This window comes from Chiloscyllium plagiosum, unplaced genomic scaffold, assembly GCF_037043375.1.
Source record: "Chiloscyllium plagiosum isolate Xiang-an unplaced genomic scaffold, Cpla_swu_hap1 HiC_scaffold_4, whole genome shotgun sequence".
NCBI classification, from domain to species: domain Eukaryota; kingdom Metazoa; phylum Chordata; class Chondrichthyes; order Orectolobiformes; family Hemiscylliidae; genus Chiloscyllium; species Chiloscyllium plagiosum.
Window position 1 is genome coordinate 118,408,648 of NW_028270142.1, and position 72,089 is coordinate 118,480,736.

General features: G+C 39.2%; 1 long non-coding RNA gene across 1 annotated transcript; it reads right to left on the bottom strand.

Annotated features, from left to right (window-relative positions):
• Window positions 1-2,975: 2,975 nt before the first annotated feature.
• On the bottom strand, window positions 2,976-51,604 carry LOC122548907 (uncharacterized). Its single transcript, XR_006311363.2, has 3 exons — window positions 51,455-51,604; window positions 21,429-21,484; window positions 2,976-4,507 (listed from the first exon to the last, which is right to left on the bottom strand). It is a non-coding gene; the product is annotated as an uncharacterized LOC122548907 (long non-coding RNA).
• Between the last annotated feature and the right edge of the window lie 20,485 nt (window positions 51,605-72,089).

Below are 72,089 nucleotides of genomic sequence, written 5' to 3' on the forward strand. Positions count from 1 at the left end.
ATGCGATGGGCAGAATGTCTTTGTAGTTGACAGCAGAATCACTTGTGTTGCTATTGCTAAAGCCTAAGTGACCTATTGAGGACACAGAGTTAAGGACAAGCACCGGCAAAGGTTGTAAAGATACAAATGGTAGTACAGCTCCTCATTCCAATAACAAAGCAAAAAATCATGAGGTTCTTGGGATGTGCGCATTCCAACAAAGATTCATCCCAAACTTCAGTACAGTAACTATCCTGCAAATAGACCTAGTTAAGAAAGGGAAAAAAAAAGCATGGACTGAGAAATGCCAGACAGCTTTCAAAAGCTGAAGGCCATTTTAATAAGTAAGCTTACACTTGCAGCTCTGAATTTTAATCAAGCATTTAAAGTAACCAACGACGCAAGAAACATTCCTGTCTCCTTTCAGGCAGATAAATCTGGAAAAATGACACCAATCAATTACTTCTCCAAAAAGACTACACAATGGTGTAGTCGACAGTAAAGGTAGAAACTCTCAGTTTATTACTGGCTCTCAAATACTTAGTGATACTTGTTCAAAATGGATATCGGGAGACCAACGTACACTTTCAACAGTTCAGTAACTTTTGTGGAAATGTTTAAAACTCAAGAGTGCCAGATTATTTTGTTGAAGATTGTTCTTTTAGCCCTACCATCTCAAAACTACCCACATTACTATAACCCAAATTGAACGTGTTTGCAGACTCCCTGTCCAGACGCTAAAAAGACCAGATTGAACTGAAGAGATTATATCGACCCAAAAAAAAGAGGAATGAATATGTGTACATATCTCAGATTTCAAGGTTTTCTTTTGTTGCTTTTCTTCCATTTCTCTATCAAAATTAATCTTAAGTCATGTCAATGGATCATAATGCCAGATCACCAATAAGCAAATTGAGTTTTTAATTACAAGTGTTTTTCAAATAGAGGACAAATAAAAATCTGAAATCTACATTCTGCACACCATAATTTAGTGAGTGGAAGGCTTGTGTGGATTGTCAGTGTGAAGAGAGACTCTGTAATTTCCCACCAAACAGGTGTCAAGATGACTTGAATAAGAACATGAAAAGAATAAATGCATTACAAATTGAACTGTAATATCCTATGAGTTAACTCAGACTGTGAAAATGATGGGGAAAAAAAAAGAGTATTCTGGCAGAAAACATGTTTCCCTTTTAAGAATACAGAAGAACAGGGATTAAAAGAAAGCTCTGATCTATGTGTGCTGGTGGGTGTGATGTGTACTGAGAATGTCACAACTAAACAAAACCCCTAGTCATCCCTGCACCACAGACAATATGAGAGAAAGTGGAGGTGAGGTGAGAGTGATAACCCTTGATATTAAGGCTGTATTTGACAATGTGGCATCAAAGAGCTCTAGTAAAACTGGAATCAAAGAGTATTGGGGGTTAACTCTCTGCACGGAGGAAAATGGCTATGGTTGTTGGAGATCAGTCATCTCAGCTCTGCAGGAGTTCCTCAGGGTTATGTCCTAGGCCCAACCACCCTCAGCTGCTTCATCAATGACCCATCCACATCATAAGATGAGAAGTGGGCATGTTTGCCAATGATTGCACAATGTTCAGCATCATTCACGACACCTCAGATACTAAAGCAGTCCATGTCCAAATGCAAGAAGATCTGCACAATATCCAGACTTGGGCTGACAAGTGACAAGTAACATTTGTGCCACAGAAATGCCAGGCAACAACCATCACCAATAAGAGACAATCTATCCACTGCCCCTTGACATTTAATGATGTTACCATCACTGAATCCCCTGCTATCAACATCCTGGGGGTTACTGTTGATCAGAAATTCAACTGGACTCACCACATTAATACAGTGGCTATAAGAGCAGGTCAGAAGCTAGGAATACTGTAGCGAGTAACTCACCTCTTGACTCCCTACTTGCAGGGACAGCTCCAAAAATACAAGCAGCCTGCTTGATTTTCACCACGTCCATCATCTTCCGCTACAGGCATTCAGTAGCAGTTGCATGTACTATTGGCAAAGATCCTTAGACAGCATCTTTAAAACCCATAACCACTTCCACCCAGAACAACAATGACACCACTTGCAAGATCGCCTCCAAGCCACTCACCATTCTGATTTGGAAATATGTCACTGTTCCTTCACTGGAATCACCTCTCTAGTGGCATTGTGAGTCAACCTACAGCAAAAGGACTGCAACAGTTTAAGAAGGTTGCTCACCTTCTCGAGGGCAAATTGGAACAAGCAATAAATGCTGCTCAGCCAGCAAGCCTACTTCCCACGAGTGAAGTTTTTTAAAAAAAGTCTTTTTGTCTTTTCCTGGAAGCCAAAAATCAGTTAAAATGAAACAGAACAAGGGCTTTTCAGCTGCCTTACAAAGCTGAGCATCTTGTAATCTTCTGCTCACTTACCAACACCAGTGCTGCTGGTATTACTCAATAGAGTAGCTGCAACGTCCCATCATCTACTCATCACAGAATTCAAAGACTGATCTATATATCTTCTTTCACTTTTAATCTTTCTTTGGTCTTAACACTTATTTCCAATCAACATGTATACATTTTCCAATATTTACTTTTGCATTAGAAACTAATAAACTTACTGTCTTGTTATTTAAGAAAGCCTGGTGAAACTGACTCCTTTTAAACATAAATTAATTTGGTCTGGTAGAAGGGGTGCCATTTTAAAAATTAACCTTGTTGTGACCACCAAGGGGATGAGTAAAGAAGAGGAACCAGTGTATGCTTTCTCACTGGGAGCTTGAAAATTTGAAGTCTTCTATCCTGAAATGTAGTATATTGTGGCACCTTACTCAGGGACTGGCTGTTACAGTATAATAAACTTCAGGAAATCTATCCTACTGGCTCCTTTATGATCACAGGGTACAACAATTAAGTACTCACTGAATTGGCAAGTACATATTTCAAACAAATAAAAAATCTTGCTGTCAAATGAGGAAAGGACAGAGAGTCAATTGAGCCCCCTTAGTTGTCATACCACTTTTATAATACACAGATTACAATAGCATCACATGCACTTTCATGATTTTCTACAATGTTAGAACAATATATAAATAAAAGCCAAAACTCATTAAATTCACTGTCTCCTGTTCCCTACAACTGAAGTCAGTTTCAGGGAGGTGGAGACTCAGTGCTCAGAGAAAGGCACCAAAACTGCCTGACTTCCAGAAAATGCATTACCAATAGTGCACACCAAGCATGGTTTTGGAGTTCTTTTGTTATCTCTCAGATTCCCCTGAAAAGCAGGATGATACCTTTTCAAATTTGTTTCAGGTAGACTTAGTTATTAAAAGAAAGGACCTGCAACTAATTATCATCACCTTTAGACATAACGATCACAGCCAATGGGGTATTTTCTGAATAACAATCAATGTACTGAGCAGGCAGAGGACAAGGTTTATAGATAGTACGGTGATAGCAAAATAAATTGTCACAAACAGGGAAGTAATCAGCAGATAGTCTGATATTGATAATTTAGGTGGAAACCGAATGCTCTTAGGACATAATCAAACTTTCTTTTCCTTTAAATAATTTAATGGGGTCCTCACTTATCCACTTGAGCACACAGTTTAATATCTCAATTGGATGATTACACTTCAGAATATGTGTAAAGAATGTAGGACTGCTTCAATATTGTACTTGTTTATTTGCTCAAATTCATGATGGAATACACATTTCTAAATTTGAAGCATGCAGATATGTTATCAATGTAGTATTCATTTATTTATTTATCGATTACTTTTCTAAGGGTCAAGCAATTGTGCTTGCTAGAAATAATGACCTCAAATTTGCATGTGGACCATCCTACCCATATTTTGTTGACATTATTAGAACCCTCAGAAAAAAACTGCATGACCTACCATTTTTACATTTTTCAGGGAGTTCTATCAAATTTGTTGGAAAATGCATGTGGCAATTCTGAGGATTAATTTTCTCAATGGAAATTTTGTTTGTTTTTCTACTGTAAATATCTTACTTCATTCAATCCTATTATTATCCATGTAAATTACAGCTAGCCTTTCCACTCTTTGATTTGGCTCCAACAATCAAATGTATTTTTGAGCTATATTAATAAATCGTATCTATTGCAATCAGAGATGCAGAAATGTATTCTTTATTCACTTTTGTGAGTGAACATCATTGGCAATGCCAACAATGATTGTTTTGTTTATTCATTCAAGGGATCTGGGCATCACTGATTAGACCAGAATTTATTGTCCATCCTTAACTGCTCTTGTGAAGATGATGGTAAGCTGTTTCTTGCTCTGCTGTAGTCCATGGTGTGAATGAATACATCCACATTGCAACTGGAAAGGACGTTTTCATTGACAGTGAAGAATGGTGGTATGGCTCCAAGTCAGGATGATGTGTGGCTTGCAGATGGTATTGTTTCCATGAATCTGCCATCTTTATCCTTTGGAAGTTACTGTGAAGGAATCTGGGTGAATTGCTGCAGTGCATCGTGTAGACGGTATACATTCTGTCACTGTGAATCACTGTTGGAAGAAGTGAATATTAAAGCTTTTTGCCTGGGACTAGAAGGCAGGGTATTGGAGATGGGGTGGTTTTAAAGGTGAGACTGTCAAAAGGGATTCTACTGTTCATCCTCTAAAAGCTTATGATTTCTATAGCTCTTCTACCAAAGTAAATACAGATGAGCAGAAGGACCCTGGCAAAATTTCCATTAACCAAAATCTAATTATATAACAGCACAATATATTAGCACAGAAAAAAAAAATTCTCTCAACAATGATTTTTTCCTCATTGGGGGAAATGAACATTTTATGTCAAATGATTGAACTTATTGAATACTCCTGCTTATCTCAAAAATGCAAAGCCTCTCTTCTGCAATTTAGTTCCAACTCCATTCTAAATAGCTATCTGATGTTTGATTGGACAAGATGGAAGCAGACAGTTCCCACTCTGTCATCGTTATCATTGCCTGAAATGTGGCTTTCTGCTGACTAAACATTTCCAATCAAACATCAGATAGCTATTTAGTGGGTGGCCTGAGGGAAGGAGGCCAAAGGGGCAGAATTAGAGGAGCAGAAGTCGCTCTGAAATCAATCGTTAGTAGAAGCCAATTGCAACAGAAAGGCAATGTCACGAACAAGAAATCAGTCACAGTTAGAAATATAAAAGTCCCTTGCCCTCAGATTCAGTATCAATTTTTCAGTGAAGACCCAGAAAAAATAATATTGACAAAAATATACTCAGGGGCTCCCACCTGTGCAGAAGTTTCTACTGGTACATTTAACCATGGTCCCAGTGATAGATATTTTCTTCCACCCTGGTATCACCTCACCAGTTGGTAAAACATTCAAAGTATTTTCTCACACGACATCAGAAAATACAGCCAGCAGTCCCAAATTGCAGATGATTGGGTTGTTAACAAATCTCATGGCTTGTCAAAATGGTGGCAGGCTTTTTCAATTTCCACATCCAATCACTTTTATAATTTGGAAGATTGGTGTGATGAACACCACTTTGCTGCCACAATATCATCTCATTTGACATTTTTTTAATGATGGAAGAGACTGTGTCGGTAGGTACAATGCAGCGTGTCTGCACAATCTAACTCATACACTTTATGAACACAATACTTAGAATTCTAAATCCTGCAAGGACGTGGTGGAGAGGGGAGGTATGTACTGTGTGCAGACTTGTACACTCAGTAAAGTTAACTCTATGGTGATACTACACAAAACACAATTCAAACTTCAACCACTTCCAAAACATGTACTAGAGCAACTGTGGGAAAGCTATTTAAGATTCAAGCATATAGTACTGAAACAGACAAAGGAAGACCCAAGATCTTAAATTCATTAGAAGCATTTCCATGATACTGTTTGGCTATTTCGTCATATTGGTCCAAAATTCGACTTGATCAAATCTATGTTTTGTGACATTCGTGTTGATTTTAGAGAACTTTAATACTAAGTCTTTTTATTGCTGTGACAACAGCAAAGATAACTTACTAGATTTACAAAGGCAGTTAGTGCGAATCTAATTTTCTTAAAATAGAGTTGGTCTTGATGACAACCAACACAGACTCTGCCTTTTAGAGATCCAGGCAACAGGAGCTATCGAATTAAATCCGATAGGAGTGGTTTTAATTTATGAGATTAAGTTGTCATCAGCAGTAACCCACGAAATTAATCAGTTCGAAATGTTATTAATCACAATTTGAATTTAAAAGCAAATCGTTTTTACCCCAAAAAACACGTGTATCCAAATGAAAAGGTGTCTTTTCTACAGTTCATGTCTGGACAGAAACTGGGAGATGTCTCTAAAATTTAATATTTCTCTTTAATAAAATACCAGGCAAATAAATGAATCAGCAATCCGTATCATTTTCTTCATTCAAGAATTTCATCAGCTTATGGGGTATGGGCAAAGCTGACAAGGTTAGCATTTAATGTTTATCCCTTGACTGACCTCGAGATAATGACAGTGGAGAGAGGAAGTGCAGGGGAAGAGAAAGAGAGTGAGACACTTAAATGGCATTCTGGCCAGTATCAAAGTTTTAAAGGGAGAAAAGCACTAGAAGGAACTGCAATCCCCTGAGTGTATCAGACAGTGAAGTTTAGAGAAAAATGCCTATACAAGTGTTGTGCTTTGTCTCTTCCCTTTCCAAAGATATATAAGAAAAGCAACAGTAGGCATGGTCTGAGTGTGCTAGTGATAGTAAGAAAAGATACTCACTAGACTGAGTTTGAAGACTAGTGTGGTGGAAAGTCAACTACAATTACTCACTTGCTCCCCTGCATAGCGGGTAAAGTGTTCTTCTGACTGAAAGCTAGAAGCCAGAATGTTAGGGAAAAGGAATAGCACAAAAGAATTTCAAACTGCTGAGCCAATTTCAATATGACTTCAATTAAAACATTTCAAAATTGACTGCTCAGTTATCAATGTTTTCTACTGTGATGCAAAGTGTGCGATTTATCTTAATATTGTTTAGAGCTTGGATTTGAGCTAGTGGCATGTGTTTTAATCTGAAGGAGTTTAAATGAATAACTACATTTTTGTAGGGAGGAATTTTTTAAAAATCAGAAATCGTTCTTGGAAACTAAGTTTTTTTACATTGGGATGGTTTTTATGAACAAAGTAAACAATTACACATTAGGTTTTCAATTCAGAAGCTCCAATCTTTTCTCTTGATGAGGGAAAACACACATAGCTTGAAGATGCCATTGGAGTTCAGTTTGGTAGCTTAGTGAAAATTTTGACTAAAGCTGGATGATGTGCGGAATAGTTGTTCCAGAGAAAATGGGGTAATCTAGAATGGATAGGTTTGGTTTAAATGCTTCAGATCAGCAGTATTTGTGAACATAGAACATTACAGCGCAGTACAGGCCCTTCAGCCCTCGATGTTGCGCCGCCCTGTCACCTGAAGCCCATCCCACCTACACTATTCCATGTACGTCCATATGCCTGTCCAAAGCCTTACAAAATAGGGTTAAAGCATTCAACAGCAAAGATATTATATGCTAAATTTGTATCAGGGAAAACGGTGGCATAGGAGTAATATCACTGGATTAGTAAGGTGGAACCTCAGGTCCCAATGTTCTGGTGCACAGAATCAAATTGTACCATGGCAATGGTGACATTTGTATTCAATAAACTTTGAAATTAAAAAAGCTAGTCTAATGACAACCATGTGACCATCAACAATCATTGTGAACATGTTTTGATCATTTATGTTCTTTACTGAAGAAAATCTGTTATCCTCACCTGGTCTTGCCTCATTTGTGACCTCAGAATTACAATGTGCTTGACTTTTAACTATCCTCTAAAATAGTCCAACCAGCCTCTCAATTCAAAGGCAACTGGGGATGGGTAAAATACCAGCCTTGCACCCTATCCTGGGAGAGATGTGATGATATTGCAAAGCACATGGAAATGGTTCATGAGAATGGTTCCACAAATGAGGAACTTTAGTTACAAAGTTAGACTGGAGAAGCAGGAATTGTTTTCCTTAATGAGAAGGCTGAGAGGAGATTTGATAGTGGCATTCAAAATCATGAAGGGCCTGGATACAGTAGATGTGCAAAAAACTGATTCCCCTATGAAAGGATTGGGAATAATAGTGCACAGATTTAAGGTAATTGGCAAAACCAAATATGACAAGAAGAAAAATATTTTCTCAAAGTAAATGGTTAAGGTCTGAAAGGCATTGCCCAAAAGTGAGAGAGAGGCATGTTCAACCAAAACATTCAAAAGTGAAATTATATATTACCTGAAAAAGGAAGAATACGCAGAATTACAGGGTGGGGTGGGGGGAGTGGCTGTAGATAAATTGCTCAGAGAACGAGTGCAGGGACGACATGGTCTTCCTCTATGCTGCAACACTTCTGAGATTCTAAGTATTAAGCACTTCAAAAAATGAGGTATTTAACCACTTGCAAAAATATTTGGAAGGAATTGTAGTTACAATTTAGATATGTTTTACGATTCATCAAGTGGTACTGAATTGAAGATTCTATAAGGCTATTGTCACCTATGTGGTTGCCACACACATTCAACAATGGCAGAGTTTATTGATTCGCAAATATTTTCTTTTGTATCTAAAAATACAGAGGGTTATTTACTATATCAGCTGAGCAATGACCAGTGGATTAAAAACTGTAGTTTGGTATTATTTACATAAAAGTTTTGGAATTGTGCCATTTTGGGGCCCTCCTGCATAAATTGACTTTCTCCTGGGATCTCCTTCTGATCTTAACTTCTGAAAGGCAATGTCAACAACTGAATGAAAAACAGTGCAACAGTTTCACATACTGTTTATTACTGTATGACAACAGAATACAGACAGAACATTTGAACCGCTGCTTGCAATACATACCACATCCAACTCCAAAATTACAAATTTGTTCTGGCTTTTAAAATGTATAGAAAATTTATTGAGCGTATGTAAAATACTCAAATTACACATCTGTCAAATTATAAACAAATATTGGTTCAAAGATATTTTGACAGCCTAAAACTGTATTTTTGTTCAAAATTTTATAATGAACAAGACTGAATTCATTAAAAGCAAAATCTGAAAATACTCATCAGTTATCTGTGGAAAATCACAGAAGTTGATACTTAGGGCAAGGACCTTAATCACGGAGGAAATTTTAAAAAAACGTTTTGTCTCCAGTAGACTTTGGCACCTCAAATGGACAGTAACATTTTAGCAAGTGGACAAATTGACTGAACCAAAAATTAAAATTTTGTCTGGTTGCACACATAATTTTATAAATTGAAGTTAATCTAGACCAAGTCACATTTTTAAAACATCAATGATAGTTGTAACCATATCTCCATCATTATGCTGCCTAGCAGAACACTTGTTAGTTTGATTAAGAAAAGGTCTGTTGACCCAAATTAAATCATCATTACAATCCTTCTGGGAAGTATAACTTTCTGTAACAGTGCAAAACCCATTAGCTGATAAATAGGTCATGGGTGCATCTTGAGTACTGACAGTGTGCATTTTAATAATACACTTTGTGCTTATTTGCAGAAAATAATCATGCTAACTTTAACTGGGTAAACTGTCAGTAATCTGATAGAACTTGTGTTGTTTGTGGATAGATGGATTAAAATTTGTTTGGGATCCTATGCCAAAAGGAATTCGAAAAATTATTCCATTTACTGTGGGACAAGATCCCTTCACTGGAAATACTATAAACGCTTGAAAGAGAAAAACTAACTTTTAATTGCCAATGATAATAAGGAATTTAAGAAGAGTTCCTGTTGTTTGTTATTCATTTGCTCAGAATTTTAAAACGTATGAAGGTCTATATTCTTAGAATAAAAAAAATTCATGTACAGAGACTGCTATTCAACCCATCAAGTCTGCACCAGGAACTTAATTAGCTTATGTACTGAAATTCAACACTGCCAATTTTCTGCTTGCTATTTTTACTTATCATCATACTTGTGCTATTACAGTAAAATTAGACATTTATTTAAAAAGTATCAATACAGCTAAGTGCAAAATTTATAATTAAAATATCATAGTTGTTCATTGTAACTTGTGAAAATTGGATGTGTAAGGCAGTTTGTCAGGTTGGTTTCCTATGTGGAGATGCAGAAATTTTGGTTCAAACCTTTGGTCCTCAAGAGACTATAAACAAATATTACAGAACACATCCCGGAGATAATTAAATTTAAACCAGAAATAGTGGAAGTTGAGCTCTAGTTGTCACGGCTTAGTGGTTAGCACTGCTGCCTTGCAGCAGCAGAGACCCAGGTTTATTCCACCGTTGGGTGACTGCACGAAGTTTGCACGTTCTCAGTGTCTGCATTGGTTTCCTCCAGGTGCTCTGATTTCCTTCCACAATCCGAAGATGTGCTGGTTAGATGGATTAGACATGCTAAATTGTCCATAGTGTCCAGGGATGTGCAGGCTAGGTGGGTTTGTCATGTGAAATGCAGGGTTACAGGAAAGGGTTGGGGCATGGGTTTGAGTGGGATGTTCTTCGGAGGGATTATGTGGACTCGATGGACCAAATGGCCTGCTTCCCTAACGTAAGGATTCTATTACTTGGTCTTTTGCTTTTCTTACTTCCACTTTGTCTGCTCTCAAAAATAGTGCTACTTGCTGGCACATAGAATACAGAAGCCCTTCAATAGCTAACTCTAGTTTTTAAAACAGGTAAAAAAAATCATGTCGTAGAAGATTATTGACTATGATGGGATTAAGAGAAAAAAGATTCTCAATGTCAAGCAGAAGGACAACATAAAAAGTCATTCAGCCCATGCCAGTTCTCTGAATAAATCTGTGCTGCTCAATTCCTATTGTCCAAGGAGTTTATTTTCCTGTCAGTAGATAATTGGGATTTAGGATCTGACCAATTTCTCCTATCCTCTCTCCAACCCCACTAGTCACCAGATCTAAAGCCTCCATGGCCAATTCTATCATGCTAGCTCACGCAGAGACCAATTAAATTAGTATAAATCATTGTTAAATCTGGGGGCCATTCTGGTCTGTACGGCTCAGTAACACGTAAAAATTTAATGTCATCAAAATGGTATTTTCACTAGGATATAAAGGTACCATTTTCTTAAAAAGCATATAACTGATATTAAAATTAACCTCCAGCTTTCAGGAAATAACCTTTTTGAAGTGATGTTTTGAAGACGTGAAAAATATTTCAGCTTATTTTTACTTCCAGATATCACACTGGTTCCAAAGTAATGTCAGTTCTGCACATTAGAAGACCTCGTCAGGACATGCTGGTGAACTCGAGAGAATGGAGTTACTCTCTCACTATCAAATTCAACTGTGTTATTCTGTTTTGCATAAAGCAATGCAATTCTTGTTGAAATGATCAGATAATATAAGCAGTGCACTTCAATTAAAAGCCAAGCAAGTTAGCACTTGTTCCAATCAAATCATTCTTGGGAACATGTGAGACTGAGCCTTGCTATTTTGCAAAAGCTTCTCTGTCCAAGTAGCAAAACACCTTTTGTTTTTCCTGTTAATTCATTGTAGCTGGCTGGTTTTAAATTTTTATGAATAAAGCTTTTTTTTAAACATATAATAGCTCCATATAAAGGCTAACAATAAAAGAATTGAGGATTAATAACCACATTTGAAATTGACTATACTTCAGATAGAGTCCTAGAGTCAGTCATACAGCACAGAAACAGATCCATCGGTCTAACTTGCCCATGCTGACCAAGTTTCCCATAGTGAGGCATGACAGAAAAAAATTCCTTAATAGTAAAATATTTTCAGTCCAATGATACCCAAATAGCCCAAATATTATGAATTCAGGAACTCTTGTCCATACAGCTCAATATTTTCTAAATACTTCCCTTAACTTCTCCAGATCCATGTAAATTAGAAAAAATCAACCAAACATCCTTCACAAATCTTCTCCAAAGGCATTCTTCATTTTGGAGAGTTGCTGTTCTACGCCAGTTAGAGTAAACAACCTTCTCTCAGCCTCTTTCTCATTACAGCTGAGTGTAGGATGTTTACAGTGCCTGGAGCTCAGTTATACATGGTCAAGCTCTCACTGGTACTGAAATGGACAGGAACTAGAACATTAACTTTTTGTGAGCAGAAGTGATTAGTTTCTTTAATAAACATACAAAGCCACTCATGATTGTAAAGCTCGCCTGATTTACATGTGCCATCTATATAGTCTAAAGAAAAGACACATACCATAGATGCTGGGAACCTTAAATTAGAAAATACTTGAAATATTCAGGTCTGCTACACTGGTGCAGGCAGAAACAGTTTCTTTTTAGTAAAATTCAAACTTAAGTGTTAATTTTGTGGTGTTGCATGGAGGGCTTCTTGCCGCAAGCTCTACTGATTGTTTCACACAATTTTCTACACCTTGCCTCATTTTGTATGCACCGTGTTTCTATGATGCCTCACTCGTACTATTGTGCACTCTGCAATGGTGAAAGTACTTACCACTGATAAGGAGTCTCTGGGATTACTGGCACCGATGACATATTTAAAGCTCAGCTGTCTACCCAGCCAAGCACTGCAAACCAGGTGTATATCACAGGGGAATGAGAAAAACAACTTGAGGATACATAGGCTGCAGGGTCACCAAGTGGAACATGAAATGCTGTTTTTCCAGATTACGCTGATGCCTTCGTAACTCAATATCGAACTCAATAATATTAGGGCTTGAGCACCTTCTCCAATCCTTTACCCCAATGTCCACACAACAGGCTTTGACATCATATGGGCTACTACCACAACCATTCCATTGTCAGCTACCAATGGGCCCAATTAGCAGCTATTGATTCTCCTAGGCTGACTTTTACCCTTTTGTCTGTTCAACTGTTGTTCTCTTGCTCTGGGCTCCACCTTTCATTTACTCCTGCCCAGTCTCCAGCTTCAGCATATATACATTCTTTTCTTATCGACAATTAGTTCTGAAGAAGGGTCACTGGATGTGAAACATTAACTCTCTTTTCGCTCCACAGATGCTGCCAGACCTGCTGAGTTTTACCAGCAGTTTGTATTCCACACAGTTGTATTTCACTTACAGGGTACTATAATTAAAGATATCACTCTGCACTGTAAAAAATGCATGATTAACGCAATTGTCCCTTGAAAGACCGCATTACTAAAAATGTTTAAAAAAAACTCCATCCATACCACAATGTTTTCAGCCATTTCTCTTTTACATTTATAACTTCTGTATGGATAGAAGGCAATGCAGATCACACATTTAGAAAAATCAGTGGACTTGAAATGAGAACTCTGATTTCTCTCCACAGATACTGTCAGATCTACTGAGTTTCTCCAGCAATTTCTGTTCTTCTTTGGGTCTGATCTCCAGCATCTGCATTTCTTTACTTTGCTCCCTTTAGACAAGGCTATCTAGTAGATGCACACAATGTGTTTGCCATACAAGATGCTGGCACTTGATACTGGTGATAAATTGATGTAGCATAGTACATACCACAACACATTCATAACCTTCACTGACTATGGCTAACAATACTGTCACCTAACTTTGTGTCTGTGCTAACATGCAAGGCAAGACAGGATGGCGAGCCTGTAGTTCTAATTTAGGCAGCAAAATGCAAAAAAGGCACAGATACTGTGAGCATCGAAATGCAAAGTGAGTGAAAGTTAAGATAGCTGATAAGGGGTTGTCTCAACTGACCTTTGGCTATGAAGACTATCTTTACATTAAATTGCAGGGAGTCAGAAAGGTGAGAGTATCTGCACACTTCACCTGGTTGCCTAACCTCATAACCCCTACTCCCTCAGACAAACAATGGGTAGGAGCATTAAATCTCACCCCTTATCGATTTCCTTCTCAAAATCAAAGTCATACAGCTTGGAAACAGACCCTTCAATCCAACTTGCCCTTGCTCTACAGTTACTGTTAGATAAAGTATTTTTGGCATTTCCTTTTTTATGTAATACATTTAAAAGATCCTTTACAGATAAAGGACACATTTCATGGATTATTACTTGAGGTCTTTGGATTATCGGTTTATAATATCAGCATGCTACAGTACCTGTGAACTATTTATCACAAGTAATTAAGACGACGACATTGCAGCATTATTTAGAAAAGAGATAGATAAGTAATATTGAAAGAATAAATATAGAAGAATGCAGACAGAAAGTAAATAAACAGGATTACAGGAGATAATTAGGCACGAAGATCAGTACTAGCAAATTCAAATCAGCAGAGAAACATCTTGTGTTTGGTTCTACCATTTTCTCAGACAGCACCAGTTCCTCGAGCAATCACAATAATGGTAATAATATGTATTAAAAAAATCTATGTGTTGCAAAATGCTACACCATGGATGACCATTTAGCCATCATAACTGTGGCAGCTGTTTGGTACAGCTATCCAAGTTGTCCCCAATTCCCCATTGTCTTCTTAGCACTGTATTCCCTTCTAAATGTTAATCCAATGTACTTTTCAAATTTATTTTTAAATTTGTTCCCATCTACCTTTAAGACAGTGGATGATCAGGAATGATGACAACTTGTTGTATTTAAAAACATGCCTCTGGTTCATTTGCCATGACCTAATTGAGTCCTTGGTTTCCAGCCTTCCATTTCTGGAAAGGTTTCTCCTCAGCTTTGCCATCAAGATGAAACCCTTTGTTTTCTTGACTCTGAAGGACTTTAGCTTTTTAAAAATTTCTTTTTATTTGTTCATAGAATATGAATGTTGCTGGCTAGGCCAGCATTCCTGCACAATCCTAACTGTCAGAATGGCATCAACCACTTTGTTGTGGATCTGGAGTTGCATGTAGGTCAGACCAGGCAAGGGTGGCAGATTTCCTTTCCCAAAGAATATTAGTGAACCAGGTGAGCTTTTATGACAAACAGTGGTTACTTGATCACCAATAGATTTTTTTTTAGAAACATTATTCCAGATTTTTATCAAATTCAAATTTAACATCGTGATAGGATTCCAACCCATCTCCTCAGGGGTTCTGGATTACTATTCTGGCGTCATTACTTCCAAGTCACCACCTCCCCTAGCTTCTGGAAATACTTCCCTTTAAAATTGATTTTGACTCTTATTCTTCCTATCAAATACATTACTTCACACTCAAGACCATAAGACGACAAGTAGGAATTTGGCCCAACCAGATCATGGCAGATCAGATAATCATCAACTTCACTTTTTCATATTATCCCATAAACCTGGATTCCTTTAACGATTAGAAATCTGTCTACTATAATTCACTGCAAAATTTAATTTGGCATGTCATCCCATTTCACCAGATTAAGATTTCCTGAAGTCAGTTACTACCCTCCTCATTGTCTATGAACTACTTAGTTCCAAATTTTGTACAAACTTTGAAATTATGCCTTGCATATACAAGTCCTGAGCAGAAGTCCCCAAACCAACTTCTATAAACACCTCTGCACATATCTCTCCAGACTGAATAATGACTATTCAGCACTATTCACTGCTTTCTGACCATACACTCGTTTTGCGTCCACACACGGTCATTGTCTTTTTAATCCCAAGGGCTTTAATTTTACAATTAGTTATCTGTCAAATGCCTTTTGAAAGTCCCCATAAATAAAATCAACTGCATTACCCTAATTAATCTCTCAGGGACTTCAAACCTCTAACAAATCTGGTTGGATTTCATGGTCCATACTTTTCTAAATGCCAATTCATTTTACATATTATCCTCTCAAAGATTTTCCTTTAATAACAGTAGGTTGATTTGGCCTATCACTAGATTTAGGTTCCATCCATTTTTAAAGCAGGGTTATAATATTGGCAATCCTCCAGTCCTCTGAAATTACTCCCAAATCCAAAGAAAATTGTAAGATTGTGGCTAGAACTTCTACAATGTCTACCTTTACTTTTCTCAGTAATCAAGGATGCAGCCCATCAGGATAAGATGGCTTTTCAATTTTGAAAATACATAAATTTTTAAAGTGATCTCTTCTTTATTCTCATCATAGCTAGTATGACCTTTCCTTATCCCTACACTGATGCCATCTTATTCTCTTTTGGTGACAGATGCAAAGCACCAACTTAAAATATACCTTCTACATATGCATTATTTACTTTTTGATCATAAATAAGCTCTCTCTTCAGCTTAGAGAATATTTTAAATCCATTTTTACATATTATTAAATCCACGTGTTCAGTCATGTTATGAAACATTTATGGGAGGTAGGTTTTGAACCTGCATCTTCAGGCCCAGAGGTAGGGGTACCTTTATAACCCCTGTTCTCATAGTTTTGCTTATTTCCTTTTAAAACTCTGTACTTTATATATTCAGTTGGGGCTCTTTAGTCTATTCTGAACTTTAACATTTTCATAAGTTTACTTTGTCTCTTATTGTTACCTCATTCATCTTCCAGGGAGGCCTGAGCTTGCATTCATGTCCATTCACTCAACTGGAACTGCATCTACTCTGAAGCAGTCATTGTTCAATTACAAGTTTATCCAGCAACTTATTCCAACATACCTGAACCAGATAATTTATTACTCATTGATGTTAACTCTCTGATAGAGAAGAATTTTAGCTTAATTTTACTTTTTTTCATTTTCATTAACTATTACAATCCTAATATGAATATTTTTCCTCAAAATTCTTCCACCAAAACATGACATTTACTCCACTTCATTTTCCAGAATCAGCACTGCTTCCATCCATCATGATCCAGAATATTCTCTTGTAAATCTTTCAGTAATTCCTCCCTTTTTGTCCTTTCCATTGACTTTAAGTCAATACTAGGATATTTGAGGTCTCCTTTTATTCTTAGTCTAAAGTCTTATAAAATTCTTTAATTTGATTCCTCTATCATCTTCCCATTATTCAGTTGTCTATAATAATTACACAATAGTACAATAGCTCGTCTATTGTTCTTTAATTCATATCAAATAAATTCAATTATATTACTCCCTTCAATCAAATCTTTTTTCAATATTGTAACCCATTCTTTTATCCTCTCTCTCTCTCTCTCTCTCTCTCTCTCTCTCCAATTTCCCCAGAGTATCATGTTGCAAGTATTAGGTTCCCAATCTTACCACCTTTGAATAAACCATTAGTTATTATTTCAGAAACTGCAACGCAGTTCTGTTTCTCCATCAAAAATGAACTTTAAAACAATGCTCATGTTAAACTCATCAATTTCAAGACATAGAAAGGCACATTTGAAGGGTACTCACGACTGAATCGTTACCATGTTGGGATTGAAAGGATACACCATTCAGCTGACAGCTGTGTTTAAATTTAAAACTGTTGCAGCTTGGATGAGTACCAAACACTTTCCTGCCTGACAATGATATCATGGAAAAATGAACAACTGAATCCAAAATCAAGAGAGGCACAATACTATCTAATACAAAAGTTATGAAGCTTGCAACCAATCTCTATCGCAACCTCACATCAAATGAGCAACCAGTTGAAAATCGAACAGGTGGGGAAAACAGTAGTGATAATTTCTGAAATCCACCTGACTGAACTAGAAGAACATGGAACAGACAGCAAGCCAAATCTTTGATTCTTGGGTGTTCTTACTGCCATTCTGTTCTTGTCAATGTTGCAAGGATGATTCGTAGTTACTTAACTATTGAAGGCAATAGTTGAACACTTTATTGCATAAAGGTCACCTCAATTCAGTCCAGACGAGATAAATTTCAAAATCTGTCAGCTTAGCTTCCTCACCAGTTAGGCCAAAACATCAGAACATTCTAACATTTTATTTTAGATTATATGAAAAGAATTGTGAATGTATCCTGAAGTAACTTTTTAAAGGTAGTTATTAATTATGTACAAGTGAGTTAAAAATTAAAAAAGGAGAAGATCAAGCAACTCCAACCATTTTGAAGAATCTGTTTAGATGTAGCCGGTGGTCGCAAACATCTGACTGAAAGCTGGAGAGATATTTACAGCTTCCAGTCGGGGATGTTTACAGCAACAGACCACAACTGCATTTTGACCAGAGATCCAACATGAAAATGTATTGTCACCAATATTTCTGTAAAGCAGAACAATAATGTATGCAATATTTATGCTGTACCTGTTTGAACAACATTCTGCTGTACAATTATTAACGTGTCTCCTTGGTGTCAGATTTGGTCAGTTGCCACCATGATATTCAATATGACAACTCTGATGTAGCTTGATGACACTGTTGGTCAATCATTACTGAGTGTCAAATTGCCAAGTTAAATTTGTACTGTTTTCTCTTTTGTCAGTTCAGAAGTGTCATCATCCACTTGAAAGGTTAATTTTCTCTACAAAGATTTTTTCTACAGCCTGAGCTGTTGAGTATTTCCAACGTATGCTTTTATTTTAATCTTGTCACCAGAGGAGTATTTGCTAAAAGTAGGTTGCATTATATCATTTCAGAAAAGAGAATCAGAGCACAAAACAGTGTCAGACACAAAGGTACTAAAATATGCAACATTAGCTGTGGGTAACACATTAACATATGAGTTAGGAGTAAGCTTGAGATGGTATTAACCAAAATCATGGCTGATCATTTGCTCCAAATTCCATACTTTCATCTATTACCGATAACCTGTGATGCTCTTGACCAACAAGAATCTATTTACCTCCACTTTAATATTCAATGACTCTACCTTTACTGCCTTCAGAGGTAGAGTACTAAAGTCAGACAACCATAAAAGATAGTCCTCTCATCTGTGTCCTGAAAGTGTGCTTTAAATTTTTTTTTTGAAAAGTGCCACAAGTTATGGACTCACCCACAAAGGAGACATGTTTTCCAAATCCATCTTATCACGTCCATTCAGTGTCTTATAAACTTCAGTCAACTCAACCCTTACTCTTCTATATGTCCATGTAAACAAGGGCAGCCGGTCCAATTTTTTCTCCAAGACATGTTCATTTTGGGTATCAATCTAGTAAACCTCCTCTAAATCATATTCACAGCCTTGCTTAAATAAGGAGACCAAACCTCCACCAGTATGAGAGCCATGGTCTCATTGATTTCCTGCATAACAGGAGCTTGAATACTAACTTTTATGTTCAATGGATGGCATTCCATTAACTTTCACAATTAGTTGGTGTGCCTACATATTAAATTTTTACACCTTATGCATTAGAACAACTAGATCCCTTTGCACTCAAAAAAATCTGCAATTGCTCATGAATTTGCTATTGAACCTTAAGTTTCTTCTACAATATGTAAAAATCCAATTTTTTAAAAAAAGTAATATTTGCACTTCTCATCCACACGCTACAAAAATCAAAAAAAATGCCCACTTATTCTTAGTTTGTAGGCAACACAGAAGAATATCACTAAATGAGGCAAATGGGAGTCATGGAGAACACAAAAAAGTCCTAACAATGCATGGCAGCTAATCAGTCTAACTTATTTTATTTAACTTCCATTCTGTAACCTAACATTATGATTAAGAATCACACTTTGTAAAATCTCTTTTGGTCTTTGAGAAAGTACAGGTTCAACCTATAAATTCAAGTACCTAACTAGCTTCCAGAAAGAGAGAGAAAAAAAGTAAAATTATCAATTTAAAATTGATTTTTCTTTTCTTATGGAGTCAGACACCTCCAGCACAGAAAAGTACCCTTTGGCCCAAACTGGTCCATGCCAACCAAAATGTCCATTCACGCTAACACCATTTCCCTGCACTCAGCCCATATTCTTTACTATCCACGTATTTGTCCAAATGCCTTTTAAATGTTGTTAATGTACCTGCACCAACCACTTCTGCTGGTGGCTCATTCCATATGCACACCACTCTCTATGTAAAAAGGTTGACCCTCAGGTTCCCTTTTATTCTTTCCCCTGTAACCTTAAACTGATTCCTGTGGTCCTTGATTCTCCGACCCTGGGAAAAAGACTGAATGCATTCACCCAACCATGCCTCTCGATCTTATAAGGCCCCCCTCTCAGTTGCCTACACTCTAAAGAAAAAAAGCCCTTGCTTGTCCAACCTTTTCCTATAATTCATACCATTAAGCCCAGGCAATATCTTTGTAAATTTCTTCGGCACTCTTTCCAGTTTAATAACATTCTTTCTATAACAAAGTGACCAAAACTGAACAGAATTCTCCAAGTGCAGCCTCACCAGTGTATAACTGCAACATAAGTTCCCAACTTCGATACTCAATGCCCTGACTGAAGGCCAGTGAGCGAAAAGCTGCCTTCATTGTCCAGTCTACCTGTGTCTCCACTTTCAGAGAACTCCAAGATCCCCCTGTTCCAGTAGATTCCTTAAGCTCCAGCCATTCACCATGAAACTCCTACTTTGATTTGACTTTCCAAAATGCAAGACCTCACACTTATCTATATTAAACTCCATTTGCCATATTGCATCTCACTTCCTCAGCTGGTTAAGATCCTGCTGCAATTTCTGACTGTCCACAATACCATCTATTTTAGTGTCATCAGCAGACTTGCCTTTTACAACATGCCTTGTACATTCTTATCCAAATCATTAATATAGATAAACAAACAGTAATGGGCCCAGCACTGACCTCTGAGGCACTACACTAGTCACAGGCCTCCAGCATTGTTACACTATTACCCTCCACTTCCTACCATCAAGCCAATTTTGTATCCGATGTGCCAGCTTGCCCTGTATTCCATGCAATCTAAACATTCCAAAACAGTCTACCATGTGGAACCTAAGAGTGATAGAGATGTAAAACTCAGATGTACAGCTCCTTTGGTTCAACTCGTCCAAGCTGACCAGATATCTTAAATTAATCTAGTTCCTTTTGCCACCATTTGGCCCATATCCCTCTAATGCCTTCTTATTCATACATCCATCCAGATGCCTTTTAGATGTTGTAATTGTACCAGCCTCCACCACTTCCTCTGGCAGCTCATTGCATACATGCACCACTCTGCGTGAAAATGGTGCCCCTTAGGTCCCTTTTAAATCTTTCCCTTCTCACCTTAAACCTTTGCACTCTAGTTTTAGACTCCCCTATCTAGGGGAGAAGACTTCGTCCATTTACCATACCCATGCCTCTCATGGTTTTATAAACCCCAATAAGGGCATCCCTCAGCCTCCAATGATCCAGGGAAAATAGCCCCAGCCTATTCAGCCTCTCCCTATAGCTCAAACTCTCTAACACTGGCAACATCTTTGTAAATCTTTTGTTCAGGAACTTATAATTATCAAGAAAACATAAGGGACTGATTTCCATACAAGCAGAACAAGCATTCTTGGTGCACCTGCACATCATATGTTTTTCAGGTCTAAATAAGCAGGCCACAAAATCAATTTTACATTCATACAGCAAAAAGTCCTAGCTCTCTAAACCCACCATGGTAACAAACACTATTTATGTTAGAATTTAATCTTCAAACTCAATTTTATTCTAAAACTGGTGGTGTTGAAAGCAGCATGGACATGGTTCAAAAATAAAACCAGTTATTCAGCCATAAAATCTACTTGCATATTAAATGAGTTATAACTTATCCTGTTATTTGCTACTTACCATTTTTAACCAAACCAGAAGATTATACTCATTATTCAGCATCAATTCAAAATTCTCTGAAAAGAAGAACAATTTTCAGTGAATGGCTGTAATGAGGCAGTTTTGTTAATATGCAAAACAGTAATATATTGAGAGTTTTTGTTCTGATTATTGTACTGTGGTAAAGACAAAAACTAGATTCAAATCATGTGAAGAACATACAAACTTTTAATCTATTAGAACAAATAACATAGCTGAGCTAAAATTTTTTTCTGGAGTTGCAGTAAAATAAATTCAGTGTGCAAACCTCAATTTAAAATAAGTTGTCTTTGTTTCATTTCTCTATCCTCCAATCTACTCATTCAAAAATTACATGCGTTTTTAATCCCTCTCCATGTTTTAATTTTCTCCATGATCTGTAAATGTTTAATTCTAACCCAAATCGCTCCCCATTACCTCAATTAATGTTCTGTTTTAACCTCTTTCACCTCTATTAGTTGAATATTTCATGCTCATGATTATGAAGCTTATCTATATCCTTTAGCAAAAGCAAAATCACCTCAATCATTGGTTGTCAACATAATTACTGAATTACCAAGCATTCAAAATGACTGTTTCTCTGGCTACAAGTGTTGCCAGGTCTGCTAAGCATTTCTAGCATTTTCGGTTTTTACTGTATGTAGAGAAGCATTGTTCCTTGAAATACAGTCAGACAATCTCGGGAAGCTTTTGCTTATCACTTCTAAGTCAGCCAATCCTGAAGCATATGGGTGATCAATAGTCATGCAAAACTACCATGCAAATACCAATTCTAAATTGAGAAGAGATGATTTATATCCATGACTCCAAGATACAACTTACACTCAACTTGTTAATAAAATTGAATAAATAAATCATGTAGAATACAACAGATATGCAACAGAAAAAAAATCTCAAAGTTGCTGCTCCTTACCTTCAAGCTTCCTTAAGAAGTTTTAAGAAGATTTGGCATCAACACCTCCCTTCCTCTATTTTCCAAAATTTACATAACATTAAAAAAGTCTCTTTTTCCCCACTGTCAAAGGCCAAATATATTTTTACTCTGCGGCCAACTTTACACTTGCAAATAGATATAGAATTGAAACATCAAAAATTAAGTCATTGTACTACCTTCCCCTATAACTAAAAAAAAGACATTTTATGCAAACAATGAGGAAATTGCTTAAGTAAAAAAATGCATCTACACTTGCAGAAAAAAAATCATTTCTTAAAAAATTGTTCCTGGTTCCTCTAGAAATTATAGAAAACTATATCATTTTGTTCTCAAATGCATTGATTTTAAGACAATTTTAAGACAACATAAAAATGGTGAGAAAGAAAAACACCAGCCACCAACTTACTCAGACAGCAACTTGGAAAGGAAAAAAAATCAGCTTCTAACTGCAATTAAATGAATCCGGAAGTTAAACATTTTCCTGTAGTTATTTGTGATTATCTCCTTTTCTGGCCTTTAATTGCTATCCCAATTTATCACCACAAATTGTTCATGCCAGTATACCACGAGACCTGGCATAATCAGCTACATAGCATAATATTATTGTTTGAAAAGCAAAAAGATGATGGTAGAATGGCATTGTCAATAGACTAGTAATTCAGACACTGAGGCTAATACTCTAGGGACATGGGCTCAAATCTCACCATGGCAGCTTTTGCTTGAAATAATGAAAGTGGTGAGACTTTTGAAACATTCCAGAAGCAGAAATAAATCAGGAAACAGAAGGGAGGGAGAGGGAGGAATTTGGGAAAATTACAATCACCACAGTAGTAGTAGTACCGAGCAAGTGCTTGCCCCTGTGGGTGAACCGAGTTCCTTGGTCCTGACAGGACTGCACCACAGGGCCCTAAAAGAGGTAGTTACATTGGTTTTACCTGTTAAAAAAAACCTTCATTTGGGAATGGTCCCATTAGACAGTAACAAATGTAACTAAAGGGAGGGAGATTGAAAGCAGGCAACAACAGGTCAAAGTTACAAATCACACAACACCAGGTTATAGTCCAACAGGGAACGGCTGTAATAAGGAATTTGTTAGAAGCTATCATTGAAGGAGCTATGACAGACAACTTGAATAAGTTCAAAGAATCAGGTTAAATCAACGTGGCTTTGTGAAAGGAAAACATGTTTAAACAGCTTATTGGAGTTTTTGATAATGAGTAACATGCCCTATTGATAAAGGGGCTCATACAGATATTGGATTTCCAGAAGACAGTCGACAAGATGGCACATCAAGGATCTTGTGGAAAATAAAAGCTCATGCTGTTAGAAGCAGCATGTTGACATGGATAGAAGGCTGGCAGGCTAACAATAAGCAGAAAGTAGGTGCAAATGGGTCTTTTTTAGGTTGTCAAGAGATAATGAATGCTCTTTTCTCCCCCAATGGCACTGGGACTTCAAATGTCTAGAATTTACACGAGATTTAGATGAATGTAAATTACCAAATTTACCGATGACATGCGATAGGTAGGAAATTAAGCTGTGAAGACAACACAAGGTAGTTGTAGAAAGATAGGCTGAGGGGGTGAAGATATGGCAAATGGAATACTATCTGGGAAAGTAAGAAGTTGTCCACTTTAGACTGAAGAATAAAAAAGCACATGATCTAAACAGTGAGAAATTTCCTGAGGTCTGAGATGCAGAGGGATCTAGATGCCCTTCTGCACAAATCCAAACATTAGCAAGTATTTAGGCTAACAACGTTATCATTTTTCAAGAGGGGCACTGCATACAAAAGTAGGATGTTATGCTTCAACTGTGCAAGACACTGGTGAGACTGCATCTGGGGTACTGTGCATTATATTAGCCACATTATTTACAGATGGATATTAATGCATAGGAGGCTGTTCAGAAAGAGTTTAAAATCACACAACACCAGGTTATAGTCCAACAGGTTTAATTGGAAGCACACTAGCTTTCGGAGCACCGCTCCTTCATCAGGTGATATCAACATGACTGAAGCCATGGTGGCTAAGCATGAAAATTTCTCTCTAGTAGGGTTCAAGGATTAGGAGGGGGTGCTATATAGATGGTTGGTACTTAAAGTTGACAAAACACGAGGACTGGAGGAGAAACACCCTAGTTTGTGAAGGAATTGAGTGCAGGGATACTGGTCATAATGTTTCATAATCTCAAGGAGAGGTTCCACAACACTGAAGAATTGCAAACATTACACTCCTGTTGCAGTGATAAGCCCAATAATTTTAAAAATGTCAGTTTAATTTCAATGGAAAAACCCAAGAAACAATTATTCAGGAAACAATTAGTAGCCTCATGGAAAAGGGTGGGTTGTTTAGGAAGAATTGGCATGGATTTCTAAGGGGAAATCATGTTTCTCAAACTTGCTAGAGTTTTCTTTGAAGTAACAAAGGTGGTCAATGAAGGTAATGTTCTTTGATGTGGTATACATGGACACAATGCTACACAACAGACTTGAGAATATTATAGCTCATGGAATAAAAGTGACAGTAGCAATGTGGATACAAAATTGCAGTTATTTATTAACTTATTTATTAATACAAAATAGAAAACAAAGAATAATACTGGATTTTCTTTGGCTAGAAGAAGGTTTGTAATGAAGTTTCCCAGGGGTTTATGTTGGGACCATTGCTTTTTCTGCTTTATATCAGTGATCTAAAACTTGGTGTTCAGGGGCAATTTCAAAGTATGCAGACGATTAAAACTTGGAAACATTGTGTGATCTGTGCAGAACTTCAACAGGACATTTGCAAAATAGTGGAGATGTTCAATGCAGTAAGGTGGTGCATTTTGGTAGGATTAAGATGGATAGACAATATAAAATAAAGGATAGGATTCTAAAGCAGGAACAGGGGTAGAAAGATCATTGATGATAGCAGCATTGTTGGAGAGAACAGTTGACAAAGCATAAATAATTCTAGGCTTATAATTTAAAATACTCAGCTGGAATGTGGTGTCTAGTTCTGAGTCGCACGCTATATAGGAAGGATGTGAAATCATTGGAGTTTGTTTAGATGTTTATGAGAACGATTCCAGAGATGAGGCAGTTCCATCATGAGTTAAGATTGGAGTAGCTGTCTTCTTTGAAGAGAATGCTCAAAGGCAATTCAATAGTTTCAAAATCATGGAGGGATCTGGACAGAGTGTTCCCCCTCAGAATGAATCAAGAAGCAAAGGGTACAGTTTTGAATTGTTTTGCCAAAGAAGTAAATGAAAAAGGCGAGGGGAAAAAAAAAGTATCCACACCAGCAAGACACTGGGGTGTGGAATAGCAGTACAGATAGGCTCAATTAAGACATTCAAGATGCCCTCTTGATTACTGATGAGTACTTAAATAGAAACAATGCACTAGGTTATAGAAAAAGGCAGGAGAAATTGGTACAAAGTTAAAATGCTCAGAGAACCAGCACAGACACAAAGGAATGAAAGATCTTCATCCTTAGCAGTGTGCAGTTCTGCAATACAAAGGATATGGGTATGCGGAGTTATGTTGCAAATCAGTCACAGTTTCAATAAATGCTCAATGGGCTCAATTTTCCAGGTGCTGTACTTAGAGAGGATGTTGTCCCAATGCAGCTGCTGCCCTTCCTTTGCAAGATAGTAGAAGTTGAAGGTTTGGAAAATGCTATCAAAACAGCTTTGGCAAATTGGGATTAACACTACAGTCTGACCTCAGAAACCATCTACTGAAGATAATACAACGAGATTTGCTTGGTTAAAACTTGGTCTTAAAAAAGCAACTAAGTCGTGGGGTCATATTTCTGGATGGATGGTCATTGAAACAAATAGGCTTAATTGAGTAAAAGTATGTAAATAAGTGAGAAAAGCTTAGCAGCTGAAGTTTACTTCATTATACATAGAGGATACATTTGACAAACTAATGAGCTCAACTTTGCAGGAATACAAAATTTTTCATTATACAGAATACATGTTTTTGCCTTTTGCTATTCAGTAGCCAAGTGACGACATTGTCTTCTGACACTCTGTGAACTCAAGAAATTCTAGTCCTATCAATTAAATATGTAATTTCAGAGTATCAATCTGGAGTCCCTCTCTAGTCCTTGTGCACAAATTTGAATAGGGTATCTTAATATGGGCCCAAATCACAAACAAAAGTTCATTGCCCAGTCTCAAAGAATATTAAAACATTAATCCATGAATGCAGATATTACTAGCTGGACCAACCTTTATCACCCATTCCTAATTGCATAGAGGACATTTTTGAGTCAACCAATTGCTGTGATCTGGAGACATATGCAGGTCAGATCAGGTAAGGAGGAAAGATTTCCTCCTCTATAGGATACGTGGGAAGCATGTGGGTTTTTATGACAATTGACAGTGGCTACACGGCAGCCATTCAACTTTCCTTTAGTTCCAGATTTTTCTGAATTCAGATTTCACCTGCAAAGTACCAGCAAAACGCCATTTACCTTCTGTCTCTATGAATTTGTGAAATTAATTTTGTATTGCTCTCTTACATTCAATCATGAATATAAGTGCCTGAATGCAGACAATGATTGGCTATTGCAAATCTCCAAAATAAACTTAAAATTCTGTAAATTGCTTGTTAACAAACAGAAGCCTGTTAATTCAACAAATCAGTCAAATGTCAAAATTTCCCACACCGCTCTACTAGTTCTGTATATGATATTACTTAAAACAGAAAGCAATGTGTTTTGGTTGTTAAGAAAATCCTCACTTTATAAAATGATTCTTTCAAAGTGGATGGATGCCCGAGTATTGAAACTCCCAAGGGTTGACTGCAGGGAATTGGGATAGTTATGAGAGAGAACATATTCTCAGCAGCAGTTTGACTCCAAAGTCTGACGAGAAAGTGAGGTCTGCAGATGCTGGAGATCAGAGATGGAAATGTGTTGCTGGAAAAGGGCAGCAGGTCAGGCAGCATCTAGGGAACAGGAGAATCGACGTTTCGGGCATTAGCCCTTCTTCCTTTCCTGAAGAAGGGCTAATGCCCGAAACGTCGATTCTCCTGTTCCCTAGATGCTGCCTGACCTGCTGCGCTTTTCCAGCAACACATTTCCATCTCCAAAGTCTGACTCCAATGTAGACTATTTGAGGTTTCCTTAGGTTATTTCAGCCATTTGGATGGAGACTGATGCCTTGAAATATTGCAGGCAATTATTATAAGCCAGTTTAAAAGGAGACTTTCATTACAAACTAAAGCTTGCCTACCTCAGAAAAGGAAGCTACTGCTCAACCATACAAGTCTCTGCTGTGATAACAGATGTGCAAGTAATACGTTCAGTTTTTTCTCACCATTGTAGAAGACTGAACAATTTCCACCTTCACTGTCTCAGAGATATCCCTGACATCACGACAGGGCAAGATTACCAACAAAAAGATCTTGGTGTGTAGCAATTCCATTCATTGCTACACCTATATTTTGGCTCAGTCAGATTAACTGATGAAAGATGGCCGCATACCTCATGATCTTCTGTAAAATCACTGTGACATTCTGGGCATCTGTAACTTCTTTCAAAGTGAAACTGCAAGCAAAATATGAAGATAGTAGGATCTGACACCAATAACTGGGAGACAGTTATGACAGCTGTGACCTCTAGAGTTAGACTCCAATGTAATACAATGCAAAAGCATTGGAAGAGGTGCACAGGAAAGAGGAGCTTAGCTGGAAGAACAGAGGGACCAAACAAACCAGCCCACTGTTTTCCAGTGCAGCAAACAAGACAGAGACTATCATGTCAGAGTGGGGCTTAAGTTACATCAGGCAATGCTTCACACAGAGTTGAACACCGTCACCAGCTCCTATGTACTGAAAAAATACTTAAAGTAAAATATCTGTTGACGTGTTTGCTACATAGATATTCTTTAATTTTCTGAAAAGTATTATGCAAGAGAAAATGCAGCCAATTCCTGATGTTTCTTATTTTATATCCTATCTCTTAAAAATAGCCAATTGAATTGCATTTTGATGAAAGCTTTCAAATTTCAAGTAGCAAATAATCTATGGATGCTAAATGCTGTAAGCTTGTCAAAGTACATTGGGCATAACTCCCCTGGATCAAATGGCTCTCTGCTAGCTTGCTGTTTAGTCCATGTTGGCAACCAGACTAAAATCTGGATCTTTACTAGAGTCCAAAGCAAAATATTACAAATGTTGGAAATCCAATGCAACAAAAAAAAAAGTAGTGCTTAGGAAAAAGAAACAGAAGTAATGATTCAGAACAACAAGTTCTCAGCTTGGAGGAATTTTGGAGGAAAGTAGAGTAGGAATGGAGGGAATATGAAATAATTTTTGGGATTTTCCTAAATTTAAAGACAAAAGGCAGTAGCAGTATTTTTTAATGGCAGTATTCTATTCTGATATTTCTTGCAAAATTTAATAATAAAAAGCTTACTTTTGAGACTTTCAATATGCTCTACTGGAAAGAAATCAGCTAACATACATGAGTGAAGGTAGATGCTTTTAAAAATGCAACTACTGTTCATTAAATGTTGAACAACATACTTCAGTGCGAGCTCCAAAAAAAATGCACCTTGATTGTGGCATTTTGGTGAATCATAAATTTAGTGTTTAACAGCTGGAGGACACCCTCAGATTGTTAGTGGCTTCTTCTGTAATTTTTCCTTAAAATCGGTTTCAAACCTGATGCAAGGTCAATACACAAATAAATTTCAGTTAACGGCAACATATTCAAAGGATACCAGTTGGTGTACTGCACTTCAACTGATCCAAGCACCAGTACAAAGGAGATAATACTAAAGAAATGGTCCAGTCATTTGCCAGGAATTTTACTTGCAATAGTTAGCATCAAACAGCACGGAAAAAGAGTGCATGAGGGAACTTTAGACAAAAAAATGATCCAAGTCAGGACATGTACCCAACAGCTAAGCTCCATCATGCCAACACAATGCATGGCAATTTAGACAAGGCTTTGGGCAATTATTTCCATTTATTCATGGTTCCCTCAAAAGGAAATGAAAGAAAATTCAACAAAACACAATTATTAAAGCATTTTGACTCAAATAAGGACACATATTTATATACAGTAATTCATGGGCTTGAATGTTATTTGATGACTTAAGAAAGATATCACCCGTGTATGAACAGAATACACAGATGTGTGGAAACAAAATCCTAAATTAAGTAACATGAAAACGGTTAAAGTCGTGAGCAAGTAAAGACAGAAAAGAACACCTGCCAATATACAAAACAAGCTGCAGGAATTTCCATCTGAATTCGTAAAAACAGGGAACAACTTCCAGTTTGACAAGAATAGGAAGGAATAAACATGGAGATCATATAAAAGTACTATTAAAGCTGACTCTAATTTGACTATGGGGCATAGTTTTTCAAACTCAGACCATTTTAATAATGGTAAATTCATAGTACAGTATACTGACTAACTTGATGCATAACCAAAACTATACTAAAAATAGCTATTTTGATCTATTTATATAAGCATACCCTAAAACCAGTCAAGTTTATCACTTAGTATTTCTGATTTCAAAACAATATGAGAAGGCCAATAATTGGGTTTTCATTAGCCTACTTGCTCCTCCTACTGCAAGCCTCACTGCTTTATTTAGTACAGAAATGTACTTGAAATAGAAAACTTACTGCCCATAACAACCACTTTTATATGACCTGATAGTTAATAAAAAGGTATGAGCAACATTTATTACAGCAAGGCCCCCCAGAAAATCTCCAGGACTATTTAGATTCGTTTCTGGTGACAAAGTTCACAATAGATAAATGGTTTCTTATAATATAATTAGAATACCGATGCATACAGATGTCAAGAATGTGCCACAGTAAGAATATTGAGAGAGCTCATGAATACCTTGGGAGGCCAGGAGTGTTGATTCTTTTTGTAAGCACATTGACATTACTCTCTGTACTGTCATCAGTTTAAGTGGCTTTTATACAGCCGAAGTCCAAAACCACCAAATGCTTCAGTTTTGAATTGGTACAACACAAATGAGAGATGCAATGAAGTGGCTCTCTCATTTGTCAGTCATTACAACACTTAAATAACCTGTTGACTTGTCTCAGAATGGACAAAACTTTGAACAGTCTTTCCCTGCAATTTATTAATGTGGGTATACAATGCACTTAATTTGGAGTAATAGCAAGTAAAAAAATGAATTAACTTGTCTGTGGAAAAATACACTTCATGGCATGGTGAGCTAGTCAGCCATATATTGACAATTTTTAGTCTTCACTTTCTTGGCAATCAAAACACATGGAATTCTATCAGTGAAAACAGAAGGCCATTCTAATGTTCCATTCCTAGAAAACATTAAAACAGTTACAACTGTAAATAAACTAGATTTGCATTAATTTGGTTTTGCCAAGATGATGTTTACTGCAGTTAATTTATATATTCAAACTACATATCTATCCTATCAGATTTCATAGATTAATCCAACAAGGGCTTCCTAGGGCCTTTAATTAATGCATCAATTGCTCTGAATAGTAATTGGCATATGTGACTACTGATCACAATATCACTGATCCAACAAAACAGAAATCATGCTTCAAATCAAAGAATTATAGAATGCTACAATAAACACAGGACAAGCAGCCAATCCAGTCTGTGCTGATTTGTTTCTCTCCAGACCTTAATTTCACACTCAAATATTCAAATAGAAAAAGCCAGTGCACCTTTAGAGTAGCATGTGGATTTGACATGAACCATTTAAATAAGGCAGAAAATATCTTATCACTTCAGTTGGGAGGTCTTACAAATCATGAAAACATCAATAATATTAAAAACTATTCTTAAATCAACCTGTTCAGGCATGTCAGACATTTCTGGGGCATATAATGCTTGAATGTTCTGGCCCACATATTACTATTGCTCCATATACAAGACCCATTTGACAATATTAAAGTGTTTTACAACAACTATAGCACAGAAGCAATGCTACCTGTACAGCTTAAATTTATTTAGCTGACATACTCGATTCTTCCAACATATTAGCTGCAGGTGGCCTCTATCATAGAATCAACTTTAGAATCTCAATTTCCCCTTCATAAGCTTTGCATGTAAATTAAAAAAATTATTGGACAACATGGGCAATTTAGTGGTGGTGGGGGTTAACATATGAAAAAAAACCCCACAGGTGATTTGGTGATGGGGAACAAAAAAACAAACCATTCACTTGCAGTCTTAAGAGTATGTCTGGATATAAAAGAAGCATTGCACTACCAGGGCTATTGTGGTACAGTAGTTATGTCCTACTTCTGGGACAGGAGACTCCAATTCAAGTCCCATCTGCTTCAAAGGTGTGCAGTAAGAGGCCTTAAACAAGCAGATTAAAAAATATCCAAAATTTACTTATAACGGTTGACATTTAGGGTTAATGGAAATTAAAGTGGCTGGCTAGGCCATTATTCCGTGCAAGGAAACTCTTGTTCATAATGGTAGTGCTTCTACCTCTGAGCCAGGAAACTCAGGTTCAAATCCCATCTGCTTAAGGAGATGGGACACATGCCTGAACAGTAAAATAGTAGAATCGCACCATAGACAAGTTCTTATGGCATAGGAGTACCCCTGCCTCTGAGCAGGGAGGCCTGGGTTCAAGTCCCACCTACTGTAGAGCTATTTAGAATCGTCTCAGATTAAATTGATTAGGCAACAACTTCAAACTTCACATTTGAGAAGGATAATGGCGAACTGTTTGTCTCGAAAACAGAGTTCAGTCGAATTTTCTGATAGAAAAGGGCTCACGGCACAGCAATAGCATCCCAACCACTGGACCAGCAGGCCTGTTCAAGTCTTGTGTGATCCCCCAACATCTCAAAAACATTTAGAATCTCACCACCCAAACTTTAATAAATAACTTATTAAGAATAAATTTGCATTTATTAAAACACAAATACAAAACAAGACAGCCAATATTGCAGTAACACAAGTTATTACTTTAGCCAAGGTCACCTCTAACCAATGGCTTTAAGTTTTAAACAAATTTCAAATGAAATGAGGCATTGCAACACAACTTGAACAACTTCATTAGTTTGTTTTTCCAGAAAGTCTGCTAACTCAGTCATTTTGAGAACATGTATGCAGACACACGTACAATTCAATGGGGTGAGAAAGTTTACAAACACACCAGACTGACCCAAGTTATTTTTGTAACCCTACAGTTAATTAATTGGTCATACCCTCAGTGTTAAGTGAAAGGATAAAAGTGAATTTAACGAGTTCTTTCAATAAAGGTTAAACTTACCATGGGTAACAACTTATTTTAAACTCACGTCTGTTAATTTAAAAAGGGTAGCTCCTTTTAAATGGCCTACTCTCAGGTCTAAAAGTTTTCATTCACAAAACATATTCCACACACATTGCACTGCCAAGATAGTCAGCCTTGTCAGAGTAATAATACTCTTCCCTCCAAATCAAAGTCATAGGTTCAATTTTATTCCTGAGACTTAACTGCACATGATGGAATGAGATCAAGGAGTGCTACATTGTGGAAAATGCTGTCCTTCTGATGATACACTGAACCAAAGCTTCAACTGGCCTTACATGTGAACTCTATTCCAAAAAGGAGATTCCCTTTTCTTTACAAATATATATCCCTCAACCAACACAAAACTGAACTAAATCTTTTATCTAATTGCTGCTAAGATCTTAATATACTCAAAGTGACTCTATACATTAAAACAATCACAACTTGAAATTTTGAGAGGTGCTTTATAAATAATTTAATTGAGTGTAATCACTGCTTCCTCCTTTGTTTTGTCACTGGAAGGTGAAAGTGAAAATTGTTGGCAAAATTCAGACCAGAGCTACAGGCAGGTTTTACTGACTGATTACCTTCATTATCCAACATTTAAACAGTTCCAGTTCTGAACTGAAATTAATATTTTCTAAGTGCTTTGAATTTGAAAGAAACTTACATTTTTCACTGCCTTAAAGAGGTGCTACAGAAATACAAGTAACTGTTATTATTGCAAAGCCAAATCTACCTTAAAGCAGGCTGAAACATAGTTGTCTTCAGCTGGTGGATCCGTGAACACATTAGCATATGTTCCCACTGTAAAAGACTGAAGACCTTATTTGGAAGCAATTCTCAAACATTGATAAAACAGAGGATAAATTACTCTTACTTGTCAATGAATAGGTAACCAGAGGGCATAATTTTAATATCGTGAGCAGAGTTAATCAAGAGTCACAAAGTGGATTGTGAGAACATCCACTAACAGATCAGTAGCAGATAAATTCACAACGAATAATATTTTTCAAAATGAAGGAGCTAGATTTTAATTAGGTTATTAGATTTTTTAAAATCATAGGAAAACTTAGAGTTATGGAACTAATATAGAGCAAGGTCTTGCAGCAGATTCAGGGGGGTGAGCCGTAAGGATTATGTTTATCTAAAATTTTAATCAGAATGAATCAGTAGGATGAATCTATTCTCACAATGCAAGTTCACAAAAATTTAATTTTTGAAAAAACAAAGTTGAATCTCTATGTGGGTAAGCACGGTTGGATGACATATATAGAACCCCTTTAAGAAACAAACAGAGACTGGAAGTTATGGAAACTGGACATAATTTTCAAGAAAAATCTTAAGGTGATTGTTGTTGAAAGCAATATAGGCCCAGTGAATGTAAATGAACAGGAAACTTTCCCCCAATCATCAACAGGCGTTAGGCAAAACAATGAGTGTCAGCCTCAACGAAAAACATGACAAATAATTCTCACATTACATTTGGTCATCTAAAATACAAATATGTCTGCACTTCAATCCAAAGGCTAGAGAATTTGAAATAAACAAGTGAAATGCTCTTTTCCACAACATAAGCCAGAGAAAAAGCCAACTCACGTTTTTCTTTTTAAACTTATCTTTTCCATTTGAAGGTGGCAGCCATAAATAGCAAACTTGAAAGTTAACCATATTGGTCAGGCAACTCGCCATTTTGATTTGCCACATCAGTTACACGTTTGATTTCAAGGACTAGAATTGTACCTATCACAAATAAAGTGGTTTTAGTCTCACTGTAGAGACTAAATTGGTAGAGAATTTTGAGATTGAGACAAAATGCATTAGCTTCAAATTTCAACATTTCTCAACATTTAATTGGACGATATTTCTGTGCATCAAATTTGGATGGCAGATATGCAATCTGACAATTTACTAATATAGCGCACCAAGATTTTTAACTCAACTGAAGTATGCTCATCCTCACCAAATTCAGCTTCATCAATCACTTTTGTTCCTCACTCAACCATCATTCCAAGTCATTCACAGACATAACAATTCAGTCCTCACGACACACTAATTTCCTGAAACATTGTTGCTGAATAGTAATTAGGTTTAATAATCATTAATTTTTCTCTTGCCAACTTCCAGGAATGCTAAGACCAGCTGTGAAATCCTTACCATCCACAGGACATGGAGAACACTTGACGTAGTTTTATTTATTGCTTATTGTCTCCTTGAACTCCTGTACCCTTTGTCCAAATTATATATAAATAATAGTTTTAGGTAGCACTTTCGACCCAGCAATAAAAAACACATATTACAAGTTTAAGTTAAGATAGTGTGCCACAATGGATATAATGCTTCAACGCTACTCTGACTTATCCCAAAGTTGGAGGTCACAGGACTGGGAGATGTGATTAGAGTACATTTTGGTGAAATATAGTACATTCTTCAACTAAGATGTACCTGACAGTGGCGGGGCAGACACTGAATGGCACGTACACCAACTGACTGCTCAATTCGAGATAGCACTGAGATTTTAAAAACATGATTTATCCTCTTTCTTGTTTTAAGCCTCAGCACAATTGTGTCTGGAGCTGAAAGCAAAGCAGTGTCAGCTACATTTTAAGATCTTACAAAGAACAGAAGGCAATTTATGATGCTGAAGATGGTGAGGCTGAGGGTACTGTTGGGTCAAAAGTCTATGATTTTCATCATTGAAATCAAACGTGTGGCTAATGAAGCATATCAAAACAGAGAATCTCCTGATCAATATGGCAGACAAAGCAGTATGTGCCAATATATTACACTGATATAGCATTTAAAATTTAATAAAGCCTATAAAGGCACTTCTAAGGAGCATGATAAAATATAAGGCTGAACCACAAAGAGATTTAGGTTAGATTACTAAAATGCTGAGGAAGCGCAGTGTAGCCCTAGGCTAATGTTCTGGGGACATGCATTCAAAACCCACCATGGTAGATGGGGAAAATGTGAATGCAAAAACCTGAAAATTAAAAAGAAAACTTGTGACTATGCAATTACTGTTGATTATCATAAAAATCCATTTGGTTTACTAGTGGGGAAACAAATAAGGCATTTATCTAGTTTAGTCAACATTTGATTCAGTAAGGTGATTGACTTTCGAGTTCTACAGGGCATCGGGGTATGCGCAATAATTACAGGCCTGCCTAATAATGCCTATATCCCACTTGGGCAAAGCGCTGTCTTTAAAGAAATGTCTTAAAATGAACAGAACAAGATACAGAATAAGAATTCCAGAACTAAGGATTAAACAACTGAAAACATGGCAACTAAAGCTAATTAAAATTAGGATAGGAGAGTTCACAGATAGATGAGCGTGGATATCTTGGAGGTTGACCATGAGAACCTTTTTCCACGTATGGAGTCAGCTATTACGAGGGGGCATAGCTTTAAATTAAGGGGTGGTAGGTATAGGACAGATGTTAGGGGTAGATTCTTTACTCAGCGAGTCGTGAGTTCATGGAATGCCCTGCCAGTAGCAGTGGTGGACTCTCCCTCTTTATGGTCATTTATAAGGGCATTGGATAGGCATATGGAGGATAGTGGGCTAGGATCGGCGCAACATCGAGGGCCAAAGGGCCTGTACTGCGCTGTATTTTTCTATGTTGCTGAGATATCGTAAGGGACAAGATCATGGAGGAATTTGAAAACAAGGATGAGGAGTCAAGACGTTGTTGATGGAGCCAGTGTAGGTTAGCGAGCATGGGGAGTGGGATTTGATATTAAGATTGTAGGGAGGACAGTTATAGATGATCTCATGTTTACAGAGAGTAAGGTGCGAGAACCCAGTAGTATGCTGAAATAGTCACATTCAGGTAAAAAAGGTATGGATTAGGATTTCAAATATAATAAAAATATCACAAATAAAGTGGTTTTAGTCTCACTGTAGAGACTAAATTGGTAGAGAATTTTGAAATTGAGACAAAATGCATTAGCTTCAAATTTCAATATTTCTCAACATTTAATTGGAGGATATTTCTGTGCATCAAATTTGGATGGCAGGTATGCAATCTGACAATTTACTAATATGGAAGGAGTCTGGCGAAGTTTGGTTGACAGGGTTATCACATACATATGAAATCAAATCAGAGAAACTTCAATTAAAGATACTTTATGTTTATCTGCACTAATTAACTTCAGCTTTAATTTAAATGTTCAATCCAGTGATCCATCTTCAACATACCATATTGTTCACTTGAACCCTGCAGCTGGACTCGTGGAGATATGTTAGGCAAATCAGTCATTCAACTTTAGGTTTAGCCCTCTCCCAGCCACGTCCTACAGCTGAGACAATAAATTCAGTATTTTTAAGAGTCATGGATGCATTGCTACATATTTTATAAAGTCATGATTTGGAGATGTTGGTGTTAGACTGAGGTGTACAAAGTTACAAATCACACACCAGGTTATTGTCCAACAGGTTTAATTGGAAGCACTAGCTATCGGAGCGCCGCTCCGAACCCTGTTGGACTGTAACCTGGTGTTGTGACTTTATTTCATAAAGAAAATTAATCTGGCTTGAAATGGACAAAAAAGCTAAGAAAATGGCTGAGAAGTCACATGACTATTTCTGCAGATTCAGCTGGTATCAAGACTAAACTACACGAATCTTAAGAAGAAATCACAAGAGACCTTTTTTTTTTAATTCAATGAACATTTTCAAAGATAAACAGAAACTCCTGGACAATATTTCCCTGGAGGCACTAATAGCTCTTCCTATCTCACCACAACCAGCTAATGAGCACCATTCAAACTAGTGAACAGACAAGTTTTAAAAGAGGTTAATTACCTTGAGTGAAAGACAGCAGATGAGTCTGTGTTCCAAACCTAAGCCAACAACACCTACTGGACTGTTGGTCTTGAGGCAATTCCACAGTGATCTCCCAGCCTCATGAAGCCGGAGGTGAAGCCTGATGTGGTCTGCAGTCAAGGCCCAGGCAGACTGGGGGCTGGGTGCCAGCCTGGACTGGGTTGGAAGATAGTTGTTCTGAACTTTTTTCCCTTCATTTTTATCATTTATTCATAAAATCTGCAATGCTGGACTTTTTACTTCTCTAATTTTCTCAGAACTGTAAGTGAAGCAGCTGTACTTAGGGACCTTTCTACTGAAGATGGAGCCACAGCAGCAACTTGTACAATTTTCACTGTACTCATTTGAGTACATGACAATTAAGCTAATTCTAAATTCAATCCTGGGATGTTTCCTTTGTTTGTTGGACCAGTTTTTAATTACTCCTGCCCTTCTGAAGTTGCCCTTCAGAATATGGTGATGAACTGCCTTCTTGAACTGCTGTAGTCCATTGGGCATAGTACACTTAAAGCACAGTAAGGAAGGGATTTCTAGGGCTTTGATCAAGTGAAGTTGAAGGATCGCCAATAGCTTAATGTCACATTTGTGGGTGGTTCAGCAGGGAGCTCGAAGGTGATGATGTTCTGTGTATCTGCTGCCTTTGTCCTTATAGATGGACAGTGGTCAAGGATTTGTAAGGTGCTACCTGAGGAATCTTTGTAAACTTCCTCAGTGAATCGTATAAATGGGCACACTGGTGTAATTGTGTGTCAGTGGGGGAGGAAATTTACTAATGTGGGGCCAATCAAGCAGGATGCTTTGTCCTGGATAGTGTCAAGCTTCTTCAGTGTTGGTGGAGTTGCATTCAACCAAGCAAGTGGGGAATATACCATCACACTCTTGACTTGCGCCTTGTAGATGGTGAACAGATTTAGGAGTTAGGTAGTAACTTACCTGCTACGGGGTTCCTAGTTTCTGATCTGGACCAGTTCAGTTTCTGGTCAATGGTAACCCTCAGAATGTTGATAGTAGGAGACGGTAAAGCCATTGAGTTCAAGTGACAATGGTTTGACTCGCTTGTTGGATAGGATGGTTATCTGGCACGAATGTACTTTCCATTTGTCAACCCAAACCAGGACATTGTCGAAATTTTGCTAAGATTAGACACATGTTGCTTAAGTATGAGAAGTCACAATTGAGGTTGAGAGTACACGGTACAATCAGCAAATATCTTCGCTTGTGACCTTATGTTGGAGGGAAAATCTTTGCTGTATCCACTGCCTTCAAATGTTTATTAATATCACCGCCTGTAATGCTGGGGAACTCTGGAGGAAGTCAAGACTGTTCATCCAGTTCCAGGTCAAGACTGTTCATCCAGTTCCAGCTGAAGACTGTTGCAAAATGCTTCAGTCTTGTCTTGTACACTGAGGTCCCGGGTTCCTCATCATTGGGGATGATCACTTTCCTCATTCCTGAAGAAGGGCTTATGCCCGAAACGTCGATTCTCCTGTTCCCTGGATGCTGCCTTACCTGCTGCGCTGTTCCAGCAACACATTTTCAGCGATGATATTTATGGAGCAGCCTCCTCCAATGAATTATTCAATTGCCCACCACAATTCACAGGTAGACTGCAGAGTTTAGTTGAGTTGGCTTGGCTTGGCTTGATAACTAGTTTATGATGCAGAGTGATGTGAGCAGCGTGGGTTCAATTACTGCACAATGAAGACTGCCCTTCTCAACATCTCCCCACACCCGAGGCGTGGTGTCCCTCAGATTAAACTACCACCTATGATCTCTCTTCAAAGTGAGAGGAACCCTATAGTCTAAGACTATGGCAGCTTTACCTTTACCATTTAGTATTATACCAGACTGGATGGAGCTGCAAAGTTGACAGGAGGCACTTCTAAAGTATAAAGTGAGAGCAATGCTTTGAAGTAGACTCACCACAAGCTCATTTTATTCACTACCTAGTCTCAGACAACACTGCTTGGAATTTTGATGGTATTACAGAATGCCTAGTGTGAAAGCACGCCATTCAGTCCATCGAGTCCACACTGACCCCCCCCCCCATCCCTGTAACCCTACATTTCCCTTGGCTAATCCACCTCACCTGGACACTATGAGCAATTTAGCATGGTCAATCCACCTGACTGCACATCTTTGGACTGTGGGAGGAAACCCATTCAGGCAGGCAGAATGTCTGTATGGAGTTTGCACAGTCTCCCAAGAATGGATTTGAAACCAGGTCCCTGATGCTGTGAGCCACTGTGCCACCTCATGGTACCCTGGTGCTATCCTAAACATGAACACCCAAGGGAAAATGTTTGCAAGGTGTCAAATTAAAATGCAAAGTTTAGATGAACCAAATTAGGAAGAAAGAATTTGTATTCATATACATTCTTTCAGGTGATCATGACATTTCAATGATTTATAGCTAATAAATTACCTCAGAACTGTGGTTACTTACAGAGGGAAACACTGTAGCTGATTTGTACAGAGCAAACAGGTGACAAATTGATGTAATTTGATGGCATGAGTTCAGAGATAACTATTAGTTGGGACACTGCATAACTTCCTGATCTCCACATGGTCTTTTGCATCCATCTGAACAAATACATGTTGGATGACATCTTATCCAAAAGTTGGTACCTCTGGCATTGTAGCATCCTCATTAATGTTCAAGACATCAATCCAGATCATGAACTCTATGGGGGTCTAACTTCTAACTCAAAAGAGACCAATTCACGGCCACTGAAGATAATTGATATTGGCAGTGAAACACTAAAAACGTGTGTGTGCGCGCACGTGTGCTGTTCGGGCGAGCCAATGCAAAATGCCTTTGAAGAGATTTTAAAACATGACACAGAACTTGTCCTTGTCAGGGCTGACAAATGATAAAGTGACATGCAGTTCGGAAGATAACAAAAATGACAAAGTTATGACTGACTTTTGGCTTGCTTTACTGAATGCTATTTATCAAATCGTGTTAGGCATGACATAGCATCAACATAAATAAGTCAATATCAAAAAACCACTATTTCATCCACAGGATCCATCTTTACTTCTAATGTGACAAAGGTAAAAGGCTGGCGGGAGGCTGGAAGAATACAGCTAAGCCAGGCAGCATGAGGAGGTGGAGAAGTCAACATTTCAAGTGTAACCCTTCTCTGGACCCAGTCCTGAAGAAGGGGTACATGCGAAAGGTCAACTTCTCCACCTCCTGATGCTGGCTGGCTTGCTGCGTTCTTCCATCCTCTTGCCTGTTTACTTTGGATTCCAGCATCTGCGTTTTTTTTTGTTTCGAAAGGTAAAAAGGCCAACAAATCAGAAAACTGGAAGAGAAAATGATTTTTGGGAAGTATTCCAAAATCTGCTTAAGTTGTATGAAAAATATAAACAAGTATTAAATTTAAAAGTCTTTTCTCAGCTCTACTTTGAAATCAATATGAATAATGCAACACAAACTATCTTGAATAACTCACTGTGCTGAATATAAATCAAACTCCAAAATATCTTCAATTATGACTGACAGTACAGGCTAGGAAACAAAAGGTGTTGACCATTGCAGTTTTGTCCAAAACCCTGCTGTAAATCAACTTGCAGGACATGTAGTCTAATATCAGTGTCTTCTCTCAGGACAGAAATAATGGTTACTGACAATAAGACATGCTGAACAGACCACATCATCTGCATACCTGACAGAAGACATCCAATCGAAGCTCTCTACTCTGAGCTCTGTCACAGCAAACAGTTATCCAGAGGGGGAAGGGAATTTTTCAACCACGTCCTCAAAGCCTTCTTGTGAAACAAAAAAATACACCCACTAACTTGATAGGAATCTCTTGCTAAGACTGCTCAGACTGAAGAAGAAGCACTACAAAGATTCCAACCTCTTTGAGCATCTTTGACAGGCTCAGATGAAGGTCAAGTGCAAAGAGCCAAAGGAGCTTGCGAACACCCAAGCACTCCAACCAACCATGTCTTTAAAATTGACTTGTCCCATTTGTGGCAGTGTTTTCTGATACAGCGGCCTATTTCGTCACTTCAGGACCCACAACACCATATTGGAAAAAAGTCATCCTCAGTGTCCATGGAACTGCCTTCGGAGGGCAAAAACATTGCCAATAAAGATTTGTGTTTTTATATCTACACATTAAGGGCAAAAGTAGCACTGCAACCAATGCACTTCAGTGCTGTAATAGTGCAAATTGGTTGTCAAACTCTGAATTCAATCTCTCAACTTGCACCATCAATATTTTGAGGCTTATAATTTAAATCATGTTTAAGGCTTGGGCTAGAAAATTAGATAATATTCAGGTTTTATGTGCAGTGGACTATAGTCAGAAAAGACTGAACTGTGAAATTTCCTACAACCTTGTATTCACTGTGGATTTGATTGAGAGCTTAATTGAAGATGCATCAATGCTGCTATAAAGTTAAGCACTACGCTAATGTATTCATTTTAAACAGGATTCTGTTTGTGCTTCAATTGAAAATCTTGGTGGGCCATTTGCCCTGTCATTGGGTTAAAACACACCAGTCTGAAATTTACCCATAATGAATACAAATCACAAATTAAGATTTTATGAAAGAGATCATCAGTATATAAAAAGATAACACTGTAAATGGCGTTACAATTTCAGCTCCCTTTCATCAGTTTCCAGTTCTGCATCTCAAAAAACCAGAGCCTTTGCTTCCAACTCATTGCTCAAAGACAGCAAATTCTTTCACAGAATCATTGGATACAGTGCAGGTGGTGGCAATTTGGCCCCAAGCATTTGTGCTAGTTTTCTGGGGGCCCTCTTGGGGCACAGAGGTAGCATTCCTACCTGTGGAACAAGAGACTGAGATTTAAGTCCCACCTGCTCCAGAGGTGTGCAATACAACTCTGAATAGGATGATTAGAGAATAGATTGTGTTAGGTCTCTGCAACAAGGTCCCACTCTCCACACTTTTACATGCAGCCTTGTAGTATTTTCCTGTTCACATGACAATCCAGTTTTCTTATTGAAGCCTAGATGTCACCTTCCTTGACTCACTGCTTTAAGTGCTTTTCCTTCATGTCAGCACTGTTTTTTTTGTCAATTACCTTAAATCAGTTTCCTCTGATTCTCTACATTTCCAAAATTAATCATTTACCTGCCTACTGTCAACATCTTCCCCTTTTAGCTAAAAACTAAATTTAAAAACTGACTTGCATGCACAAACAAAGCTTATAACTTAATTTTTAGACATTAAAGCTCAAACTTATTATCCTTTGTGCTGATCCAGATGTTAGAGGGCAGATACTCAAAGTGTACCATACTGCTCTAGTATATGGCCTCAAAATACATATGCTAGATAACTGGCAATACTGCATAGTTCAGAATTTTACTGGCTTATTGACATACTGTTTTGCATTTCTGGATATATTCCAGTATTTCCAGTGAGATTCAGCCCACTCATTCAATCATTTATCAGTCTTCTAATCTGCAATACCTTGACTTAATGTCAAACGTACACATTTTTTCGTAACATTTCCCCTAAGGTCCATCAGATATTGTTTTATTCATTTGTAAATATTGCCAATTTTTCGGTCATTCACTTACTACCTTCAAGATGTCAATTGTCCTCTCCAACTAAATTCAACTGTAAACCATTTGCCCCAAATCATTTCTGAATCCATATATAGTTAGAAATGACAACATCAATTTCTGTGGGTCGAAACACATTATCTATTTGTGGCCTACTAATATGTTTTATTGCATTCAGCCTACTACCCAAGCAGTTCGACCGTTCAATGAAATCATGGGTAACCTGCATCCCAAATTAATTCATTTCTCTTATGGCTTTATTTTAAAAGACATTTCTAAGCAACCTGTGCAATTACACACCTATGCAGCATGTGGGACTTAAACCCAGGCCTCCAGGTTCAGGGGTAAAGACAATGCAACTTCACAACAGCCCTCATTTCCTTAATATTCTTCCTCAACAAAGGTTTACTGATCATCATTGAAATTATTAATTGGGGCTGTTATGGCACAGTGGTAGTGACCCTACCTCTTGGCCAGAATGTCCAGGTTCAAACCCATCTGCTATGGAGGTGTGTCACAACATTTCTGAACAAGGAGATTAAAAATAAAATTAAAACATCAACTGATCTAGCTTCCGAGAGTTAGAATACTAAGTGTTCTACACTTCTACCATTCTGCATTATGTTGCCGAACTCCTTTCCTGAATGGACCAGCTCTGATGCCGCTTAATCCTAAATGTCCATCAATGTAATTCCTATCAACTCTTTTCAAAATCCAAAATCCTTTCAATTAAATCATCTTTCAATTGGTTACACTTGTTAAACTTAATGCTGGTTCAGCCTTGGAAAATGTATTCAGTTCTGGGCATCATACTTTAGGAAAGAAGCAAAGCGCTTAGAGTGCAAAGATAACAATAATAGTTCCAGGAATGAGGAACTTCAGTGACGTATATAAATTGGAAGAGTTCGAGTTGTTTCCTTAACAGAATGGAACGTGAAAGGAGATTTCAGAAAAGATTTTGAAAACCATGAAAGGTACGGACAGAAAAGATAAAAGATAAACAATTTCCGGTGGTGGTAGGATTGAGAACCAAACAGCACATATTTAAGGTATTGACAAAAGAAAAGGAAATGGGCAGTACAATGGCTCAGTGGTTAGCAATGCTGCTTCACAGCTCCGGGACCAGAGTCCAATTACAGCCTGTGACTGTCTATGTGGAGTTTGTATGCTCTCTCTGTGTCTGCATGGGTCTCCTCCAGGTGCTCCTGTTTCTTCCCACTGTCCAAGGACGTGCAGGTTAGGTGAATCGGCTATGCAAAATTGCCCATAAAGTCCAGGGATATGCAGGCTAGATGGACAAGCCATAGGAAATGCAGGGTTACAGGGATAGAGTCGCAGGTGGGTCTGGATGGGATGCTTTCTGGAGGGTTGGTGTGCACTCATTGGGTTGAACGGCCTGTTTCCACACTGCAGGGATTCTAGGAGGGGAAAAAAAACACTTAGAAAGTTGCTAGACTGCCTGACCAGCAGGTTCAATAAAAGCATTTAAGAGGGAATTTGCTTATTATCTGGAAAGGAAGAAATTGCTGGGGAACAGGGAGCAAGTCAGGATGCAGCCCAAGCTATATTGCTTCTTTGGAAAGCCGACAAAGCCATGATATGTAATCCGAGAAGGCAGCCATTCTGCCTATCTATATACCAGGACTCACTAGCTTTTGTCATGTAATCTCTCTCCATAGTTTAGCCTTGGAGCACTTCATTCCTTTCAAAACCAAAATACAGTAGCGCCTCTTCATACGAGCGACCCCGTTCACGAACAAGTCGGTTTACAAACAGGATTTTATGCAAAATTTTGCTTCAACATACGTACAAAATTCAAGGTACGAACGAAGGTACGAACGTAAAAAGCCAGTGTGCGATCATGTGGTTTCATTGTTCTGCTTTGCTACGCGCTTGTTGAACGCAAAAGCTCTGGGGCCCCGTGTGATCTCATTCAGTTCGTCTTTGGCGCGTGCGCTGTGAACAGCCATCCAAGCATTGTTACGCTATTCGAACAATGGGAAAAATTGATTCGATTCGCGAACCGGGTCCCGGAACGGATTAAATTCGTAAGTCGAGGCGCTACTGTATCCTTTAAATGTTGTGCTGTCCAGAAAAGTGCACTGCATTTTAGATATGGTGCAAGCAAGGTTTCACATGACTAGAAAACTTTCTCTCCTTTACATTTTAACCACCTAAAGAAAACAACTAATGGTCTAAGTGACTGAAGCTATAGATGTTTTTCTGCCTAATCGCTATTTTTCTGTGATCTATCTATACAGAACCCTAACATGCTGTTGTTGATGTCCACTGTTCCAAGATTCCAGTTTTAATAAATCTAGGATCTAGCCCTTATTGGTTTAAAGTGGATGGCCTCACATTTACTGTGATGCACTTGTTCATTTGCTTAAACTATCAAAACTTTTTGGTAATTTTATGCTATTGACTTCATGACCAAACTTCTTCTTCAGCAACTCAGATGTATGTTCTATATCAGCAAAGTATTATTAGTGAATAACCAAGGTTCTAAAGCAAATCTGGTTCATCACTCGACATTTCCCACCAATTTGAATATATGCCCATGATTTATACTTTATACCTTCTACCATATAACCAGATCAATAACCTGCCTTCAACTTAACCTTAACTAGCATTCTGGATCAGTGGTGCTGGAAGAGCACAGCAATTCAGGCAGCATCCGAGGAGCTTCGAAATCGATGTTTCGGGCAAAAGCCCTTCATCAGGAATAAAGGCAGAGAGCCTGAAGCGTGGAGAGATCCTCTAGCTTATCTCTCCACGCTTCAGGCTCTCTGCCTTTATTCCTGATGATGGGCTTTTGCCCGAAACGTCGATTTCAAAGCTCCTCGGATGCTGCCTGAATTGCTGTGCTCTTCCAGCACCACTGATCCAGAATCTGGTTTCCAGCATCTGCAGTCATTGTTTTTACCTCCTTAACTAGCATTGTCAATTCTTTTCCTGCAGTCAACTGCTCTTTATTTGTAAGTATTAGCAAATATGTCAATTACTTTGAATTCAGACAACAGTTATTCAAATGAAACTTTACCAAATGTTTGCCCTAAGCTAGGCACATGACAGACAAAATTCTGTTTGTATGCAGGGCAACAATCATGCATTTGCCTTGAACTGGGCAGAGGCCTTAACCTGATTTGTGTCTAATTTTAGCTGCAGAGCAGAAGGGCCCTCTTGTGGCTCTAACTCTGGACCAAAAATTTGGGTTTGAGTCCCACCTGTTCCCAAGGAGTGTAATAACATCTCTGAACAGGCTGATTGAGAAGATAGGTAAATAAAAGTAGCAGCTGTAGAGCTGAGCTTTGTGGCACAGTGATGGTGTCATTACCTCTGAGCCAGGAGACCTGAGTTCAAGTCCCATCTGCGCCAAAACTGTGGTGTAACATCTCTAAACAGGATTTTTTTTTAAAAAAAGTTTCTAGTTGTGGAGCAGGGCTTTGTGGTGAAGTGGTATTGTCCTTTTCTCTGACACCAGCAGTTCAGGTTCAAGTCCCATCTGCTCCACATAACATCACTGAACAGGTTGAATAAAAATATCAAGTTGTAGAGCAAAAGGTCCACGTTACTCTTTGGAAGGAACGTCATGGAACATATCTTTGCTACTCTACTATCACTAGAATGACACCAATGATGAATGCCTGTGAAACAATTACACAACAGACTCTTTATTGGTCACAGCATAAAGTATAGGAGTTGGGAGGTCATGTTGGAGGTGTACAGAACATTGATTAGGCCATGTATAGAATATTGTGTGCAATTCTGATATCCCTCCTATAGGATGGATGTTGTGAAACTTGAAATGGTTCGGAAAAGTCTTACAAGGATGTTGCCAGGTTGGAGCTTTAGGAAGAAGCTGAATAGGCTGAGGCTGCTTTCCCTGCAGCGTCAGAGGCTGAGGGATGACCTTACAGACATTTATAAAACCACGAGAGGCACGGATAGGGTAAATAAATAATGTCTTTTTCCTGGTGTAGGGGAGTCCAGAACTAAGGACCTAAGGAGCAACTTTTTCGTGCAGACAGTGGTGAGTGCATGGAATGAGCTGCCAGAGAAGTGATGGAGGCTGGTACAATTACAACATTTAGAAGGCATCTGGATGGGTATATGAATAGGAAGGAAGGGTTTAGAGGCATATGGGCTGGCAAACAGGACTAGATTAGTTTAAGATATTTGGTCTGCGTGGAGACCAAAGGGTCTGTTTCTGTGCTGTACATTTCTACGACTTTAGCCAATTTATGGCAGTTGTAAATAATGTTGAATGTCCAGTCTGACCTTTGAAGTACTTTAAGAAACATTTTTGAACCATTTTCGTTTCTTCTATTATTAGCTGAACATGCAATACTCTTCTTCAGTCAGAAAATTAAGGGTTCAATTATATTTCAAGACTGTGGGCAAATAATAGAGAATACGGTCATGTCATAACTTGTGTTTTCTGAGGCACATTCCCCAAATAGCTGAAAATGACAATACGCCTTGTCATTACTTCCAGGACTGTCTCAGTAAAGGAAACTGTATTCTTTCCTCTTGGGAATTAGGAAATTCCTGGCTACAAATAAAAAGAAACAATTCCCAGCCTCTTTGGATTAAAAAAAACTTCTTTGCATAAACTTAATATGGTTCTTTACCCAACTAGCCACTGCTAAGTTACAACCATCTTTCGGGGAAAAAAGACATTAATACAGTAAATTCAAAATAAAAGAGAAGAAAATAATGCAGTCAAGGTACCACCCACAGGAAAATCTGACCAGCGTAGGGATTGTAAAGCAAAGACTGAACATAAATTCCCTTCCTTAAAAAGTGGCAGATTTGTTATGCATCAAGGTTAACTGTCGTCATTAACAATAATGGTTTAGCATTAACTATATTTTCCCAAGGTTCCTCTGAAAGTTCAGCTGTCAACTGGCAAGACTAAAAACATATTTTTCAAATGAAGGAAGCAAGGTAAAAGTATTCATGCCTAAAATCTTTCAAAACCTTAGACCATTTCAAAACATTTCAGTCACTATATTAGTTTGGAAATGTAGTCACCATTGTCATACAAGGACACACTACAGCCAATTAGTGCACAGCAAAGTCCCACAAGTGAAACGGCATATAATACCAGTGCAACGATTTTTTGGCCAGGATAACAGAATTCCTTTAGTCTTCTTTAGAAAGTGCCATGGCTCCTGTTACAATTACGCAAAAGGAAAAATGGACCCTCAATTTAATGTCTCATTTGAAAATTATAATCGTCAGTAGTGCAGTGCACTATTAGACAGGTGTAGCCAGATTATGAATTTAAATCACTGCAGTGGGATTGAATGCACAATATTTCACTCCAGTAAATGTGTTTTACTGAAACCGAGGTTGAAACATCTGGGATTAAAAATGCTAAAAAAAACTTTGTTGCTGAAGTGTTTTTTTGCTGAAGTCTTTCTACTTAGGAATTCTATAGCTATTCCTCTTGTTTATTACATTCAGTACCAAGGATTCTATACACTGTAACAGTGTACATTAGCTCATACATTTAATTTGAATAGATGATGGAAGATCTAATTCAATCACAGTAACATGAACATTACTTTTACAATAAAGTCAATTCTGACTTTCAACCACAGTAGCAGGGAGCTTAACATTTTCAAACAAATATGGAAAATAGATCAAATTTCTAGTGACCTAATACTCTAAAATTTGTAACAACCAACGCTTGAAGTCTAAATATTATCAGCACTTCCCAGTCTCCAAAGCTTTAGACAAGATAATTAAATGATTGACCTGAGCTTGTTTACTTGACAATTAGACTTTGTGGCCTCAGAGATACCACTCCAGCTTAGCAGAAAACACTCCTGTCCTTATAAAAGTGAATCATCACAAACAATTTTACAGACACAAGCATATTCCTTACTTCTAGAACTCCTAACTCATGTCAAGTATAAACAAATCATAACTAAAGTTTAAAAAGAAAGAATAGTTATTTCCTGCTGTTCCTCAATATCCAGAAAATCTGGCCTGCTGAAAAACAAACAGGAGCAGCAGTAGGTTATTTGTAAATAAATGCAATTCTGCCATTCAATAATATCATTGCTGACATGACTGAGGCTTTAACATCACCTTCCTGCCTGCCTGTCAATAACTGTTAACTTCCTTGCATACTAAACATGCAAAAAAAGTTCAAGGCTGAGTTAGACAATTATGTAGTCTTCCAAGCTTACTGGTGAATAAAGAATTCTAAAGATTAACGATCCTCAGAAGAAATTCTCCCTCACCTCTGCCTCACATAAAAATCTCACAATTTGAAACGGTGTCCCTGGTTCTAGATTCCTTCAAGAAGAAAAACATTCTCTCAGCACTTATCCTGTCTAGTCCTCTTACTATCTGATGTGTTTCAAGAAGATGATCTTTATTTCTTCTAAACACCACTGAGTGCAGGCTAAGCCTGCTCAACATTTCGTCATAAGACCACCTTTCATCCTCGGAGTAAACCTTCTGTGAAGTGACACTAATGCAAGTTTATCCCTTTTTAAATAAAAGACCAAACAGTGCATAATACTCTAGGCGAGGTCTCAACAATGACTATACAGTAGTAACAAGACTTCCCTATTTTTATACTCCATTCTTCTTTTAATGAAGACTAACATTCCATTTCCTTTAATTACTTGCTGTAAATACATGCTTATCTTTTGATTCAATGTACAATAACACCCAAATCCCTCTGCACTACAACGCCCTGCACTTTCTTTCAATTGAGTAATATTGTACTTTTATCTTTTTTGCTAAAGTATACATCGGTTTCCTGTACTGTCAAATTTCTACTTATTCCCATAATCAAATCTATATTCTTTTGTAGATTTCTGACATTTCTTCAAGATTTACTTCCCAATTCTCTTTGTGTCTCAGTTGGCTAAAATGTTCTGAATCCCTACAATCTATATTGGATCTGGATGTAAATGATTGAGGCCCTGTGAACTCTATGGCACTTGAAAAATTTAGCTTTGTTGACCTGACAATCTCCAACTTATTCCCACTCGTTGCCCCCAGTTTGTCAGTCAATCCTCGATCTAAAGCTAATAAAATATATCTGTATTACACAACATCATGAACTCTTAACTTTTGCACAGCAGTAACCTTCCACGGGACCTCAATTACTTTTGGAAATTCAAACATCTTCTAGTCTCTCTTTACCCTGCTTGTTACATCCTCATGGAACTGAATAAGTTCATCAAACATGATTTCAATCTGATAATACAACCAAGCGGGGTTAATACGGTTTTCTAAATGCCCTATGATATACAACTGACCCAACATTTTTCTAATAAACAATTTTATGCTTACTGACCGAGCTTCCAGATTTCAGTTACTATCCTTGAATAGATATGCCATTTTTTAGCAAATTCTGGAAGATTATAAATAATGCATCCATTAACCTTGATACCACTTCTTTTAAGATCATATCGATGCAAGCCACCTGTCCAGTGTAATAGTGAGTCCTAGCACTTGAATTTTGCAAATACTTATACCTCTAGTCTTAGTGATTAAGTTTCGACATCCCTTTTGCCCTCAATTTTCTCCCAATACTAAAACTTTTATGTCTTTTACTGCGAAGACAGATATAAAATACTTTTGAAAGTATACATTTCCTTGCTCTCATTTTTAACTCACAAATGTCATCCCTTAAGGAACAGTACTCATTTTAGCTACTCCCTTCCTTTCTATCTACTTGCAGAAACGGGCACAATCAAGTAAAATAACACCCTTTACCAGAGTCTTCACAAAAGTAATTCCACTGGAAATCAATTTAGTTTGAAAAAATCCTATGCATACAAACTCTAACCAACACTCTAAAACTCATAACAAAGCTAATATCTATTACTCAATTCATTGAACACTTATCAACGTCCAAACTCAATATACAGCTTGACCAGTGCCTGAATGGAAGGGATAGCAGGACAGAGAAATTAAATACACTTGGAACGCATTAAACGCATGTGGATTGGACGGAGAGAAACATTTCTTAGGACATCGCTGCAAATGCCAAGTAGTTGACACTTCTCGGCAAAATAGGATCACAAATTGACAGGAAACAAATGAATTAAAAAATAACTTGGGGGGGGGGGCAAGAATGGGAATGGGGGGAAAGGAGAGGTGGAAAGTGGCAAGACGACCAAAATCCCTTACTTGTATTTATCTAACACAAACACTGAGAATTAGTATATCTGGACAAACAACTCAGGAAAGTCAGCAATTATGTCCACTAAAGGTAAAAATCAAACTTCTCGCGTCCTAACACTAACAAAAGAAAACAAAATCGCTGTTTGTTCGAGCGCGGACAACTTAAAAGCTAGTTTTTAAAAGAGGAGGGAAAAAAAACGAGCCTGAGAAAGATAACTGAGACATCAGGGGGAGAGAGGGGGGGAAAAATTTCAGAGTCTTCCACAACACCAACCTCCCTCCTCCGCCCAAATGGTGGTCAATTTTGGGGATCCCGGCTCCCGCCTGAGCACACTTGGTCATTTACGAAAGGCCTTGCTGCAGGAATCGGCCTGATCCGTCCAGCTGCAGCACGGCCCGGTATAAATCACCCGCCCGCCCGCTCCCTCGCTCCCAAACCGGCTCCCGCAGCAAACGGTGTCATCTTCGAAACTGGAAGAAATAAAATGTCACATTTCGATTTTGTTTACGCTCCCCGTTGTCGGGCCCAATCTGTCACCGACTCGCCTCCGTCTTTGATTTGACCTTTTTCTCTCTCCGATATTATTTCTCTCTCTCTCTCTCTCTCTTCAAGCTACCGTTTCCTCTCACAACAAAAATATCACCTAGGCCCAAAACCGTCACTCCGACAGTGCCCCGCCCCAACCATGGACTGGCAGCTCCCTTGTCCAATCGAAAGGCGGAACGCCCACCATGCCGGTCCGCCTCTATCGGATTGACATGCCCTCGATCCAATAGACGCTCACAGCGTCTGTTCTATGCCCGCTAGCCAATCGGCGCGCATGAGGGGCGGGATCTAGGTCTTGATTGACAGGGAGTGAGAGGCAGGCCAACTGACATTCCAATGAGGTCAGTGTCCCGCCTGCATTTCTGATATGATTATATAATCCTGTCACCAACTCGTTCTGGAGGTACTTGTTTTTTTGCTTGCTCCTTCATAAAGTCCTTTGGCTGTGCCTTTAGTCTTTCACCATTTTACAGGCCTTCCTTTTTATTCTGTTCCCAACCTCCCCTCCTTCAATTGCCCTTCAGGCCTATTACTTTTCAAACTGTTCCCAGTTTTGATCATCAACCCCAAAGATGTTCATTCTTTTTTCTCATTCCACAGATGTTGGCAGGCTGAATGAGGTATGGTTCTATTATGGCTTCAGATTTCTGGCTAACACAATATTTTTCTTTCCTATTTAACATGGATTCTGTGGGGAGATGCAAAATAGGGATTGAGGAAGTGAGGGGTTAGTGGGGGTATTAAGTTGCCATGGGAGGTACAAAAAGTCATGGAGGGTGATGAGGGACATAGGTTGGCATCAACAGGCACAGAGGGTTTGCATTGAGTTGGTATGAAACATGGGGCCATGGAACATTAGATTAGATTTTAGATTAGATTAGATTAGATTACTTACAGTGTGGAAACAGGCCCTTCGGCCCAACAAGTCCACACCGACCCGCCGAAGCGTAACCCACCCATACCCCTACATTTACCCCTTTACCTAACACTACGGGCAATTTAGCATGGCCAATTCACCTGACTTGCACATCTTTGGAGTGTGGGAGGAAACCGGAGCACCCGGAGGAAACCCACGCAGACACGGGGAGAATGTGCAAACTCCACACAGTCAGTCGCCTGAGGCGGGAATCGAACCCGGGTCTCTGGCGCTGCGAGGCAGCAGTGCTAACCACTGTGCCACCGTGCCGCCCATTAGTGAGAGGGTTGACAGGTGTGAGAGGCAGAGGCTAGAGGGCCCAACTGCTGTTATCACAACTGTGATGAATTCACAGAGAACTAACAATCCTCAACATCATGGTTACCTAGGATCAGTTTCCAGAGTCAGCAGGCTCTTGAGAGCAAGATCTGACTCTGAATGAGTGCTTTAAACTGAGGTGGATTTGTGGAGCAAAAATCGGTTTTGAAAATTTAGAGATATTAAACAAGTGGAGGGTGGATGAAGAACAAAAGGGAAGGTCTGTGACAGGGCCAAGATACATAGCAATGAGGCAAGCAAAACTTCCATGCCAATTCACCTCGTATCCATATCAGCTGATCTCAGAATCCATGAAGAAATCTAAAAATCCAAACTCTCCACCTACATATCTGGTAGTGGAAAAAGGTTTCAATCCTGAAGCCTTTTTGAAACTTTTAAATATCAAGTGGTTAATTTCTTATAAATTCACACTCATATTTATATCTCACATCAAAATCAGTTATTCCTCAAAGACTCCTTAAACTATGAACCCAATAACCTCTTGGGACATAACTCTACTATAGAAAGTCTGCCAATAATAGTCCTTTGGAAATATATTTTTTCTACAGTTTAAAGTGAGCACATGAAGACATATCAGATCATGATAATTAAACAGTCCACATCCACAGCTCAAGGGTGTTTGCATGTACTCCATGAATTTATGACTCCCACACTGAAAGTTTAGATGCTTAAAACTGCCAAAAGGGATCTGTTTGAACTCTGAATTGAGTTCAAATTGCCATGCTGAATTTGGGCTGGACTTATGTATGGATCACACCCTGCCTATTTTTTCATACCAGCAGAAAGTGGGGCAAGACTTCTTCATCCTTGTGTCACCCACCGTTTCCTGGCCCTTAATATTTATTAATGTTTAATGGTACTCCAGAATCTCATTTTCATCTGTTGCATAATTTATTAGTACATAAAAGAGTTAACTGGCAACATGAGATAAGCACCAAAGAAATTCCAAAGCAAAGTTGTTGGACTCAAAATGTAGACTCTTTTTCTGTATTTCAACAGATGTTGCCAGACCAGTTGCACTTTCCCAACAGTTTCTGTTTTTATCTCAGATAAACTGTACCTATCAAGATATAAAGGACTGTTTCTGGGAGGAGTCACACTGAATTTCAAACATGTTGTAACAATGTAGTTTGATGTATGTACCAAAATATTTCACTAGCAGTGGAGGTAACATGAACATACTCTTTTTTTTTTTTTATAGATATTTTTATTAGAAATTTAACATTTTTACAAGTTTACAAAAATAAACAAAACTCTCAGATATAAACATTGATATACAATTAGCTCAAATATACAATAGCCAAAATTTGACAACAAAAAAAACAAAACAAAACAAAACAACAAAAAAAAAACCCCAAAAAAAAACAACAAAAAAAAACAAACAGACAAAACTCAACTATCTACTAATCTAACCTACAACTAATCAGGGTGTATATTTAAGTCTCTTACATGCTCGGGATGTGTTAACATCAGATATGATAAAACCCGTATTCGTGCGGGATTCCTCCCCCGAGGGGCCGCGGACCAGCCAGGTTCGTGGTCTCAATTAAATAAAAGCCCTTGTTAGGATAGCCGAAATATCTGTATTTATGTAATTCAAAAAGGGCTGCCATATTTTATAAAATAATTCGGTCTTTCGGTGCACCATATTTGTAAGGAAGTCAAGGGGAATACATTCCATAATTAGTCTGTGCCAATTTGAAAGTCCAGGGGGGCCCTCCGCCACCCAGTTCATCAAAATATTTTTCCTTGCACAGAAAGAAAGAATAGAAAATAGTCTCTTCCCGTACGTGTCCAGGGAGGGAAAGTTCGAAAAGCCCAAGAGGAGAGATACGGGGTCCACTTTTATTTCCGTTCCTAAAATTTCTGTCAGGGTACTTGCTACTTTAGTCCAATATCCACGGATCTTATGACAGGTCCATAAGCAATGTACAAGAGTGCCCACCTCTATTTTGCATTTAGGACACATTGGAGATGCTCCTGCCTTAAATTTTGCCAATCGGACCGGTGCTATATGGGCCCTATGAAGTATCTTCAGCTGGATAGCCTGGGTTCTGTTACAAATAGTAATTCTTCTAGCATTTTCCCAGATATCATTCCACGTTTCTGTGGAGATTTCTAGTCCCAGATCCTGATCCCATGTTTTAAGCAGATTATCCATATCTCCCGATACTTCATCATGTAGCAAATGATAAATATTACTGACGGAAGATACCCCCACTGGTCGTAGGACACTACATTCTCTATCGGATTTATAAAGACTATCTAATAACGTAGTCTTCTTCTGTATAAAATCTCGAATTTGGAAGTATCGAAAGAGGTCTCCATTGGGTAATCCGAATTTCTGACGCAGCTGTCCGAAAGACATCAGGACCCCATCTTTAAATAAATCCCCAAGACATGAGATACCCCTGGCTCTCCAGAGTTTAAAAGTGGCATCTGTTAATCCCGGTTGGAATCCCCATGCTCCCACTATCGGTGCATAGGGGGATGTTTTATGTGAATTACCCTCATTTTGCCGCATTATATTCCAAGCCTTGATTGTATTCAGTATTATAGGGTTTTTACAGTGATCTGTAATGATTTTCCTCTTGTCTGAGAATAAAAGGTTAATAAGTGGGTATTTTACTTGAGAAGCCTCGATGTCCAACCAGATTGATTGTGGATCAGACAAGGCCCAATCAGCTATATAACTTAATAGGGAACTTAATTGATATTTCCTAAAATCTGGGAAGTCCAATCCACCCCTTGCCTGTGGAAGCTGTAGCTTCTTCAGCTTAATGAGGGGTCGCCTATGGTTCCAGATAAAGGAACTCAGCCAGCCGTATAATTTACATAAAGCTGTCCTCGGCAGCATCACCGGAAGCATTCTCATAGGATATAGGAGACGGGGCAGGATATTCATTTTGATTAATGCTATTCGACCCAGCCAGGAAATTGGCAGGTCTCCCCATCGCTGGAGGTCCTGCCTTATCCTTTCCAATAAATACACAAAATTAGCCTTATACAACTGACCAAATACTGGAGTAATAAAAATGCCTAAATATAAGAAACCCTCCAGGGACCAGCGAAAGGGAAAAAGGGAACCGTCCGCTAAGCGGGGTATCACAGCAAGGCCACCCATTGGCATAGCTTCCGATTTTGAAAAATTAATTTTATAGCCTGAGAATGCACTAAATGTATTAATAACTTGGATTAAGCGAGGTATGGACATCAAAGGGTTACTGAGGAATAGAAGAACATCATCTGCATAAAGGGTAATTTTATGTTTACCTGTACCAATCCTTGGGGCCACTATGTTAGGATCAGCTCGTATAGCTTCTGCTAGTGGTTCAATTATTAGCGTGAATAACAATGGCGAGAGGGGACATCCCTGACGGCAGCCCCTACCCACACTGAAGCTATCCGAGCCTAATCCATTGGTAACCACAACTGCTTTGGGATCACTATACAATGTTGAGATCCATTTGGTAAACACCTGTCCAACACCAAACCTCTCCAATGTGTAAAACAAATATGACCATTCGACCCTATCAAATGCCTTTTCCGCGTCTAATGAAACCACTACTCCTGGTATCTTTCCCTGATGACAAGCTTGAATCATATTCAGAGCCCTTCTAACATTATTAGATGATCTACGGCCCTTAATAAACCCCGTCTGATCCTCCTTTATAATATGTGGCAGTATCCTTTCTAATCTCAGTGCTAACATTTTAGAGAGGATTTTAAAATCTACATTTAGCAAGGATATTGGTCTGTATGATGTACAATCTTCTGGGTCCTTTCCTTTTTTGAGGATAAGAGAGATATTTGCCTCTTTCAGCGAAGGCGGGAGACAGCCCTGACTATATGCATAGTTATACATGTCCATAAGTGGACCAACCAGTATTTCTGTAAATTCTTTATAGAATTCAGCTTGAAAGCCATCTGGGCCCGGCGCCTTACCATTTTGAAGGTGCCTAATTGCATCAACTATTTCTTGGGGTGTAAGAGGAGCATTTAGGACCGATACTTGTTCCGGAGTTAGGTCTGGAAAAGTCAAATTTTTAAAAAATGACTGCATCCTCTTCGCCCTATCTTCACAATCCTGTGATTTATATAACTCAGAATAGAATTTTCTAAAGGTCGCATTAATCTTTTTATGATCATGAGTCAAAATACCCGTACTTTCCTTAATAGACATAATCGTCTGAGGGGCCTTTTTTTTCTTTGCAAGAAATGCTAAGTATCTACCCGGTTTGTCGCCATATTCATATAATCTTTGCTTTGCAAATAATATTTCCCTCTTAGCCGTTTGAGTAAGTGTAGTATTTAGAGCTGTCCTAAGAGCTGTAATCCTTTGCAATTTAATAATAGAGGGTCTATCAGTGTATGCTGTTTCAGCCGCTTTTAAGCGGGCTTCAAGCAAACGCTGTTGTTCTCCTTTTAATTTCTTCTGGGTCGCTGAGTAGGAGATGATCAAGCCTCGCGTGTAAGCTTTGATGGTCTCCCACATCATTGACGGGTTGCTAGCTGTACCTGAATTAATTTCTAAAAAAGTTTTAAATTCTTGAGAGAAGTACTTTACAAATTTACTATCTTTCATTAAGAAGGGGTCCATACGCCAATGCCGAGGGGATGTCCCACTGTTCCTCGCCTTAGTTTCCATATATACAGCAGCGTGGTCAGAAATTGCTATATTACCTATTTTACAGGATGATATGGAATTTAAAAAAATTGAGGGGGCAAAAAACATATCAATTCTGGTATGACATTTATGTGGATTAGAGTAGAAAGAAAAATCTCTACCCTGTGGATGAAGACATCTCCATACATCTACTAATCCTAATTCTTTGTTCAGATCCATCAATTGTCTAGATCTGGGAGATACTCCTGCAGTACTCTTGGGAATCCTGTCTATTTCCGGATCCATAATACAATTAAAGTCTCCCCCTATAATTATATGACGGGCATTAAAAGCCATCAATTTTGAGAAGGCTTCTGTTATAAATTTAAAGGGGTGTGCCGGGGGGCAGTACAAATTTAAAATCCCATATTCCTCTCCATTTATGAGAGCTTTAATCAAGATATATCGTCCAGATTCGTCTTTTATCTGCTTTAGGATTTTGAAAGGGAAATTCTTCCGAACAAGAATAACAACTCCCCTGCTTTTTGAGCTAAAAGAAGAAAAAAAGGCCTGATCAAATCCGCCCTGTCGTAATTTCAAGTGTTCTTTATCTGACAGATGCGTCTCCTGTAGGAGAGCTATATCAACTCTTTCCTTCTTAAGATTTGATAATATTTTCTTCCTTTTAAGTGGCGAATTACTCCCTTTGACATTCCAGGTGCACCACTTAACCGATTGATCAACCATAATCCTCTGGGCCAATCCGAGACCCCTCGGGAGGGGGAACCCTATCCAGAACATCCCGAGCATGGAACATGTAAAATTTACAAAAATAAACCCTCTTTAATACACCCACAACAATACAGTAAAAAACTATTTCTAAATAAAAAAAATATAAAACGTGTCTAAGTGGAGACTTTCCCCCTTGTTCCCAGGGGGCATCACTTCCTCTCCAAAAATCCCTCATATCCTCTCCCAACCAATGCCCCACCCTTGACCCAGGCACTCCTCAATAAAGTGAGGAAAATTCAAATATAATACAAAGCTAGAGTTAACAGTGAGCACCCCACCCCCACCCCTACCAACACCTGGGTATATTTGGTAATGTTAATACCATATATAAACATATAACTATAAAATTACCAGTTCAACAAATAATAATTAAATATGATAATACAAAATAACGAAGGGAAAAACAACCCCGCTCCTAAAGACAGAGGTAAAATCGAATAAGGTAACCACCTCCCCCCACCAACATTAACCAAATCCCCCAACTTATATATACATATATATACATACACATACATATATATATATATACATACATACACACACATGTACATACACCCCTCATATATACATAAAATAATAACAGAAAACAACTCCAAGGGGGGGGGGGGGAGAAAATCAAATCCCTCTCCCCACCCCCCATAATAATATTAAGCAATAAGGTAAGAAAAAAAAAGGGAGGGGATATAAACCAAAACGGGGGGGAAGGCAGACCAACATCCATTATGTCCTACAGTTTATCTAAGAGAGTCCAAGAATTCCTTAGCCTTTTCTGGTGATCCAAAGTTATATACAGAACCTTCATGGTTAAAGCGTAACATCGCTGGGTAGCGTAAGGAGTACTGTACATTTAAGTCCCTTAAACGCTTCTTCGCCTCGTCGAATGCTTTCCTCTTTCGAACCAGAGCCGGGGAAAAGTCCTGAAATAGCATGATCTTGGATCCTTTGTAGATCATAGCTTGGGGGTCTTTTCCGAGATTTCTAGAGGCTTCCAGGAGTATCTGCCTCTCTCTGTAGCTCTGCAGCCGGAACAGGACCGGGCGTGGGCGCTGGTTCGAGCCGGGCCCACGTATTGCTACCCGGTAGGCCCATTCCACCCTTACCTGGCCTGATCCAGCTTCCAGATTTAAAAGTTGTGGCAGCCACTGCTCCAGGAATGCTGTAAGCTGGCCTTCCTCTTCCTGCTCGGGAAGGCCCAGCAAACGAATATTTTTTCGACGACCTCGATTATCGAGGTCGTCAATATGATTTTCCAAGGTCCGGACTCGCTGCTCGAGAGTCCGGACCTGATCCACGGCCGATTGAGCGGTTGTCTCCGAGGTCGCGGCCTTTAGCTCCGCCCCTCCGACTCGGCGTTGAATTTCTTCAATTTCACGGTCGTGCTTCTTCAGCGCGGCCGACAACGACTCCCAACGGTTCCTGGATTCGACGATAAAAGCATCGATCTTCGAGTCAAGCTTGGAAATCATTTCTGTAAGGCTTGCTACTGCAGGTAAGTCCCCCGGGGCGGCTGTGGACGCCTCTGCTGCAGCTGGAGAGTGTGGGGGAGGGGTTGCTGCATGCTGAGAGCTGCGGGCTCCCTTCCCTTTAGTCATTTTAACTTAGGATAAAGTTGCTTAAATGTAATATTAAACCACTAATTCAGTTACTAAACTATTATAAATGATTTATAAATGATTTGGTGAGATTGGTAGGGGGTAGGTGACCCACTGTGCCCAGGTCTTGGGAGGAGCACTATAGACTCAGTCTTACTGGGTCGCCGCCATCTTGGATCCCCCATGAACATACTCTTAAGTTGAGCTTAATTGGTCACAAGAGACCATCATGTATCCCAGATGTAATGTAACTAGCTATTACATAATATGAAAGAAAGTTAACCAAAGAAAGAAAGTTACTGTTAACCAAAACCGAATCAATCTCTCGACCAAGACGTCATGTGGACATCCTTCCCTGATGATGTGTAGACACTCTTTACTGTCACCAATCGTTCCTACAGGTATTAGAGTATATTAATGTAGACTGTACACTAATAATCATGAGAGAGATTGGCAGTGTCGAATCTATATAAGAAACCTGAGATAAATCATGAGATGGTGCCAGATGTTGACATCTGAAGATATAGGAGAAAGTGAGGACTGCAGATGCTGGAGATCAGAGTTGAAAAATGTGTTGCTGGAAATGTGCAGCAACAATAGAGATTTTCAAAAAGATGTATTTTTAAATGCTTTTTGAACGTTATCAGTTATAAAAATAATGAAAGATGGAGGAATAAGGTTGTGTTACTAAGTTGAGAATATTTTTGTTATTTCTCTCTGCATTTTCTTGGCAGCCATATCATTGTGTCTTGCACTCTACTCTGTTACCCTGATACACTTGTAAAGCACATAAGACAACACCTTTCACTGTACCTTGGTACACATGACAGTAATAAATAAAATCAAATTATAAAGAACCAGTTGCATTTCAAAATATGTTTATATGCCTGGAGGATGGATGAATGATGAGTGTTTGGAGGGACGGAATGGTTTATGGTGGAAGATCAGCTGAGTTCAAGGAATATAACCGATCTAGAATATACAACATTATGCTCAATGCATTTTGTGTTAGCAGTCGGAACATTCCTGCTCATTCTGGTCTTCATATAACATTGATGGAAATAAAAGATTTCCTGTGCCTCCTGTAGCATGAAACCTTGTTACATCCAGCTTCAACAGGCTGAAAATCACATGAACCTGTGGTTAAAACTGGGACATAAACACTGCAACAGAATTCAGGCTCCTTGTCCTCCAGGATGACCCAGTCTAAATCAAAGATAAGATTATATCAGGAATGAGAAAACCAACCGTGAGAGTCATAGAGATGTACAGCATGGAAACAGACCCTTCGGTCCAACCCGTCCTTGCCGACTAGATATCCCAACCCAATCTAGTCCCACCTGCCAGCACCCGGCCCATATCTGTTTTAAAAAAAATTCTCAAGGTCAGGTTCGTAGGAGAGTAGTCTGACACAGAACAAACGACCAAGAGGCGAGTCTGCTAGAATATGGGCATTTTATTCCCCGCAGCGTCGCCACAACCAGGTCTCATACAACGGGTCTGGCTTATACTCACTCTACATGTTACCGGAACTGGGAGCCGTCAGTTCTCGTAGAGCGGTTGCCAACAACCCACGCTCGGCGGTTAAACGTAACCCCGGAGCAGACTCACGGAACTGGAGACTTTTCCAGCTGATATACTCTTTTCCAGATATAAACATTCATGTGAACAGCAGAGCAAGGCTAAAAAACACATTCCATTCTGGTTACATACAGATAAGAAGATTCACACGGGGAGGTGTGTAATAAGATTCACACGGGACTAAGCAACACCTCCATTCCGGTTAGATTCACACATGTATTGGGACATAATTTTTAACCGTTTCACCACATTCCACTGCTTGGCCCAATACATGTGTTACATTATGATTCACACATAGAACATAGAACATAGAAGAATACAGCGCAGTACAGGCCCTTGGGCCCTCGATGTTGCGCCGATCCAAGCCCACCTAAACTACACTAACCCACTATCCTCCATATACCTATCCAATGCCCTCTTAAATGCCCATAAAGAGGGAGAGTCCACCACTGTTACTAGCAGGGCATTCCATGAACTAACGACTCGCTGAGTGAAGAACCTACCCCTAACATCAGTCCTATATCTACCCCCCCTTAATTTAAAGCTATGCCCCCTTGTAATACCCGACTCCATACGCGGGAAAAGGTTCATACTGTCTACCCTATCTAACCCCCTAATCATCTTGTACACCTCAATCAAGTCACCCCTAAACCTTCTTTTCTCTAGTGAAAACAGCCCCAAGTGCCTCAGTCTTTCCTCATACGATTTTCCTTCCATACCAGGCAACATCCTGGTAAACCTCCTCTGCACCCGTTCCAATGCCTCCACATCCTTCCTATAGTATGGCGACCAAAACTGCACACAATATTCCAGATGCGGCCGTACCAGAGTCTTATACATGTATTGGGACATAGTTTTACACCACATTCCACTGCTTGGCCCAATACATGTGTTACATTATGCTTAATTCAGTTCAATTCGTTTCAGTTAATTTCAGTTCAGTCAATTCAGTGTAGTTCAATTCAGCTCAGTTCAGGTCTGTTCAGTTCAATTCAATTGTGTTCAATTCAGTTCCGTCCATTTCAATTCAATTTAGCTCAGTTCCATTTTGTTCCGTTCAATTTGATTCACTTCAGTTCCACTCAGTTCAGTTCAGTTCAATCCCATTCAATTCTGTTAACTCCGCTTCAGTTTTTTGGACATGCCCACATCCTCCGCTGTACCCCAGGCAAGGGGTTCTTCGGCAGGACTGGGATCCTCTCTCAAACAAACTGCCACGTACATGCCCACATCCATGCCATCCCGGGACGGTCGGGACCTCCACAGTTTGTTCTTCTGGTTTCTTAGTCTTTTTCCAAAACATTGTTCTGTATCAAAATCTCTCCTCAATTGCGATTGACCCTGCTCGACTACGCCAAATGTTTTAAAAAAATTCTCAAGGTCAGGTTCGTAGGAGAGTAGTCTGACACAGAACAAACAACCAAGAGGCGAGTCTGCTAGAATATGGGCATTTTATTCCCCGCAGCGTCGCCACAACCAGGTCTCATACAACGGGTCTGGCTTATACTCACTCTACATGTTACCGGAACTGGGAGCCGTCAGTTCTCGTAGAGCGGTTGCCAACAACCCACGCTCGGCGGTTAAACGTAACCCCGGAGCAGACTCACCGAACTGGAGACTTTCCCAGCTGATATACTCTTTTCCAGATATAAACATTCATGTGAACAGCAGAGCAAGGCTAAAAAACACATTCCATTCTGGTTACATACAGATAAGAAGATTCACACGGGGAGGTGTGTAATAAGATTCACACGGGACTAAGCAACACCTCCATTCCGGTTAGATTCACACATGTATTGGGACATAATTTTTAACCGTTTCACCACAATATCCCTCCAAGCCCTTCCTTTCATATACCCATCCAAATACCTCTTAAATGTTGCAATTGTACCAGCCTCCACCACTTCCTCTAGCAGCTCATTCCATGCACATACCACCCTCTATGTGAAAAAGTTGCTCCTTAGGTCTCTTTTATACCTTTCCCCTCTCACCCTAAACCTATGCCCTCTAGTTCTGGACTCCCCGACCCCAGGGAAAAGACTTTGTCTATTTACTCTATCCATGCTGCTCATAACTTTGTAAACCTCTATTATGTCACCCCTCAACCTCCGACGCTCCAGGGAATACAGCCCCAGCCTATTAAGCCTCTCCCTGTAGCTCAAATCCTCCAACCCTGGCAACATCCTTGTAAATCTTTGCTGAACCCTTTCAAGTTTCACAACATCTTTCCGATAGGAAGGAGACCAGAATTGCACGCAATATTCCAACAGTGGCCTAACCAATGTCCTGTACAGTCGCAACATGACCTCCCAACTCCTGTACTCACTACTGTGACCAATAAAAGAAAGCATACCAAATGCATTCTTCACTATCCTATCTACTTGCGACTCCACTTTCAAGGACTATGAAACTATGAACCTGCACTCCAAGGTCTCTTTGTTCAGCAAAGCTCCCTAGGACCTTACCATTAAGTGTATAAGTCCTGCTGAGATTTGCTTTCCCAAAATGCAGCACCTCGCCTTTATCTAAATTAAACTCCATCTGCCACTTCTCAGCCCATTGGCCCATCTGGTGCAGATCCTGTTGTAATCTGAGGTAACCCTCTTCACTGTCCACTACACCTCTAATTTTGGTGTCATCTGCAAACTTACTAACTGTACCTCTTATGTTTGCATCCAAATCATTTATGTAAATGACAAAAAGCAGAGGACCCAGCACCGACCCTTGTGGCACTCCACTGGTCACAGATCTCCAGTCTAAAAAACAATCCTCCACCACCACTCTCTGTCCCCTACTTTTGAGCCAGTTATGTATCCAAATGGTCAGTTCTCTTTGTATTCTGTGAGATCTAACCTTGCTAACCAGTGTCCCATGGGGAACCTTGTCGAACGCCTTACTGAAGTCCATATAGATCACATCTACCGCTTTGCCCTCATCAATCTTCTTTGTTACTTCTTCAAAAAACTCAATCAAGTTTGTGAGATATGATTTCCCACGCACAAAGCCATGTTGACTATCCCTAATCAGTCCTTGCCTTTCCAAATACATGTACATCCTGTTCCTCAGAATTACCCCCAACAACTTGCCCACCACCGAAGTCAGGCTCACTGGTCTATAGTTCCCTGGCTTGTCCTTACTACCCTTCTTAAACAGTGGCACCACGTTAGCCAACCTCCAGTCTTCAAGCACCTCACCTGTGACTATTGAAGATATAAATTTCTCAGCAAGAGGCCCAGCAATTACTTCTCTAGCTTCCCACAGAGTTTTCGGGTACACCTGATCAGGTCCTGGGGATTTATACACATCTATTCAAAGAGTAGAAACTTACACTGAAGAGAGCTCTCGACATACTCAATAGCCTAGAGTTTGTCAATTATTAGCAAGAGAGTTTTAAAAGGCGAACGGATGAAGTTTTGCATTATGCTAAGAGTCATTCCAAAGCTGAAAAATATACTGTAAACTAGGAAGAAATATTTGCAGTAAGATCAAGGACAGAGGGCAGGATGTAAATATTGCTCAGGATGTCACACAACACGAAAGGAAACATGTCAAGCGTCATACCTCAATTTCAAGAATCTGCATCAATTTGCAAATACATTTTGTTTAGAAAGAAGCAAAATAAGTCTGCTGGAGAGATGCTAACTAATAATTCTGACAGATCACTTTACGCTATACAAAAGGTTAACATTGTTTGGTCTAAAGGTGATAAAGAGATTGTGACTTCAGGAATGATAACTGCAGAAGGAGAGCATCAAGAAAAATGTAAAGTGTCAGATAAAAAAAACACTACATTGTACAACATCATGAGCAACCTGTGCAAAGTTGTTCAACTCTCATAAATGAAACTCTTGAAAGTATAGTTTAGGTAAACCGTTGGACCAATATTTATGCCAAGTGGAATAATTAGGCTGAATAATTCAATGAACAAACAAACATCTGGAGTTCCAGATAGTAGATATTGAAAACAATTCAAACAGCTGATCTGAAGCAAGTCTAAAACTTGGACTAGTAAGCCTCACTGTGCCAAAGGTGGTTTGCAGAGTTTTGCAAGACATTAAGCCATTGACTGCTGAACAGATCCTGAAGGATTACAAAGATGTTTCTACATGCCTTAGAGGGTGTCATAGTGGCTCATTGGTCAGCATTGCTGCCTCATAGTGCCAGAGACCTGGGTTCGATTCCAGCCTCAGGTGACTGTGTGCATATTGTCCCTATGTTTGTGTGGGTTTCCTCCCACAGTCTGAAGATGTGCAGGTTAGATGGATTGGCCATGCTAAATTACCCATAGTGTGCAGGGTTACAGAGGTAAGGTAGCGGGGTGGATCTGGGTGGGAGGCTTTTCAGAGGGTTGGTGCGAACTGTGGACTAAATGGCCTGCTTCCACACTATAGAAATTCTATGATTCCCAGTGCAATCAAAGTAGCATTTACCAAGGAGGGCTCTAGTTGCCTGCAGTCCAACCTTGAAAAACAAGACTTAAAAGCTGGAAAAGAAAGGAGTCATCAAAGAAGTGACAACTCTTATAAATTAGATTGACAGCATGGCAATGGTGAAAAGAAACTTGAAAACTGAGAATACATATGTATCCATATTAACTCAATAAACCTTTGAAGAGATTTGACTACCCTAGGCCAACTATTGAAGAGGTTTTGCCACAACCTGTCAAGCATAAGTCTTTACTTTCCTTGCTTTGAAGAATGATTACTAACAATCATTCCTTTATCTGAATGTGGCATCATCCAGTTGTGGACATTGGAAGAAAGAATAGCTTTCTAATTACATTCTGGAAACCATTTGAGAGAAGCAGATAGTTGTGCATGTGACTTGACATTTTCACTGCTCCAGAAGAAGAATATTGCAAAATGTTCAGCAGTAATATTCTCGAATGTAAATTATTGTAGTTGATCTACTAGTCTATGGCTGTAGAGAATGGAAGAAGCCATCAGAGGCTACAGTCAGAACAATACAACTGCTAGAGAAATTTGCCTGATGAACCTGACATTGAACAAGAAAAGTATGCAATTGGAGTGCCTGAAGTCAAATGCATAGATCATGTACTGACAGCAGAAGAGTTTTATCATGATCCTAACAAGATGGGAGCTGTGGCAGAGATGCAGTGACCAATAGATATGAAAGCAGTGCGAGGATTTGTGAACTATTTAACAAAGTTAATGTCTAATTTGTAATCAGAATGTAAACTCTATACAGACTCACTGCTAATGCTGTGTAGTGACATTGGGGCATGGAAGAAGAAGCAGCCTTCACTTGATTTGAAGAACCAGTGATGGCAATGCCAGTGCTGATGCTAATGATAAATTTTACTTTGCTGTGTAATGCCAGTGAGATAGGGCCTGGAGCCAACTTTTACACAACAAGGACAATCTGTTGTTTTGCATCCAGGATGTTAACACAACTGGATGATGCCACATTCAGATAAAGGAAAAGCACTGGCTATTCTTTTTGCTTGTGAACATTTTAATCGATATGTGTCTGGGATCAATAATGGATGTAACTTTCCCTTTTATTTCCAAGTTGGTAGTGAGCCCATTAGGAAGCCACCAACAGGCCACCGAAACAAAACTCATACGAGTGGATAGGCAGAAGATAAGCGAGTTCTTTGGTTAATTGAAGGCCTTACCAACATTCTGTCGACATGATCTGAAAGTCATCAGGGACATTGAGTGGAACCTTAGTTTTTTTTAGACTAATGTAGGGGCAGGCCGGAAAGTGAGAGGTATTTCTGCACAGAGTTGGAGGCAGGTTTTCTTATGATGATGAAGTTCTTTTAAGTTCATTACTTATTCATGTACAGATGGAATGCTAAGGTAAAAACAATGACTGCAGATGCTGGAAACCAGATTCTGGATTAGTGGTGCTGGAAGAGCACAGCAGTTCAGACAGCATCCGAGGAGCAGTAAAATCTACGTTTCGGGCAAAAGCCCTTCATCAAGAATAAAGTCAGAGAGCCTGAAGGGTGGAGAGATAAGCTGGAGGAGCGTGGAGGTGGGGAGAATGTAGCATCGAGTACAATAGGTGAGTGGGGGAGGGGATGAAGGTGATATGTCAGGGAGGAGGGTGGAGTGGGTAGGTGGAAAAGAAGATAGGCAGGTAGGACAAGTCATGGGGACAGTGCTGAGCTTGAAGTTTGGAACTAGGGTGAGGTGGGGGAAGGGGAAATGAGGAAACTGTTGAAGTCCACATTGATGCCCTGGGGTTGAAGTGTTCTGAGGAGGAAGATGAGGCGTTCTTCCTCCAGCTGTCTGGTGGTGAGGAAGTGGCGGTGAAGGAGGCCCAGAACCTCCATGTCCTCGGCAGAGTGGGAGGGGGAGTTGAAATGTTGGGCCACAGGGTGGTGTGGTTGATTAATGCGGGTGTCCTGGAGATGTCCCCTAAAGCGCTCTGCTCGGAGGCGTCCAGTCTCTCCAATGTAGAGGAGGCTGCATTGGGACCAACGGATACAATAAATGATATTAGTGGATGTTCAGGTAAAACGAAATTTTAGTGACGGCCAGGCAGCAGGTTATGGCACCTGCATAAACCTTCCAAGCTGCATTTTCTGCATTTCATATTTAAAGGCACCGAGTCAGCACTTTACACTTTGCAAACTAGGAGCATCAATCAAACTCTGTCACCCCTTCCTACTTCTGGAGATGCATAGACCAGACAAAAAATGGTGCCACAATTTCATGATGTATTCTGGGATGTTCTCCTGAAGGCTGTCTAAGAGAGATGGAATTTCTTTTTCCTGAGATTGGAATCACGACTGTACAACTGAAAAGATATATTGGACAGAGTTGGCTGTGGAAGTCAGTGCCAGTGAACAATGCTCCAGTACCACAGGAGAATGGATGATCTGTTATGCTGGGCCAGGGTATGTATCACAAAATATACACTGTTTCATGCTCTTATGAGTGTGATTTGGCATTATTTCCACATGCTGAGGACTGTCATGCACAAGATTGGGTGCCAGGCATCTCCATCAGATCCCTCATATGGAAGCAATGCCTGTCACTTCATTGCAGATACCAATGTTGCACTGTTTGTACCAGAATGATATTATATTTCACATATTTGCCACAGTGCACATTTAAAACAAAGAACGAGGTACAATAATCCAGAATACATGCACCATCAGCTCTTTCACCTTTCAGGGTAAAAACAATGACTGCAGATGCTGGAAACCAGAGTCTAGATTATTGTGGTACTGGAAAAGCACAGCAGTTCAAGCAGCATCCGAGGTGCAGTGAAGTTGACGTTTCGGGCAAAAGTCCTTAATCAGGAATACATGCAGAGAGCCTGAAAGGTGGAGAGATAAGTGAGAGGAGGGTGGGGATGGGGAGAAAGTAGCGTAGAGTACAATAGGTGAGTGGGGGAGGGGATGAAGGTGATAGGTCAGGGGGAGGGAGTATGGAGTGGATAGGTGGAAAAGAAGTTTGGAACTTCCCCTTCCCCCATCTCACCCCAGTTCCAAACTTCCAGCTCAGCACTGTCCCCATGACCTGTCCTACCTGCCTATTTTTTTTCCACCTATCCACTCCACCTCGACCTATCACCTTCATCCCCTCCCCCACTCACCTATTGTACTCTACGCTACTTTCTCCCCACCTCCACCCTCCTCTCACTTATCTCTCCACCTTTCAGGCTCTCTGCCTGTATTCCTGATTAAGGACTTTTGCCCGAAACGTCAACTTCACTGCACCTCGGATGCTGCCTAAACCGCTGTGCTTTTCCAGCACCACTCTAATCTAGACTCACTCACCTTTCATTATAACTCAGAGAACATTCATATTTTATAACTTTTATTAAAGGCTACCAATGGCCAAGAATACAACCACAAAAGATGGCAACTGAGTTGAGTCCCCTTTTGAGTTCAGCAATGCTGTCTTGCCTCCTTCAGTTTTGCTAAAGTCAACCAACGTGATTGCCTTGCTTCGGCAGGCTTGCTGGCCCAGTCAGGCCTCTACTTTAGACATGTAATAATAACAGGCTTAAGTGCACATAACTGAGACTTCTCATGAACTGAGACTTCTCATGAACTGGCTAATTTAGAACAGCTTCACACCTAACACTTTAAGAATTTGTGCAATAATTTTTTTTTGTGAAGGAGACAAGTAAACAGAAGAAGTTTGTACTTACCTGAGTATTGAAGAAATGTTCTATCCTGCCAGGTGCACATCAAATATACATTTATACAGGTAGTCATGTTGTGAACAATATACGCTCCCTGTGTTTGGCCTACACAATTGGTTGTGAATGTAATTCCAGCTGGCTGAGGTGTCAATGAATATTTATGTTATGCTAATGAATGCAAAAGTGTTCCTGACCATGAACCTTGGGAAAGCTGACCTTCCTGAAAGGTTTTGAAAAATTAATAGCAATATATAACCCATCATCAGGAAAATGAACTTTTGCCTCCCACCCAAAGAATTCTGCCACACCCTCTAACCCACCCTTCTGAAAGTTCCAAGCAGGCCTGAAAAGGTTTGCATATTGAGTCTGAAAGACAAGTGTCTTGATCAAATCAAGTGCTGCAGGAAGCAGTGATGGGAGATTAGCCTAAAAGCACCAATGACAGACAACGTTGCTATAAGTGAGTATTGACCTTACAGAGATGAAATGATAACTCAAGATAGCATCTTCATCAAAGGAAATAAAGAGATTACCTCTAATAAGATGGGAAAAGCAATGCTGAGTACATTCATGCAAGCCACCATGGAATTGATTCTAGTCTAAGGAAGGCAAGAGAAATGTTTTATTGGTGAAACATGAATGATGAGATCCAGGACCATGCCAGCCAGTGCAGTGCTATTAACAAATAACAGGCTTGACAAGCTAAAGGGCCAGCTATGGCACATAATATCCCAAAGAGACCGTTGATGTGGCTTGGCATCTTCACTCTCACAGGAACTGATTACCCGGTCACTGTTGACTTCTATTCAGATTACTGAAAGTTAGACCAGCTGGCATCAATGACTACCAGTGAGGCTATGGATTGCCAGAAAGCACACTCCATTCAAACTGCTATTTCCAACATTATGATGAATAACAATGGCCTCAAATCACCATTCAACATCACCATCATCATTGGCGGTCCCTCACAGACAAGGATGACTCTTGTTCACTCTCAGGGTGAGTCAGTAGGCGGCTGTACAGAACAATCTGGCTTCCACATATTCTTACACTTGGGGCAGAAAAAGGTCATGGGAAAAGGATGGGTGGGCTGTTGCTAAGGCAGCACGCTCCTTACAATGTTTTCCCCTGGCCTCTGCATTTTCCGACAGCAAGTCACAAGACGCTCAACGCCTTCCCGGAATATCCTCTTCTACTTGGGACAGTCTTGGGCCAGTAATTCGCTGGTGTCTGTTGGAGTGCTGCACTTCACCAGTGAGGCTTTGAGGATATCACTTAAGGACTTCTTTTGTCGTCCTGGGAGTCGCCTGCCATTTTAAAACTGGGAGCAGAGCACTTGCTTGGGGAATCTTGTGTCGGTCATGTGAATGACATGCCTGGCCGATCACAGCTGATCAAGGGTGGTCACTGCCTTAAAGTTGAGGATGTTGACCTGGTTGAGAACACTGGTGTTTGTGTTTCTTTCTTCCTAGCGGATTTGCAAAATCTTGTGCAGGCAGGATCTTGTGTTGATGGTCCTGCTCCAGTGCCTTGAGGTGTGTGCTGTAGACAGTCCACGTTTCAGAGCTATATAGGAGGATGGAACCACCACAGCTCTGTAAAACCATGATGTTGGTGTTGGATCTGATGTTATTGTCCTCGAGCACTCTTTTCCTCAGATGGTCGATGGCTACGCTAACACACTGTGCTCAAGAGCTCAATAGCTGCTTTCGCTGACAGGGCACGCCTGAGGTATTTAGAAGTTGTCAACATTCTCTAAAGACCTTGATGGCTGGGGTCTTCACTCTACAATACCAGGCCAGGCTGGTGGAGGACCTTCGTCTTGCGATTTTCCAGATGAGACTCAGCCACTGAACAAGACAGTGGGAAAACACCATCTCTACATGTCCTGAGTCAAATTGAAAAGCTAAGGTGGCATGAAAACTTGCAAAGGAATCTAAAGAAATTGAATGAATCCAGCATCAGGGCAATCTTCGAATGAGAAATAGACCTACTAAATGGATGGAAAATTGTCCAGCCCAAAGATTAATGACATCTCTCAATTAAACTATTCTTCCAAGACTACTGAAGCTGGAAACACTAACTAATGTAAGTGACAAAACTAAGGTGAATGTAAGAAAACCAAATTGTTATTTGATAAAAAATAATGCCAAGTCTTTGCTGAGCAGTGAAAAGTCAGTCAGAGTTCAAATATTGAACATTCTCAACAAGAATCCAAATAAATGAAACTTATGCCCTGCATTGAACAATTGTCAAACCAATTGTATATATCAAATGTCATTTGTCATTATTGCAGACATCTATATTGGAAAAGCTGTGCCTGCACTGCAGGCAGTGGATCAGGAAGAAGTTATCTTGCCATCTACAATGTGTACAGAAAGTCTCCCAGTCCCAGAGACTCACTGT